Source organism: Salvelinus namaycush, chromosome 13 (genome assembly GCF_016432855.1).
Source record: "Salvelinus namaycush isolate Seneca chromosome 13, SaNama_1.0, whole genome shotgun sequence".
NCBI classification, from domain to species: Eukaryota; Metazoa; Chordata; class Actinopteri; order Salmoniformes; family Salmonidae; genus Salvelinus; species Salvelinus namaycush.
In genome coordinates this window covers 34,647,202-34,719,290 of record NC_052319.1, presented here as the reverse complement: position 1 = coordinate 34,719,290, position 72,089 = coordinate 34,647,202, and the positions used below count along the sequence as shown (strand labels likewise).

The following is a 72,089-nucleotide window of genomic DNA, read 5'->3' as shown; positions in this document are numbered from 1 at the left end:
TATCCTTGTGGGGACTTTGGGGGATTTTAGGTGTTCTGAATAACGCATCTGAGAATGGGTGGAATGTCAACGTTGATCACAAAACCTGCTTGGTCAGTCTCTCTGTCTCACCCTCCCGTCCGCCCTCCCTCCCTCTTATTCCGATGAATATACTTCACAAGTTTTGCTCTGCTCTCCTCCTTAGCCTCCCCTCCCGATCTCTGCTAGCCTTCCCGTTCTTTTCTAATTATATCTCTCTCGATGACTCTCTCTTTCTCTCTCTCTAACGATTTGTCTTTTACATTCTGCCCCCTTCCCACTCTGCTTTCTTTCATCCATCTCTCTCTGTTTTTCTCTCTATCTCCCTTCTCTCTCCCCTCCTTTCTCTCTCAAGGTGAAAAAGCCTTTAAGGGACATCCATGTGTTAGGGTAGCCTAGAGATGCAGTATGTACACATGTACATGTGTAGAAGTAGAACACACACACATACACACACGCACAAACACACACACACACACACATACACACACGCACAAACGCGCACACACACACACTCTACGGGCGGTGTGTTGTGTCTTCACTCAGAATCAGGGGAATGGCAGCTATGTGGAGCCTGCTGGAATGTTGTCTCCAGGCTACCCATCAACACAACAACACTCCCAACAGGAGAGGGAGAGAGGGAGGGAGGGAGGGAGGGAGGGAGGGAGGGAGGGAGGGAGGGAGGGAGGGAGGGAGGGAGGGAGGGAGGGAGGGAGGGAGGGAGGGAGTGGTGAACTGAGTTTCACCCCCACAGGTGTCTAGAAATCTCTTCAGCTCTCTGTCAGCTCTATGACTGGCAAACACACACACACACACACACACACACACACACACACACACACACACACACACACACACACACACACACACACACACACACACACACACACACACACACACACACACACACACACACACACACTCTATCCGTTTTGTCTTGATGTGACCTACAAAACAATCTATTAATATCCTGAGAACATTCTCTTACAATGTTCTCTCACAGTCAAAACCAGGAACTAGATTGAAATGTCCCCTTCCTTTATGTTGTGAGAAAGCTTTGTATTAGCTGGCACACTTGTGAGTGGTGTCAATGTGTGAATTTATGGCATGCCTGTAGATTACAGGATACATGCCTTGGTTGCATATGAAGGGCTCAACTCCCACTGATTACAGCTGGTGTCATCATCCCACAGGCTGAGAGCGATGGTGAGAGAGCAGTAGCGGTGCGTTTTGTAAAATCACTGGAGAAGCCAAGCCAGAAAAAAAGCCATATTTCAACCTATGTGTTGTGATAATTGCGTTGTTCGTTCTATAACCTGTTAGTTCATATGCCTTGCGACTGTGATATATATAGGCCTAAGGCCGAGACAATAAGAAGATATAAATTAGAATAAATAAGCAGAATAAATTAAACCACACATTTGTTTCATCACAAAACTGGAGAGCAACCTCTGTCCGATGAAGTCCACAAAGCATATTGGTAAAGGGGGATACCTAGTCAGTTGCACAACTGAATGCCTTCAACTGAAATGTGTCTTCCGCATTTAACCCAACCCCTCTGAATCAGAGAGGTGTGGGGGGGCTGCCTTAATCGACATCCACGTCTTCGGCGCCTGGGGAACGGTGGGTTAAGTTCCTTGCTCATGGAACAAACAGTTACATGACCTACAGCAGGTCAATCAAGTTAATGTTTCCAACATTTTCAGACTTCTAGACAACTATTGATTTAGAACCACAGAGAGTTACCCGCAAGTCACAAAGAAAACAGGAGCTGCCTCCACTATTACAGCACCATTTCAACTTCAACATTTCTACATCATCAACTCACCTATGTTTAGTCTAAGACAGTGACAACTAAAAGTATCCAAAAACGATTTATTGCAATCAGCTAAATATGATGTGGCTGTCCATGGTTCTGATTTCTGTGTGTGTGTGTGTGTGTGTGTGTGTGTGTGTGTGTGTGTGTGTGTGTGTGTGTGTGTGTGTGTGTGTGTGTGTGTGTGTGTGTGTGTGTGTGTGTGTGTGTGTGTGTGTGTGTGTGTGTGTGTGTGTGTGTGTGTGTGTGTGTGTGTGTGTGTGTGTGTGTGCATTCGTGAAAGTGGGGTTCATCAAGGAACCTCCTTAGTTGGTGGGGGTTCTTGTAGGAACCTAACTACCCAACTGAAACATTTGTAGTTTATATGGAGCACAGGTGCAGGCACTTAACTCAACTTAAGGTAAGATGTGTTCCTTGTATGATCTAAATTTATATTGTTTTATGATGCCAGCTATCTTTTCATATTTGTGTCAATCTTTGTAAAACAGAAAATGGACACAATTCAATGGATATCAATCAACAAAGAGGTAAGAATATGTAGGCTATAAGAATATGTTTAAGGCTAGCTGTATTGGGTGCAGATGACTGCACTGCTCACTTCTATGTCTGTGTCTGCAGGTATACAGACAAGGAGGCATATAAAGGTATTTTAATTGGTATTGGTGTGTTATGCAGATCACATGTAATATCCTCCTCCCTTACCTCTTCAATGAATATCCCATAGGTCTCTACATTATCAACAAGGTATGTGTATGAAAACCATTATCAAAACTGTTGTTTTCATTCACATTCACCACAAGAACAAAGGTATGCATTCTGTTGTGTGCATGTTTTGTTAATCATCTGTATAATGACTATTTGGGGGATTCACAGACTTCACCCTCCCTACACCTCTAATGAATATAACAGGAAACCTGTTCGATCACCATGCACTGCAAAATCATTCTGGCTGTGGATACAAAGAACATCAACACATTAACATCAACACGCCAGAGGATATACCCATTGGACTTGGGGCTCTGCTGGGAGTTTACGTCATATTTGCATTTTTTTTATTCTAATTTGCCACTAAAATCGTAATAAACACTGACAAATAAAATATTGTGTTATTGTTGTTGTTATACGTATGATTATTAATAATAATAATAATAGGGGAGGGGGGTAGTTAAACAATTTTACTCAAAAGGTTCTTCAAAAGGTTCTTTGAGGATCCATTTAAAGGGGTTCTTTGGAGAACCTTTTAAAAGGGTTCTTCTAAGAACTTATAGGGGTTCCCCCACAGTTTCAATTTGAAGAACCCCTAAAGAATACTCCAGGAACCTTTTCTTTTTGACTCAGTCATACACTACACACTTACATTTTTGGTTGTCCTAGGCTACCTGGCTAAAATGCTTGCTCGCTAGCCTAACTTCCTTTCATGGGCAACGTTAGCTAGTTAACATTAGCCTTCTACACCTATCTACATATTGAACTTCCATCCTCTCAGGCCAGCGGCACAATTCATGAATTTATGGTTGGATCAGAATCGCCTTTACAATCAGTACAGAGAATTAAGTAAAACCTCAAGTCCAAATCCCTATCTCCATCCATTGCCAATTTAGGAAAGGGACAATTTTTGCTAGCTAGACACCGGAGGACAACAACACAACGAGATGAAACAATTCAAGCTGTTTGTCAATAACCTATTGCTCTCGATGTGATGTGATTGGAGCCAAATCCAAATTGGCTTCCCTTGACACTTTTTATTGATGCGCTAGGGTCATTTACAGTTGAGCTCACTCAGTTTAGCTCAATGCTGATTGGCTATTATTTTGTACATTTAAGGGAGGCAAAATACTCGATAGCTCCCTTGCATTCAGTGCTACGGGCACCAACAATGTCATACTCTTTTTGACCAGACAGCATAAGATAGATGGCCTACACATACAGAGACAGAGGGCGCTGTTTCGCTCGCTCTTTTTCCTTTTATGGTGAGATACTTTCAGCCTCTTACGAATTGAAGGGAAATTGTGAAACACAGATAGACGAAAGATAAATTATTATTCTTTATTTTTTCTTGGTCAATTTTTGCTGGAATCCTGGCTTACCTTGGCATCCAAGAATACACGTTACTGTAGATAGAGTAGGTTGTCCTCACTGTTTTCTGGTAGCAGCTAGCATAAACAGTAGCCCAATAAATCCATATTGTTTGGCTTTATGGACAATTTGTTAACTGAAATAAAGAAAATAAAAAATTCCTTAACACCAAATAATAACATGGCAAACCTGACATATAAGCATAACAACTTAGAAATAAATATGTTAACTTACATAACAGTAGCCAAGCTAGAAAATATAATCATAGAACAGCAGTAGCTTGCGTTAGCTCATAACTGTAAAAATAATGCCACAAACTTTAAACAATAAATGTATTTCATTGTATTATATGTAACGATGTTATGATAATTACAATGCTATTCTTGCAAATGGCATAAATTAAGATAGCTAGAGGAAAATAAACTAAATGTAACGATTTCTGTTTTGACAATGTAGCAAGCTCTATTTGATGGTTGACAGAGCTGTTTGTTTATGTCGGTCATCATAATAACCACATGCCCCGAGGCTGCCTGCTAGCAAGGAATCTCTTGTTCTACTTACTAAGAAAAACATTGGGTCTATGACATAGAGGGACAGCGGAGAGAGATACAGGAGAGAGAGGTAGAGAGAGAGAGAGAGAGCAAGAGAGAGATAGAGAGGGAGCGAGCATCAGAAGAAAGAAAATGGAAGAGAGTTCATTTACTGTTTATCCTCAGACAGAACCCCCAAAATGTTTTGTTTGGAGGAGGAAGTCAAATTGGGAAATCCCAATAAAATAAAATCAGAACCCTCCTCAAACTTACTGGCACAACTGCCTTGCTCTCTTCTCTCTGTGTGTGTGTGTGTGTGTGCGCAGTAACGGTGTCACGGCCGTCGAAAGAAGTGGACCAAAGTGCAGCATGGTGAGCGTACATTTTATTTTATTTTAGTAAATGTCACCAACAAAACAAGAAACGAAGAAACAACCGTGAAGCTTACAGGGCTATAGTGCCTCTAACAAAGATAACTACCCACAATCACAGGTGGGAAAAAGGGCTGCCTAATTATGATTCCCAATCAGAGACAACGATAGACTGCTGTCCCTGATTGAGAACCATACCCGGCCAAAACATAGAAACACAAATCATAGAAATAAAGAACATAGAATGCCCACCCAAATCACACCCTGACCAAACCAAATAGAGACATAAAAAGGCTCTCTACGGTCAGGGCGTGACAAACGGCGCATTCCCTCTTCACGAATGACAGAACACATAATACCCCCCACCCACTAAGCCACGCAGCGAGGGGTTGGCTCGGTGCCAAGAGCTGACGCCACGCATGTTCCATTAGGGACGCACTGCCATGCTGGTATGCCGGTGATTTGCGTAACGAGATAAGAACTTCTCGGTTAGCTGTCTCCCTGGGTAACGGCCTCCTCATCTCTCCCTGTTCCACACCACAGCTAGACAGTCAGTTCTGGAGAGACTCGCAGTGTTCTGCTGCTGTCATATGGTTGACCCAAAGCCAAGGGTCAAGGTTGACCAAAAGCCTATATAACCTATAAAACAATGGTTTATTGGAGTTTTCAATTAAATGAAGGTGTTTGATGTAGGAGGATAGAGGGAGATAATAGGTCCAGAACATGCTTACTGCCTACATTTGACTAAACAGTATGTTCTAAATAGTGTAGTGTGGCTTGAAGTAAATAGTAAATCATTTAGCAAGCAGTAGCCTAGACTAGAACAGTAGCCTAGACTAGAACAGTAGCCTAGACTAGAACAGTAGCCTAGACAATCGCTCTTCTGACAGCGCTATTTGGAAATCCACTATGTGCAATTGATTGAATCTTGGACTTAGGCTCTGATCTGACGAGGAGTTGCTGATGCCATGCATTACTATCTGAATATCTGACAGGTTGTTTATGTAGTCCTGTTGCGTGCTCCTGCCATACAGCCTACATACTGTGTCTGACATGGAGGGATTAAGAAATGAAAGTAAATTGGTCAGGGGAATCATTTCCAAATCGTTGTAGTTTGAGGGGGGGGGGGGGGGGTTATGAATGAAGTAGACTAAAACAGAGGAGGCCTGTTGTGCTTTGTGTTTTTCTAGCCTGTAGAGAAAGCAGGGGCCTGGGTCATTACAGTAAAGGCCCTCAGAGCACATAGAATAACTCTGGTGGTGTGACTTCCTAATGTGTAACCTTTATTTTTATTTGACCTTTATTTAACTAGGTAAGTCAGTTAAAAACAAATTCTTATTTACAATGACGGCCGACACCGGCCAAACCCGGACAACGCTGGGCCAATTGTGTACTGCCGTTTGGGACTCCCAATCACAGCCAGTTGTGATACAGCCTGGATTCGAACCAGGGTGTCTGTAGTGACCACTCTAGCACTGAGATGCAGTGCCTTAGACCGCAGTGCCACTCGGGTAGCTGGAGAGCTACACGGCTCAGTCATCCATGCACCTTCATGTTGTTACAGTTCGTACTGATACCTAAGCGCCATCTTGTTGTTAGTCAACAACTACGTACTGGCTAACACCAGTAAGTAGTGTCACCTCATATTTTTGACTTTAAAGGTTCAATGCAGCCGTTTTTAACTCAATATCAAATAACTTTTGGGTAACAATTAAGTACCTTACTGTGATTGTTTTCAATTAAAATTGTCAAAAATAAACAAAAATAGCTTCTTAGCAAAGAGCAGTTTCTCAAGGAAGAATTTTTCTAGGACTGTTTGGGAGTGGTCTGAGTGGGGAGGGGAAAATTGAAAAGTAGCTGTTATTGGCAGAGCTTTGGAACTCTATTTCTTATTGGTCTGTTAACTAATTTACCAACTGGCGTTGTCACCAGGCAGGCCAAAACTCCCTCCCACCAAAACAGGCTGAAATTTCAGGCAGCCTTTTTAAACAGCTCTTACACTAAAAGGGCATTATCATAATTTTTTACAATTTCACAGTATTATTCCAACCACATAGTGTGGAAATATATATATAACATAGGTAACCATGTTTTTGATTGCACTAGGCCTTTTTTACCTTGAAAAAACCTCTGTGGTCTATGAACTCAAAGATACTTCACTCCAAATAAAATATATTTGCTTCAAAATTACACTACTTTCCTCTAAATAAAGTATATTTGCTTCAATGTGGATACAAATGTAAAAATATGTTTCTCTTGTCTGACCCCTGCCTTCCTGTATTGAGCTTTTTCTCTCTCTCTCTCTCTCTCTCTCTCTCTCTCTCTCTCTCTCTCTCTCTCTCTCTCTCTCTCTCTCTCACACTCACCTACTCACAGTGTAAACACTCCACTGTAGTGCAGCAGGGGGCTTGGTAACTACAGTAGAGTATGTAATGACTGTCATTTTCTGCCGGATCCCCACTAGCAAACACACTCCTGCTGTGTTGGAGAAAGAATAGAGCCCACAGACAGATGCACAAACACACACACACACACACACACACACACACACACACACACACACACACACACACACACACACACACACACACAAACCGTCAGCAAGTGACATTGAATATTTTTTTAATGGTTGAGTTATCTGCTTTGGACAGTCTGAAATGTCAGGTAATATAGGCTAAAATATATACATTAAAAAAGCACATTTAAAATGAAATAAAAAGACTTTCCTTGGGGACACATCTGTTTATTGGATTGAAGTGAATTAAACATCCTTTTGAGAAATGCATCATTCTTGTTCACTTTATTTGTCAGTAAGCCCTCCTGTCTTCCTAGACACTTTGCGAACCTAAAATGTAAGACATGTAGAAAATGAAATAATGTCAGCTCTATTCGTTCAATTTCTACCTGGAACATTCAGGACTATTCTACATCACAGAGGAGCTCTGAAGAGGAGGTTTGAGCATCCTTTGTGTAGACTTAGCAGTCCTGAAAGGACTTGGGTTTGTTTGTGTAGCAATAGCGCCACCTAGTGTTCAGATCTGTGACAAAACCAGGGCAGAAGAAAGGAAGGGGTGAAATGCATCGGTGACGTCCTCTCCAGCTTAGTATTCATGTCTCCTGCTTTTGTTTCATGCTAATATGATTCATGGCAGAGGTCTTTAACACAGGGAAGTAGAGGGAGGGAGGGAGGGAGGGAGGGAGGGAGGGAGGGAGGGAGGGAGGGAGGGAGGGAGGGAGGGAGGGAGGGAGGGACATGGAAGAGTCGAGGGAGAATGTGGGAAGAGAGAGACAGCTACGGGGGATGGTGAAGATGAAAAGTGGAGGGGAAGGAGAGAATAAGGGCAGAAGGGGGAGGAGAGAGAAAGAGAGTGTAGAGAATACACTTCAAGACACAGCAATTCAGCTGTAAAGTTATGAGGATCGTTTATTAACACAAATATCACTGATTGTTACAATATCAACAACAGAACAGACTGTATTGGCATGCTACAGGAGCTGGTGCAGTTATTAAAAAGGTTGGCTTATGTACAAAACAACGTTTCATCTTTTCATTAATGCTGCAACTGTAGATTGCGATATTTATTGACTGGTCTTCTACAGGTTTGCATTTGTGTTAGTTTAGTTAGATTTAATGATCTACTTAATAACAGTAAACTGTCTTTCTACTCTGCTGGAGGTGAGAACCCCCTGTGTTTGCTGGATTTCAATACAAATTGGCATTTCAGTAGTTTCACATTTCTAAATCCATCCGTTTTAGGAAAGTCATTTCAATACACTGGGAGTTGTTAGTAGCACTTTATTTAAGGTTCAGTTACCTGATTATTTGCCTTGTATATGGAGTTGTGCTCCAATTTAGTCCCCAAAAATGTGTTCCATAGGTTATTGTCGTGTAATTACCATTTTACCATGCAGTTTCTAAGTAAATACCAGCCACCCTTCCTGTAATAGGGTTGTGCTCAATTCGAATTGAAGGCAGTTAATTCAGGAGTTAAACTGAAATTCCAGTTCAATGATTGAAAAAGGGCATCTATTTTTAATGACTTCTCAATAAACTGAAATGGAGAAGCTATTTAAGTTTTTCAATTTTAAATTCAAATCAATTCCTGAATTGACTGCCTTCAATTCGATTTGTACCCAACCCTGTTCCGTAAAAGGATTTAATGCAAAAAAGTTTTGTAAATCTGATTGATTAGAGAAAACAGCATACACGTGAAAGCCCCAAAAACAGGTTTGAGATCCTCTGTATAGCAGAGAGGTCACAGCTGCCTCCGTCATGACTTTGAGACATGAACACACATACACAACACCATATGAAACACCAGTCTGAGTGTTGCATCATATCATTGGCCTTACAAGAATATGAGCATTGACTGCATCTCAAATAACACCCACTCATCCTATTCCCACCCTATTCTCACCCTATTCCCATCCTATTCTCACCCTATTCCCATCCAATTCCCACCCTATTCTCATCCTATTCCCACCCTATTCCCACCCTATTCTCATCCTATTCTCACCCTATTCCCACCCTATTCTCATCCTATTCTCACCCTATTCTCACCCTATTCCCACCCTATTCTCATCCTATTCCCACCCTATTCTCATCCTATTCCCACCCTATTCTCATCATATTCCTACCCTATTCCCACCCTATTCTCATCCTATTCCCACCCTATTCTCATCCTATTCCCACCCAATTCCCACCCTATTCCCATCCTATTCTCATCCTATTCCCATCCTATTCTCATCCTATTCTCATCCAATTCCCACCCTATTCCCATCCTATTCCCATCCTATTCCCACCCTATTCCCACCCTATTCCCATCCTATTCCCACCCAATTCCCACCCTATTCCCACCCTATTCCCACCCTATTCCCATCCAATTCCCACCCTATTCCCATCCAATTCCCACCCTATTCTCATCCTATTCTCATCCTATTCCCACCCAATTCCCATCCTATTCCCACCCTATTCTCATCCTATTCTCATCCTATTCTCATCCTATTCTCATCCTATTCCCATCCTATTCCCACCCTATTCCCATCCTATTCCCACCCTATTCCCACCCTATTCCCACCCTATTCCCATCCTATTCCCACCCTATTCCCACCCTATTCCCATCCTATTCCCACCCTATTCTCACCCTATTCCCATCCTATTCCCACCCAATTCCCACCCTATTCCCACCCTATTCTCATCTTATTCTCATCCTATTCCCACCCTATTCCCACCCTATTCTCACCCTATTCCCACCCTATTCCCACCCAATTCCCACCCTATTCTCATCCTATTCCAACCCTATTCCCATCCTATTCCCACCCTATTCCCACCCTATTCTCACGGAATTCCCACCCTAATTCTCATCCTATTCCAATCCTATTCCCACCCAATTCCCACCCTATTCCCACCCAATTCCCACCCAATTCCCATCCTATTCCCACCCTATTCCAGTAGACGACTCTACCCACATGTAACCACCTCAACTCTTTCTCACTCACACTCGTAAGTGTGCAGACAGAAAGGCAGACATACTATAAATATAACATTAAATAAACATAAGCCTATACATCTCAACGTGTGCCACAAAAACACATAACATCCATCAAATCAATAAAGAATATATTTATCCCACAAAATTCGAGGCTCATAGATATTAAAATAACATACGCTCACATGTATTAAATCGGAACAGCTCAGTGTTCCGAACCAAACTTGACACACACACTTCATTAATTGTTATAATAATAAATGATTCATTATTAAGACATCTACACATCCAGAGACCAAATTGATTACACAGTTAGTTCATTGTAAGCTAACATCATAGATATGGACACAAAAGTCTGAGATATCATCCATGAAGCAGCGAAAAAGCAGGGATGCAAATGAAAGGCTAAAAGTTAGCTCTAAATGCTCTCTCAATGTTTTATCAACATATCTTCTCTATATGTGTGTAGCTTGGGTATTTACAGCGGTGATCAGAAACATTATGAAAATACAGTGTATGCTGGCTACTGTATATCTTTAAATGTGGGTTAATAATTTCATACAAATCTGTGCATTGCTTTTTAAATGCTAGGCCCTGTATGGAGCATGCAAAACCACAAGGGGGTGCTGTGAGAGGACAGGGAGATAGGGGGTTGAAGACTGCTAAGGAGCAGGATGATGTTGGCGCTTCGCACTGATGCAGGGTCAGATATCCATTCATCACCCTAATAGTTAAGTTTAGCATCAAGGCTTCGGGTGACCTGTTCCTAGATCTGTCCCTAAGGACAACTTCTACCCAAAGTGTTAGAGATGGCTAAACTTGTAATATGGAGCAGGATTAAGTTGCCCATAGATGCTTAACCAAGGTCAGTGTTGCATTGGGGAGGGTAAGCTGATTTTACATAAGTGCTTACTAGAAGCCTCCACCTGCAGCCTGAGTCCCTCAGTGGAGTTGAAGGTACTGTGAGAAAGCCTTCATGGCACAGTAGCAAGTTAAGGAATGGTACTTCTTTACAAGAGAGAGAGAGAGAGAGAGAGAGAGAGAGAGAGAGAGAGAGAGAGAGAGAGAGAGAGAGAGAAGAGTTTTAGTGATGCAGTGTGCTAGTGTTGTGGGGATCTTCTGTCCCAGTCTACCAAGGTGCTGTTCGCCCTCTCCTCTTCATCTCCCTACAAACAAACAACCACCACACAGGCTCTTAGACAACTATAGATGTGTTTGTATATATAATGTGTGTGTGCGTGTGTGGTCCTCTGTAGCTCAGTTGGTAGAGCATGGCCCAGGATAGTGTGTTTGATTCCCGGGACCAACTGTGCATATGCACGCATGACTATAAGTTGCTTTGGATAGAAGCATCTGCTGAATTTGTGTGTGTGTGTGTGTGTGTGTGTGTGTGTGTGTGTGTGTGTGTGTGTGTGTGTGTGTGTGTGTGTGTGTGTGTGTGTGTGTGTGTGTGTGTGTGAGACAGAGTAGCCACTTACCTGCTCTCCCTGCTACACCATCTCATACTGATTAGCAGTAATGATCCTGGACAGACAGCAGGCCAGCAACATGCCAATCAACTGAGAGAGAGAGAGAGAGAGAGAGAGAGAGAGAGAGAGAGAGAGAGAGAGAGAGAGAGAGAGAGAGAGAGAGAGAGAGAGAGAGAGAGGGGAGAAAGGGGGGTGATAGATGTGTAGAGACGTGAGATAATTTAACTTTAGATTATAATGAACCTTAGACACAGCACTCCTATCATCAGACAACACATTCTCTATCTCACCTGTGAGAAGGCAATTCCAAATGTTACTCCCGCGATGATGGCCATGTTGGTCTCAAGGAAGGAGGTTACCAGTTCATAACAGCCCTGAAACACAAAAAACACAGGGGATGGGTTAGTATGTAACATATGGGGATGGGATAGTGTGTAACACAGGCCACTGGTTAGTGTGTAACACAGTGGACGGGTTAGTGTGTAACACACACACAGACCTGCTGGTAGACCTTGGTGTGGTTTATGGTGGTGTTGCGGAGGTCCTGAGGGCTGCAGTCAGAGGAGTTGGAGCAGCAGCTCAGGGGAAAGCCGTTAGCAGGGTAGTACACACTGCCCAACCAGCTGGTGTAGTTGTTCACCCCACAGCAACGCAGCTGGAGAGAGACACACATAGACGTGATTTAATTTTTGTATTGTTGTGACAATAGTAGTTTTGTTGATGTTGCCGTTGTTGATGTTGTTGTTGGGACTCACGCTGCTTTGGACGTTGTCCACAGCCAGGCTCTTCTCATCCTCAGCATCATAATTCAACACGGCGTCAGTATACGTCCTCAGGAAGGTACCTTTTATCTGTGGACACACACAGCATATGTTTTACTATCCTTGTGGGGCCTTAAAATGTATTTCCATTAAAAGTCCTATTTTCCCTAACCGTAAACCTAATTGTAACTCTAACCAAATAGCCTTTGTCCTTGTGTGGACCTGGGAAATGTCCCCATAAGGGAAAATTTTCCTGGTTTTACTATCCTAACTCTTACCCTAACCTTAACCTTAACCCCAAAACCTAACCTTAACCCTAAACCTAACCCTAATTCTAACCCTAACACTAATTCTAACCTTAACCCTAAACCCCATAGAAATAGAATTTGACCTTGTGGGGACTAACAAAATGTCCCCAGTTGGTCAAATATTTGTTTGTTTATTTTTCTTGTGGGGACCAGAATAGTTAAACAAGTCTATACACACACGTGATGTATCTCTACTGGCAAGTACTCAGCTGAGATGGTCCAGATGAACTATGGGTAATGTAGTTCAAATAGAGAAACTGACCTCATGACGAAAAACAAAGCCAGAGATCCCAGCCACCAACTCAGCGAGGAACACCAGGGACAAGAACATTACATACTGCAGAGAGAAAGAGAGAAAGAGAGAGAAGGGGGGAGAAAGAAGTGGAAATAAAAGAGAAATAAGCTACATACAGTATACAGAGAGGTTGTGTGTGATGGGACAGGCTAGTGATGGGGACAGGCTAGTGATGGGACAGGTTAGTGATGGGGACAGGCTAGTGATGGGGACATGCTAGTGATGGGGACAGGTTAGTGATGGGGACAGGTTAGTGATGGGGACAGGCTAGTGATGGGGACAGGCTAGTGATGGGGACAGGCTAGTGATGGTGACAGGCTAGTGATGGTGACAGGCTAGTGATGGGGACAGGCTAGTGATGGTGACAGGCTAGTGATGGGACAGGCTAGTGATGGGGACAGGCTAGTGATGGGGACAGGCTAGTGATGGGGACAGGCTAGTGATGGGGACAGGTTAGTGATGGTGACAGGCTAGTGATGGTGACAGGCTAGTGATGAGGACAGGCTAGTGATGGTGACAGGCTAGTGATGGGACAGGCTAGTGATGGGGACAGGCTAGTGATGATGACAGGTTAGTGATGGGACAGGCTAGTGATGGAGACAGGCTAGTGATGGGGGCAGGCTAGTGATGGAGACAGGCTAGTGATGGGGGCAGGCTAGTGATGGGGACAGACTAGTGATGGGGACAGGCTAGTGATGGTGACAGGCTAGTGATGGGACAGGCTCGTGATGGTAACAGGCTAGTGATGGTGACAGGCTAGTGATGGTGACAGGCTAGTGATGGTGACAGGCTAGTGATGGGGACAGGCTAGTGATGGGACAGGCTAGTGATGGGGACAGGCTAGTGATGATGACAGGTTAGTGATGGGACAGGCTAGTGATGGAGACAGGCTAGTGATGGGGGCAGGCTAGTGATGGAGACAGGCTAGTGATGGGGGCAGGCTAGTGATGGGGACAGACTAGTGATGGGGACAGGCTAGTGATGGTGACAGGCTAGTGATGGGACAGGCTCGTGATGGTAACAGGCTAGTGATGGTGACAGGCTAGTGATGGTGACAGGCTAGTGATGGTGACAGGCTAGTGATGGGGACAGGCTAGTGATGGTGACAGGCTAGTGATGGTGACAGGCTAGTGATGGGACAGGCTAGTGATGGTGACAGGCTAGTGATGGGACAGGCTAGTGATGGAGACAGGCTAGTGATGGGGGTAGGCTAGTGATGGAGACAGGCTAGTGATGGGGGCAGTCTAGTGATGGGGACAGGCTAGTGATGGGGACAGGCTAGTGATGGGGACAGGTTAGTGTTCGGACAGGCTAGTGATGGGACAGGCTAGTGATGGGGACAGGCTAGTGAACGGACAGGCTAGTGATGGGGACGGGACAGGCTAGTGATGGTGACAGGCTAGTGATGGGACAGGCTCGTGATGGGACAGGCTAGTGATGGGACAGGCTAGTGATGGGACAGGCTAGTTATTGGACAGGCTAGTGATGGAGACAGGCTAGTGATGGTGACAGGCTAGTGATGGGGACAGGCTAGTGATGTGGACAGGCTAGTGATGGGGACAGGCTAGTGATGGGGACAGACTAGTGATGGGGACAGACTAGTGATGGGACAGGCTAGTGATGGGGTCAGGCTAGTGATGGGACAGGCTAGTGATGGTGACAAGCTAGTGATGGGGACAGGCTAGTGATGGGACAGGCTAGTGATGGTGACAAGCTAGTGATGGGGACAGGCTAGTGATGGGGACAGGCTAGTGATGGGGACAGGCTAGTGATGGGGACAGGCTAGTGATGGGGACAGGCTAGTGATCGGACAGGCTAGTGATGGGACAGCCTAGTGATGGGGACAGGCTAGTGATGGGTACAGGCTAGTGAACGGACAGGCTAGTGATGGGGACGGGACAGGCTAGTGATGGGGACAGGCTAGTGACGGTGACAGGCTAGTGATGGGGACAGGCTAGTGACGGTGACAGGCTAGTGATGGGACAGGCTAGTGATGGGGACAGGCTAATGATGGGGACAGGCTAATGATGGGGACAGGCTAATGATGGGGACAGGCTAATGATGGGGACAGACTAGTGACGGTGACAGGCTAGTGATGGGGACAGGCTAGTGATGGGGACGGGACAGGCTAGTGATGGGGACAGGCTAGTGACGGTGAGAGGCTAGTGATGGGGACAGGCTAGTGACGGTGACAGGCTAGTGATGGGACAGGCTAGTGATGGGGACAGGCTAATGATGGGGACAGGCTAATGATGGGGACAGGCTAATGATGGGGACAGGCTAGTGACGGTGACAGGCTAGTGATGGGGACAGGCTAGTGATGGGGACAGGCTAATGATGGGGGCAGGCTAATGATGGGGGCAGGCTAGTGATCGGACAGGCTAGTGATGGGACAGGCTAGTGACGGTGACAGGCTAGTGATGGGACAGGCTAGTGATGGGGACAGGCTAGTGATGGGGACAGGCTAATGATGGGGACAGGCTAATGATGGGGACAGACTAGTGATGGGGACAGACTAGTGATGGGGACAGACTAGTGATGGGGGCAGGCTAGTGATGGGACAGGCTAGTGATGGGACAGGCTAGTGATGGGGACAGGCTAGTGACGGTGACAGGCTAGTGATGGGACAGGCTAGTGATGGGGACAGACTAGTGATGGGGACAGGCTAGTGATGGGACAGACTAGTGATGGGACAGACTAGTGATGGGGGCAGGCTAGTGATGGGGGCAGGCTAGTGATGGGGGCAGGCTAGTGATGGGGACAGGCTAGTGATGGGACAGACTAGTTATAGGGGCAGGCTAGTGATCGGGGCAGGCTAGAGATGGGGACAGGCTAGTAAGAAGTATGTGTCATGTCGATAATTAGCACTGTGTTTCTCTAACTACACTCTATTAATCAGCATCAAATTAATTATTCACAACCCCAGGTGCAGATTCACAGCTCCTGTGTGTGTGTGTGTGTGTGTGTGTGTGTGTGTGTGTGTGTGTGTGTGTGTGTGTGTGTGTGTGTGTGTGTGTGTGTGTGTGTGTGTGTGTGTCTGTGTGTGTGTGTGTGTGTGTGTGTGTGTGTGTGTTTGCCTGTACACTCCTGTTTCTCTACCCTCACCAGTTTGAGCATCCATGGGCTCCCCCTGCAGGTGGCGAAGCATCCGAACAGGCCAAAGACGATGATTACAGTCCCAGTGCCGATGAGGACGTACGGAGCGTTAGTGGTGTTTTCAGCTATTAGAGAGATATACGGGCCGATCATAAACTTCCCCCATACTCCCACTGCCAAGAGGATCGCTCCTGTGATCTGGAGAAGAGAAGGAAGGAGAGAGAGAGAGAGAGGGAAAGTAGAGAGAGAGGAGAGGACAAATAGGGGACATAGATGAGCAAAGGGAGATGATGGTGGGGGGAGAAGAGATATGAGAGAATATGAGAGAGAGAGAGAGAGAGAGAGAGAGAGAGAGAGAGAGAGAGAGAGAGAGATGTTGATATCCAGAGGTACACTATTCAGCCAGCAGAATGCAGTGTTGCTTAGGTCTACCGATGGTGCTGAGTGAACATTAGAGAACACCACCATGTTGCTCAACAATGCAGAGCCCTCTTGCCTCTCTGTAGTGTGGGAGAATAAAGTTGCCGTTAGACTCAGATATAAGATCAGTTGGGTGTAATTGATAGCAGGTTAAAATGTAGATATGCGATCACAAGATCAACCTTTCAGATTGTCCTTTCTGGCCAAGAAGTAAACAGTGGTTGTTTCTAAGTGTGAGAACAGAAAGGGGAGTGCAGAGAGAGAGAGAGAGAGAGAGAGAGAGAAGGGATGGGGAAGAGTTCGAAGGCAAATGGATATGTTGATACTTTCCTGTGGAACACGACGACCCCCCCCCCCCCCCCCCCCCCCCCCCCCCCCCCCCCCCCCCCCCTCACACACACAGAGGGAGCGAATCAAAAGGACCCATTGATCCAGAGCGGGCCGCTTCCTTCTGTTACGCTGCTCTTAGCATTTGTAATGAAGGCCTGTCATGAAGGAGTGTGTTGTGTGAGCCCCTGTTCACCAGCTGGGGGGGGCTGCTTTTTTGTGACGGGTACAGTTGAGGTGCCGATCTGTCAAAGACACTCTACTAGCAAAGCCTGGTGCCAAACCATCTTCATCTCCCCAGTGCCCCTCAAAGAGGTCCTTCTCTGCTGCCTGGTGCGGCCATACTGCAGGACTGCACACACCGGCATGTAATCATGTACACACACGCACAGCACACAAATACACAAAAACAATGTGACATAGTTTATTGGTAGGTGTATGGGCCCAATTGTGATCTAAATTAATTACCATTACCTGAATGAGGTGCAGTGCTGGGCCCGGTTTCCCGATAGCGATTGTACTTAAGGTTCCGAGTGTTTTAACGATGCATCTTTCCTACAACTGCCAAAGATGTAACATACGTTTCCCAAAACACCACACAGAGAGAATGTTTGCTAAAAGGTGCTACATGGTCAATCCGAAGTCTTCATTGGCCGTGCAGCATTTACGGTGATACGGCCTCTGCAGAAGTCAGGGCATTCACACTTCACGGAGCAGCACAGAGCTGTTGTGAAGGAAGTTGTCAAGGAAGTGAGTTTGTGTTTATACAGGACCTCCCACCCCCACCTACCGTCAACCAATCATGTCAATGCAGAGACATAAGGAGCCCTCTGCATTGTTACAGAATTTGGGAGGCGCACGGCAATGCGTTAGTGCTGGGCTGGGCCAAACATGTTTGACGTTTTATTAGTGGTATGTACAGGATACACATGGTATACACAGTCCAACGAAATGCTTACTTGCACCAGTGGAGGCTGCTGATGGGAGGATGGCTCATAATAATGTCTGGAATGGAGCAAATGGAATCGCATCAAACACATGGAACTATGTGTTTGATATATTTGATACCATTCCACTAATTCCGCTCCAGCCATTACCACGAGCCCGTGCTCCCCAATTAAGATGCCGCCAACCTCCTGTGACTTGCAGGTTCCTTCTCAACAATGCAACAACAATAAAAAATAATAAAATATAAGAATACTACGAACATAAAGAAAATGTCTCAGTATTTTGGGATGGAAGAACACTGGGAGAGGAGTCAGAGACAGAGACTGCTTGGCTGACAGGGCCAGAGTTAGACTGTCTCCATGGTAACAGACATTTATCTCTGAGGTGCTGCAGTATCCAAGCAGAGCTCAGCCTGAACATACAGAAACCCTCCCTCTCCTCCTCTTCTCTTTCTCACTCCAACCTTGTATGAACAGCAGGTGGCAAAGCCCATCCCCCCCATAAGTCTAGATGCACTCACTGCCGTCCAAACCTGGACTGTTCTTTACTAATTAAAAGACTGTAGTCTTTAGAGACTGAGGTCCCTGAACTAAATCAATAACATTTCCCTCTTATCTTGGAATATGTTTATTTCTAAAGCATTCATAAGTAATGACTCCAGTACAGTCCAGAGTGCTCAATCTAGTAATGACTCCAGTACAGTCCAGAGAGCTCAGTCTAGTAATGACTCCAGTACAGTCCAGAGAGCTCAGTCTAGTAATGACTCCAGTACAGTCCAGAGAGCTCAGTCTAGTAATGACTCCAGTACAGTCCAGAGAGCTCAGTCTAGTAATGACTCCAGTACAGTCCAGAGAGCTCAGTCTAGTATTGACTCCAGTACAGTCCAGAGAGCTCAGTCTAGTAATGACTCCAGTACAGTCCAGAGAGCTCAGTCTAGTAATGACTCCAGTACAGTCCAGAGTGCTCAGTCTAGTAATGACTCCAGTACAGTCCAGAGAGCTCAGTCTAGTAATGACTCCAGTACAGTCCAGAGAGCTCAGTCTAGTAATGACACCAGTACAGTCCAGAGAGCTCAGTCTAGTAATGACCCCAGTACAGTCCAGAGAGCTCAGTCTAGTAATGACTCCAGTACAGTCCAGAGAGCTCAGTCTAGTAATGACCCCAGTACAGTCCAGAGAGCTCAGTCTAGTAATGACTCCAGTACAGTCCAGAGTGCTCAGTCTAGTAATGACTCCAGTACAGTCCAGAGAGCTCAGTCTAGTAATGACCCCAGTAAAGTCCAGAGAGCTCAGTCTAGTAATGACTCCAGTACAGTCCAGAGAGCTCAGTCTAGTAATGACCCCAGTACAGTCCAGAGTGCTCAGTCTAGTAATGACTCCAGTACAGTCCAAAGAGCTCAGTCTAGTAATGACTCCAGTACAGTCCAGAGAGCTCAGTCTAGTAATGACCCCAGTACAGTCCAGAGAGCTCAGTCTAGTAATGACCCCAGTACAGTCCAGAGAGCTCAGTCTAGTAATGACCCCAGTACAGTCCAGAGAGCTCAGTCTAGTAATGACTCCAGTACAGTCCAGAGTGCTCAGTCTAGTAATGAATCCAGTACAGTCCAGAGAGCTCAGTCTAGTAATGACTCCAGCACAGTCTAGAGAGCCTAGTCTAGTAATGACTCCAGTACAGTCCAGAGAGCTCAGTCTAGTAATGACTCCAGTACAGTCTAGAGAGCCTAGTCTAGTAATGACTCCAGTACAGTCCAGAGAGCTCAGTCTAGTAATGACTCCAGTACAGTCCAGAGAGCTCAGTCTAGTAATGACCCCAGTACAGTCCAGAGTGCTCAGTCTAGTAATGACTCCAGTACAGTCCAAAGAGCTCAGTCTAGTAATGACTCCAGTACAGTCCAGAGAGCTCAGTCTAGTAATGACCCCAGTACAGTCCAGAGAGCTCAGTCTAGTAATGACCCCAGTACAGTCCAGAGAGCTCAGTCTAGTAATGACTCCAGTACAGTCCAGAGTGCTCAGTCTAGTAATGACTCCAGTACAGTCCAGAGAGCTCAGTCTAGTAATGACTCCAGTACAGTCTAGAGAGCCTAGTCTAGTAATGACTCCAGTACAGTCCAGAGAGCTCAGTCTAGTAATGACTCCAGTACAGTCTAGAGAGCCTAGTCTAGTAATGACTCCAGTACAGTCCAGAGAGCTCAGTCTAGTAATGACTCCAGTACAGTCTAGAGAGCTCAGTCTAGTAATGACTCCAGTACAGTCCAGAGAGCTCAGTCTAGTAATGACACCAGTACAGTCCAGAGAGCTCAGTCTAGTAATGACTCCAGTACAGTCCGGAGGGTTCTGTATGGTAATGAGTGGAAACTAACACGAACACTGCATTAATGATTCAATCTCAGATCTCCCTCTGTACTGTAGCTGGTATTACATACTGTACAGTATTTTGCCAATCCATCACTGTTAGAGGCATTGCTGTTCTCTGTGTGTAGGGAACTTAACAGATAATCAATTAGGCTCCATCTCCTGGCCTGTGTGTGGGCTGGTACTAATGGCCATGCAGAAGAGCCTGAACTGTCTGGCATCATTATAAGAACACTGCCTAGATAATGGTTTATTCCTCAAACCAATTATTGCTGATATTCACCTAATATCTTATTTACTATAAACAGAAAAAAATGTAGTTAGCAGATTATCATACATTACTATATTAACAAGGGATTTTGAAGCAAACTTTTTTTCTGGAAAAGCTTTTAGAAATTTCTGATGAATTATAATATCTTCATCATGAGTTATACAGCTAGCACGCACGCACGCACGCACGCACGCACACGCACACGCACACGCACACGCACACGCACACGCACACACACACACACACACACACACACACACATACTACAGTTATGCCTACACAAAGAGATTTCCTTACCCACACACATAGTCACGTGTTCATGGCAGCGTTTCTGTGGTGAGGTGACAACAGGACGTTATATGTGTGCCCTTCTCCAAGGGCCCTGAGAGGTGAGTTCTGCAGTGTGGTGTTTGCAGACATACTTTTAAATTGTGTATTTTATTGCAATGTCTATCAATCTATATTTCCATCTATCTATCTACAGTGCCTTCAGAAAGTATTCATATCCCTTGATTTATTCCACATTCAAAATTAATTAAATATACTTTTTTCTCACCCATCTACACACAATACTCCAGTGTTTCCCAACTCCAGTCCTCCAGTACCCCCAACAGCACACATTTTTGTTGTAGCCCCAGACAAGCACACATGATTCAACTTGTCAACATATCATCAAGCCCTCAATGAGTTGAATAAGGTTTTTTAGTCCAGGGCTACAACAATAATGTGTGCTGTTGGGGGTACTGGAGGACCAGAGTTGGGAAACACTGCAATATCCCATAATGACAAAGTGAAAACATGTTTTTAGAAGTGTTTGAAAAAATGTGGAAAATGAAATACAGAAATATCTTGTTCACATAAGTATTCACACCCCTGAGTCAATACATGCAGTGGTGGAAAAAACACCCAATAGTCATACTTGAGTAAAGGTAAAGATACAGTAATAGAAAATGACTCAAGTAAAAGTGAATGTCACCCAGTAAAATTCTACTTGAGTAAACGTCTAAAGGTTTTTGGTTTTAAATATACTTAAGTATCAAAAATAATAGTAATTGCTCAAATATACTTAAGTATCAAAAGTAAAAGTATAAATCATTTCAAATTCCTTATATTAAGCAAACCACACAGCATAATTGTATTTTTATTTTGTTATTTAAGGATAGCCAGGGGCATGCTCCAACAGTTATAGACATCATTTAGAAACTAAGCATGCGTTTAGTGAGTCCGCCAGATCAGAGGCAGTAGGGATGACCAGGATGTTCTCTTGATAAGACAATTTTCCTGTCCTGCTAAGCATTCAGAATGTAACGAGTACTTTTGGGTGTAAGGGAAAATGTATGGAGTAATAAGTACAGCATTACAGCATTAAGTACAGCATTCAAATTAAAACTGGTAGAAAATATAAATAGTAAAGTACAGATAACCCAAATGACTTAAGTAGTACTTTCAAGTATTTATGCTTAAGTACTTTACACCACTGAATACATATTAGAATCACCTTTGGCAGAAATTACAGCTGTGAGGCTTTCTGGGTCATTAAGAGTTTTCCAAACCTGCATTGTATAATATTTGCCAATTATATTTTTCAAAATTCTTCAAGCTCTGTCAAATTGGTTGTTGATCATTGCTTGACCACCATTTTCAAGTCTTTTGCCATAGATTTTCAAGCATATTGAAGTCAAAACTGTAACTCGGCCACTCAGGAACATTCACTGTCTGCTTGGTAAGCAACTACAGTGTAGATTTGGCCTTGTGTTTTCGGTTATTGTCCTGCTGAAAGGTGAATTTATAATTGAAGTCGGAAGTTAACATACACCTTAGCCAAATACATTTAAACTCAGTTTTACACAACACCTGACATTTAATCCAAGTAAAAAATCCCTGTTTTAGGTCAGTTAGGATCACCATTTTATTTTAAGAACGTGAAATGTCAGAATAATAGTAGAGAGAATGATTTATTTCAGATTTTCTTTCTTTCATCACATTCCCAATGGGTCAGAAGTTTACATACACTCAATTAGTATTTGGTAGCATTGCCTTTCAATTGTTTAACTTGGGTAAACGTTTTGGGTAGCCTTCCACAAGCTTCCCACAATAAGTTGGTTGAATTTTGGCCCATTCCTCCTGACAGAGCTGGTGTAACTGAGTCAGGTTTGTTGGCCTCCTTGCTGGCACACACTTTTTCAGTTCTGCCCACAAATGCTCTATGGGATTGAAGTCAGGGTTTTGTGATGACCACTCCAGTGCATTGACTTTGTTGTCCTTAAGCCATTTTGACACAACTTTGGAAGTATGCTTGGGTTCACTATCCATTTGGAAGACCCATTTGCGACCAAGCTATAACTTCCTGACTGATGTCTTGAGATTTTACTTCAATATATCCACGTAATTTTCCTCCCTCATGATGCCATTCCATTTTGTGAAGTGCACCAGTCCCTCCTGCAGCAAAGCACCCCCACAACGTGATGCTGCCACCCCCGTGCTTCACGGTTGGGATGGTGTTCTTCGGCTTGCAAGCCTCCCCCTTTTTCCTCCAAACATAACGATGGTCATTATGGCCAAACAGTTCTATTTTTGTTTCATCAGAACAGAAGGACATTTCTCCAAAAAGTACGATCTTTGTCCCCATGTGCAGTTGCAAACCGTAGTCTGGCTTTTTTATGGCAGTTTTGGAGCAGTGGCTTCTTCCTTGCTGAGCGGCCTTTCAGGTTATGTCGATATATGACTCGTTTTACTGTGGATATAGATACTTTTGTGACTGTTTCCTCCAGCATCTTCACAGGGTCCTTTGCTGTTGTTCTGGGATTGATTTGCACTTTTCGCACCAAAATACGTTAATCTCTAAGAAACAGAATGCGTCTCCTTCCTGAGCGGTATGACGGCTGTGTGGTTCCATGGTGGTTATACTTGCGTGCTATTGTTTGTACAGATGAATGTGGTACCTTCAGGCGCTTGGAAATTGCTGCCAAGGATGAACCAGACTTGTGGAGGTCTACCATTTTTCTTTCTAAGGTCTTGGCTGATTGCTTTTGATTTTCCCATGATGTCAAGCAAAGAGGAACTGAGTTTGAAGTTAGGCCTTGAAATACATCCACAGATACACCTCCAATTGACTCAAATGATGTCAATTAGCCTATCAGAAGCTTCTAAAGCCATGACATAATTTTCTGGAATTTTCCAAGCTGTAAAGTCACAGTCAACTTAGTGTATGTAAACTTCTGACCCACTGGAATTGTGATTCAGTGAATTATAATTGAAATAATCTGTCTGTAAACAGTTGTTGGAAAAATAACTTGTGTCATGCACAAAGTAGATGTCACAACCGACTTGCCAAAACTATAGTTTGTTAACAAGAAATGTGTGGAGTGGTTGAAAAACAAGTTTTAATGACTCCAACCTAAGTGTATGTAAACTTCCGACTTCAACTGTATCTCCCAGCATCTTGTGGAAAGCAGGCCGAACCAGGTTTTCTTCTAGGATTTTGCCTGTGCTTAGTTCCATTCCGTTTCTTTTTTATGCTGAAAAACTCCCCAGTCCATAACGATTACAAGCATTACCATAACATGATGCAGCCACTACTATGCTTGAAAACCTGGAGAATGGTACTCAGTAATCTGTTGTATTGGATTTTCCCCAAACATAACACTTTGTATTTGTCACGCCCTGGCCATAGAGAGGGTTTTAGTCTCTATTTTGGTTAGGCCAGGGTGTGATTAGAGTGGGCATTCTATGTGTTATATTTCTTTGTTTTTGGCCGAGTGTGGTTCCCAATCAGAGGCAGCTATCTATCGTTGTCTCTGATTGGGAATCATACTTAGGCAGCCTTTTCCCACTTGTGTTTTGTGGGTAGTTGTTTTCTGTTTTGTGTCTGCACCTGACAGAACTGTTTCGTTTTGTTCTACTTTGTTATTTTGTTTCAGTGTTCCGTTTGATTAAATATCATGAACGCTTACCACGCTGCACCATGGTTTCCTTCTACTTCAAACAACAAACGTTACAGTTACAGTGAATTGCTTTGCCACATTTTTAGCAGTATTACTTTAGTGCCTTGTTGCAAACAGGTACATGTTTTAGAATATTTTTATTCTGCACAGTCTTCCTTCTTTTCAATCTATCAATTAGGTTAGTATTGTGGAGTAACTAAAATGTTGTTGATCCAACCTCAGTTTTGTCCTATCACAGCCATTAAGCTCTAACTGTTTTAAAGACACACCTGGACTGAGCGGTTTCCTTCCTCTCCGGCAACTGAGTTAGGAAGGACGCCTGTATCTTTGTAGTGACTGGGGGTATTGATACGCCATCTAAAGTGTAATTAATATCTTAACCATGCTCAAATGGATATTCAATGCCTGCTTTTTAATTTTAACCCATCTACCAATAGGTGCCCTTCTTTGCAAGGCATTGGAAAATCTCCCTGGTCTTTGTGGTTGCATCTGTGTTTGAAATCCACTGATCGACTGAGGGACGTTACAGATAATGAATTGTATGTGTGGTGTACAGAGATGAGGTAATCATTAAAAAATCACGTTAAACACTATTATTGCACACAGAGTGCAACTTGTTAAGCAAATTTTGACTCCTGAACTTATTTAGGCTTGCCATAACAAAGGGGTTGAATACTTCATCAAAAAGAAAAGAGGACCAAGGCACTCTTCATATAATTAATTGAAATGCCTTTATTAGTATGGCATGTTCAATAGAAACAAAGTTTTAAAAATCCGACGCGTTTCGGCTGCATGGCCTTCGTCAGGGAGTACAAAAAAATAATACAATGTCCTCTTTTGAACAGCTTTTCCAATTAGCCCCAATTCATTTCTATTGAACATGCCATACTAATAAAGACATTTTAATTAATTATATGAAGAGTGCCTTGGTCATCTTTTCTTTTTGATGACCAATTTACCCCTTTTACCAAAGAGCACCTTCTGTCTACCATAATTTACTATTGTGTACCTTAGTAGCGCTTCCCTTCCTCCTCTTTCTACTGGTTGAATACTTATTGACTCAAGATATTTTCAGCTTTTCATTTTTTCTTAATTTGTAAAAATTTCTAAAAACATAATTCCACTTTGACATTATGGGGAATTATGTGTAGGCCAGAGACAAAATAATCCCAATTTAAACCATTTAAAATTCAGACTGTAACACAACAAAATGTGGAAAAAGTCAAAGGGTGTGAATACTTTCTGAAAGCACAGTCTAGCCTTGTCTTTATATTATAAACATCCTTCCATCTATTGTATCGATATTCAGGCCTGAAGCTAGATTAGATTGTGGGTTTGTCTGCTTGCAATATAACTGATGTCATCTGTTTAAATCAAAACCCAGGCTCAGGTAGGAAGAAGTGATGATGTTGCTATTGTGACGCATCGACCGATGTAGAAGGTTGCCCTTAGTCCCAGATCTAAGATCAGATTACACTAACAATCGGAACCATTACCTAGGACGATGAAGAAAACATTGGATTCTGTATCAGTGGCAACAAGGCAATATCTAACTAATAAAATCCAATGCAATCTGAGAGATTACACAGAAACCAGCAGCCATGACAACACTGACAAAACCAGTCCCCAATACAATAGGATCCAAAACGGATGACCCCTTTCCCACCAGTCCCTAAAAGAGAAATCATGAGTTCTATTTTTAACAGGAACATTAAAACATGTCAGTGTCTCACATACCCCACCGGCATTGGCACCACTTCAAACGACACCGTGTGAACTGGAGTCTGAACCACTCGCCGGAAGACATTGGCTGTCATGACAAGCTGACGACAGTGAAACTCAGGAACTAAACTATCTGAAGAATTTCAAACCACCACCAACAACCACCCCTCTGACAGCCCATCCCTAGTTCCCCGGAAATGAGACGAGCTGTTGCCCTGCCCCGGTGCTGAGACCACCGATCCAGTCGGCTGCTCCTTCCTGCTGGGGAGATGTGATCATATGCAGACTAGGGTGTGGAAGCGTTAAGGCTGCTCTGACTGACCGGACTAAATATAAATGTTAGTATCTATGACAGGCACTAAATGCTTGCTGAGAGAGACATGTACAGCCTCTGATTTTCTTGTCTCACATGTAAATGCTGATCCGAGGCCAGATTTGAGTTATACTGTATGTCCTTGGGGGTTCAGGTTCAGACTGGGGACAGGGTCAACTGATCCCAGACCTGAAGGTCTAGGAGGAGCACTGGGAGAAAAGGGTCCATATCAGGGGATATCTTTACATGAAACATTTTGATATTCTAGAGAATACAAACCATTTCCAATGCATATTTAGAGTTTTGTGGGTATGCACCATCTCTTTTAGACATATATGATATTGGGATTACTCCAAATATCACACATGGACATTTCCTATGGCCGCATATGGACTCGAATTCAATATCCTGAGATATGTGACATCCTATTTTTGCTCTTCATGTTGACAAATACTGACTGTATACATCGCATATCTGTGCTTTCAAGATATGAAGCTCTATTGATTCCAGATATGCTTCTCTTGGCTGAGGTCCATATCCGGATCTTGATATGCTTTTTTATCTGCTGAAAATAAGGACAATTTCTGATGCATTTCTGAGTTTTCAGCACATGCTCAATAATTTGACAAATATAAAATCCATATTTTTCTTTCATGCATTCCCTCCGGATATCATACATGGTATAGCCTTGACTCATTAGATATCCTGGGATAGGCCTATCTGGACATCTTATTTGTTCGATATGATGACAAATACTGACAGAAGGCCTACATAGTCTATTTTCTCAGCACATAATGCATACGCTCTTGACTGAGGTCCATACCTGGATCTTGATATGCTTTTTGATATGCTAAATGACAATCTCTGATGCTTATTTGAGTTTTGAGGACAGGCTCAATAATTTGACAAATATTAAATCGATATCATCAGAGTGAGTAGCTAATTTGAGATATTTTATTTATCTTAGTAACTAGAATCAAGAATGTTAGCTAATTTGGCCAGCAGCCATTAGGGCTAGCTAGCTAGCTAGCTAGGCTTGATAGGGGGGTAAAAGCTAACTGGCAGCCTAGCTAGCTAACAAATAACGAAATTGCCTTCCCTTCGGGGGAAAATATGTGTACCCCATATCAAACCTCAAGGTGACAGCTAACGTTTTAAAACAACATTTAGGCATATTTTGTATGACTTATTATAGACTATCAAGCAAACACATTTAATTAGATAGCAAACGTTAGCTAGTTTCAGTTCGTTTTGTTACGAATGAAGCAGGTATAGTAGCTATCTTGTGGTATGGTTATGTGAAATTACAATATTTTCTTGCAATATTGACACAATTTTGAATTTATGCATTGACAGTTTGGAGTGGATCACAGCCCAACACCACAGTGCCGGTTTGCACTGCGCGGGACCGCTGTTGACGATTCCAATCAGCACCCATTTCGCATCCATGTCCATAACAAACAAGGCAGGGTATTGAGGGTGTACACGTTTTATTTTCTGTAAAATAAATACAATTAATTTTTAGCAAAGGTTGGTCTACGTTTGCTTCTTTACAGAAAACTTTTTGTGATTGGAGCTCTGGTTTTGATTGCTGCATTTAAAAAAAACATAAATAGCAGAGATGTGCTTTGGAAATAGCAACTTGGATTAAATATGACGATGTCTGCCTTTCCGTGCCCTGTAGCCTACTACTGAATATTGTGTAAATGTATGCTCAGATATGTCACCTTCATGTGAAGAAGCACAATGATTTTCGGCGCCTGAACAGGTAAAATAATTTGGGCGCTGGACATTGATCATGAGTCGGATTTAGCTCATTTTTGATCAGACACACGAGGATGAATTACATATAATGTACGGATATCTATTGAGAACGTTAGGTAATGTGGATTCGTTCATGCCTACGTATAAAGGCTTAGATATGTCAGCATGTTGACACCCTTTCCAGAGTTAAAATGTTCTACACATATGTGAACGGGTGCATGCGCATCAGGTGCATGTCTTGAATTTATCTCATGGCACTCCCCATATCTCCCTGGACTCGAATGGTTGAAGGGAGATGTCTGAGGTCAGGATTGGATGCATGTAGAAACTCCCATTATGGAGAATACCCTAGCTCCGTATATGAAATTAAGGAGATGCGTATCTGGAGCATGTCTACTCCTAATATCGAATGAAATGTCAGATGTCCAGAAACAGATAAAGATATCCCCTGATATTGACCCCTTTCGCCCAGTGGAGCATCCATCCATCCTTGTCTAACAAAGATATCTCAGGATAAGAGCTGCAAATACACCAGATGAGTTTGTTTACCTTAGGATAGCCTATAGAGGGATTGCTTGTTTTCCTTAGTTCCCCATCTGACTTGATGCCCATGCATCTGTAGGCTACTGTTTGTCATATAGCCTAATAACATACAGAGGAGTTGGCTAAAGAAACACATGCTATGGTATGACAATGATAGAGAAGTCTCAGGAGACATATCACAAAAGTACAGAGCTTGTATAAGAGTGAGTCAGTCAAGACAAACAACTTATCAGGATGCAGACAAATCATTTGAAATGCGCTGTTTACAAAACATCAGGTGCACATCCATGTCGGGTTGAAGGGAGATGGATGGTTATAGTGCGACCTATGGTCGAACGCTAAATCAATGACAAAACAATTGACTGCAACCTATGCATGCTGTAGACTCGACAATGACGAGAGCACTGTCATGCTGCTTCGCACCAAACGATGGACCGACAGAAACCGTTACACGAGTGGCTGCTGATTTGCCTGTGTCAACAGCCTCGACTGATAACCTCTACCTGTCTCTGTGACTACAGAGCTGCTGCGCTCTATATAGCCTACGCATGAGCATGGCATGTATTGCGGTCAACGACAACTTCGAAATACAGAGCAACATATCGAGACTTCTTCACGCTGGAGTAGGTGACAATGTACGAAATAAGACAAACGTTACAACAGAGGATGTCGCATTTCTCCAAGCGTGTGGGGTTGTTGTAAACATGACCCTGATAAGAAGTCATTATCACAAAGGCACAGATTAATACAAAGGCACAGATTAATCTGTACCACAAAGGCAGAAATTGTCTACAATAAGACATATAAAAAAACATAAGTACACCCTCGAAATAACTGAATTCCTCGAATTAACTGAATTCATCAAACATATGGAAAAATAACGGTACTTACGGGTAGCCTACAGCTCTGTATCTACAACGACGGAAACGATCTCCCCAAGGCTTACATTGGGGCATGGATAAAACAAGGGTAACGTTAACTTACCCAAAACACGAAGGAGTAAACGATGAGGAGGGTTTTGAGAAAGGTTATCACTGGTTTGGTCTCCATTCTGCCCAATGCCCATACAACAGTAAACTGAAAGGACTGTTTCTGCAAGCGTTGCGCTACCACGACTCTCCGCTGGAGGACTTTCGGCTGCTGCACGGCAGACATTCACAGCGCAGCCGCCAATATATTTTTGCTCCATAAGTAGAATTTGATTGCCCCCCTAACCACTGATACAGGCTCAGAAATTCTATCTCCGGAATATTAGGTAAGATTTGTTTTGATAATCTGTTCCTAGACCTGATCTGTGGTTAGGAACAAATACCCGAGAAAATAACACAGCTCGATTACCCCCTCTGGCGGACCTTTCAAGCAGGTGGGTTTCCAAGGGCAGTAGTATAGAGTTTGAATGAAATGTTTTGTTTAACTAATCCAAGATAGACCACAGCCTGTTGTTTCCAATGAGCAAATGAATCATAGTGGGCAGAACAAAAAGGAGGTGGGCCGAACCAAGCACGAGATAGCAAGATCCTATTGGCGCGTTCTACTATATATTTGCATATTTCCGTTAAGTAACGCCTGCTCGGCGAATTGCACTGACCTGCTGAGGGTGTCAGCTTCTCATATTAGGTAAATATTGACATCTACTGGTCATTTTTAAAGGTAAAATGTGTCTACTGCACCGTGAATGACATTTAATTGCGCTGACAGCCATTTTGCACTGTTTCGCTATGGCTTTAGTCATGTAGTAGTGTCCCCCCTCCCCCATTTACATCGATGGAGCTGTAGTGGAGTGGGTCGAGAGCTTCAAGTTCCTTGGTGTCCACATCACCAACAAACTATCATGGTCCAAATACACCAAGACAGTTGTGAAGAGGGCTTGACAATGCCTATTCCCCCTCAGGAGACGGAAAAGATTTGGCATAGGTCCCCAGATCCTCACAAAGTTCTACAGCTGCACCGTCAACAGCATCCTGGCCGGTTGCATCACCTCCTGGTATGGCAACTGCTTGGCATTCGACCGTAATGCGCTACAGAGGGTACATCACTAGGGCCAAGCTTATTTGCTATCCAGGACCTCTATAGGACCTCTACTAGGCGGTGTCTTTGACAAAAAGACTCCAGTCACCCAAGTCATACTGTTCTCTCTGCTACCGCATGGCAAGCGTTACCGGAGCGCCAAGTCTAGGTCTAAAAAGCTCCTTAACAGCTTCTACCCCCAAGCCATAAGACTGCAGAACAATTAATCAAATGGCCACATGGACTATTTGCTTTGACCCCCCCTTTGTTTTCATACTGCTGCTACTCACTGGTTATCTATGCATAGTCTCTTTAACCCTACCTACATGTACAAATTACCTCAATTACCTCGACTAACCTTTACCCCAGCACATTGACTCGGTACCGGTACCCCCTGTATATAGCCTTGTTATTGTTATTTTATTGTGTTCCTTTTTTTTTTTACTTTAGTTTATTTAGTAAATATTTTCTTAACTCAATTTTCTTAAAACGTCATTGTTGGTTAAGGGCTTGTAAGTAAGCATTTCACGGTAAGGTCTACAGCCATTGTATTCGGCGTATGTGAGATATATATATATATATATATATATATAATTTTTTGTTGTTGAATGCTCTGACCTTTGGCTTTCACCTGGAATTGTTTATTTATGTCTGAGAAAACACTTTTCAACCCATATGATCTAGTACACAATAAAAGTATAATAAAACGTATATGAATATGATGATATGATATCATACTTTATAAAATGTCCATATATAGTTATAATCCGTTTTAATAAAATCTACCCAAAATATTTCACCTTCTTTATAACTTTACCAAACATATACTGACATTAGTGATACTCAAAATCTGTTACATTTGTGAATGTCTAAATCAACATTTGGGCCATTAAAAATGGCGTGTGTCCCTCTTATAGACAATGTGAGAAGGGCTATGTAAAGGGATCAATTTTGTCGTTCTGAGCATATGCAATGCGTCTGCCTCCGATGTAAAACAAATGTTGGACTTCCACACAAAATTGCTTCTTTACTTCTTTTCTTTATCGTAGAGCTATGAAAGTTGTGCATTTAGATCCGACTGCTCAAGACAAATTCAGCGATTTGCTTTGGCATGTCTGTGCAGTGAAAGCAGTCGAGCTGGATAAATGTTTTTCTAAGGACCGCCCCTTTGGCATAACGTTGCAGCAAAGTGATATAAATGGATGTAATGATGCAGCCGACAACCAGAGGGAGGCAAATACATGTTTATTCGAGAGAGGACATTTACCTAGGAAGGTAGGGTTTGGCTGTCTTCTGACTTCTAAAACGGTGGGAAATCAATAAAATAAGTCATGTAAACATATACAAACACATTTTAAAGTAATTCTAGTGCCCAATTTTGGGGACCATAAGCTTAAGATTTAAACAACAGGGAATCAATCAAATGGGAATCATTTGTAATGATTCAATTAAAGTAATGCCTTTCATGGGTATTGGTTTAATGTGTCAACAACATTTATTGATCTTGAATCGCATCACAATGTCTGCATATGAAATACACCAGCTGAGAAACGCATTTTTTTCATTTGATCCTCGTTAGCTTTTGTAGGTATAGGTGTCATGGCAACTAAATCAACAAACGCTAGCCTCAATGACCTAAATGGAGAGATTTTAAAGGTGACTAGTGAAGAGCTGGCAGGAGCAGATTGTCGCAAATTTAATAATTTAAGAGCTTAAACTGTACATTTGGTCACATGTAGAAGTGAGCTAACTATATAGCGAACTGTTGACAGAAGGCTGATTCATGTAGGCCTATTTGTCAGAAGTCATTGGATTTGCCTGTTATTTTCACAAATTCAGTACTTTCAGGAAAGGTGCACCCCATACTCCGGTAAATAACCCTGTTGAAAGTAAAAACAAACATATTAAAGGTTGTGTTTTTTTTGTTGTTGCTATTTATTGGCTAGCGTATGTAGATTCAGAAATTCTTGTGTAAATATAATCTGTCTGTATTATGTTTATCGTCAATATTCTGTTTACTATGGCAGCACCATTTCACCAAATCAAATTCCGGTATATGTGATCGTACTTGCCAAATAAAGGTGATTCTGATGGATCTACTCACAATTGGATGCATAGCTCTTCGCAATGACATTGGACAAAAATATCTGCCTACGTAACTTTTTACATACCAAGATAATCAGTATGTACAGTGGGGCAAAAAAGTATTTAGTCAGCCACCAATTGTGCAAGTTCTCCCACTTAAAAAGATGAGAGAGGCCTGTAATTTTCATAGGTACACTTCAACTATGACAGACAAAATGAGAAGAAAAAAAATCCAGAAAAGCACATTGTAGGGATTTTTTATGAATTTATTTGCAAATTATGGTGGAAAATAAGTATTTGGTCAATAACAAAAGTTTCTCAATACTTTGTTATATACCCTTTGTTGGCAATGACAGAGGTCAAACGTTTTCTGTAAGTCTTCACAAGGTTTTCACACTGTTGCTGGTATTTTGGCCCATTCCTCCATGCAGATCTCCTCTAGAGCAGTGATGTTTTGGGGCTGTTGCTGGGCAACACGGACTTTCAACTCCGTCCAAAGATTTTCTATGGGGTTGAGATCTGGAGACTGGCTAGGCCACTCCAGGACCTTGAAATGCTTCTTACGAAGCCACTCCTTCGTTGCCCGGGCGGTGTGTTTGGGATCATTGTCATGCTGAAAGACCCAGCCACGTTTCATCTTCAATGCCCTTGCTGATGGAAGGAGGTTTTCACTCAAAATCTCACGATACATGGCCCCATTCATTCTTTCCTTTACACGGATCAGTCGTCCTGGTCCCTTTGCAGAAAAACAGCCCCAAAGCATGATGTTTCCACCCCCATGCTTCACAGTAGGTATGGTGTTCTTTGGATGCAACTCAGCATTCTTTGTCCTCCAAACACGACGAGTTGAGTTTTTACCAAAAAGTTATATTTTGGTTTCATCTGATCATATGACATTCTCCCAATCTTCTTCTGGATCATCCAAATGCTCTCTAGCAAACTTCAGACGGGCCTGGACATGTACTGGCTTAAGCAGGGGGACACGTCTGGCACTGCAGGATTTGAGTCCCTGGCGGCGTAGTGTGTTACTGATGGTAGGCTTTGTTACTTTGGTCCCAGCTCTCTGCAGGTCATTCACTAGGTCCCCCCGTGTGGTTCTGGGATTTTTGCTCACCGTTCTTGTGATCATTTTGACCCCACGGGGTGAGATCTTGCGTAGAGCCCCAGATCGAGGGAGATTATCAGTGGTCTTGTATGTCTTCCATTTCCTAATAATTGCTCCCACAGTTGATTTCTTCAAACCAAGCTGCTTACCTATTGCAGATTCAGTCTTCCCAGCCTGGTGCAGGTCTACAATTTTGTTTCTGGTGTCCTTTGACAGCTCTTTGGTCTTGGCCATAGTGGAGTTTGGAGTGTGACTGTTTGAGGTTGTGGACAGGTGTCTTTTATACTGATAACAAGTTCAAACAGGTGCCATTAATACAGGTAACGAGTGGAGGACAGAGGAGCCTCTTAAAGAAGAAGTTACAGGTCTGTGAGAGCCAGAAATCTTGCTTGTTTGTAGGTGACCAAATACTTATTTTCCACCATAATTTGCAAATAAATTAATTAAAAATCCTACAATGTGATTTTCTGGATTTTTTTTTCTAATTTTGTCTGTCATGGTTGAAGTGTACCTATGATGAAAATTACAGGCCTCTCTCATCTTTTTAAGTGGGAGAACTTGCACAATTGGTGGCTGACTAAATACTTTTTTGCCCCACTGTATGAAAGACAATGGGTTGCAGCCTATATTGAGCTAAGGTAGTTCCTAACAACCACATATCACAGACAGGCTATTTTGACTGTGATTTCAGTATGTGCATGGCTTATGTATAAATATGTGTACCGCTTACTGCTAAGAAAAACGTTTTTCCACTATTACTGTAGCTTAGCCTACTACTCTGTCTTGTGGATGACGTAGCAAGTATACTTAGCTGTGTTCAAATACTCATACTAACCGCACTAACCATACTATTTGTGACGTAAATTGAGTATATAGTATGCTTATTGGTCATAGTATAGATATAGTTAGTATGCCAAAAGTTCCCGGATGTCTTACTAAATTCATCATAATACGAAGTATACACGCAGTGGAGACTAGTTCCGTGCTTTTAAGGCCCATATTGCAGAAAATGGGCGTGGCTTCACAACATTTTCAGATTTGAAGAAAATGGTGGAAAATATGCAGCCGAAGTCCAACGAGAGTGGATACAAATTTGTAGCTTTAACTAACTATGACAAATGTTAAGAAAAAGTTAAGCAATGTAATAAAGTAATGACTTTTCAAGTAAGTTACGTTACACGTTATGTTGGCTGACAATTTGTTAGCTACGCTATCCTTACGAACCGCATAGCATATCATTACAGCAGTATGTAACGTTATGTTAGTTACCTACTGTAATGTTAGTTGGCTACTAATACGTCGAACTTGCCAGTATATTTACTTTATGCTATTTAATTAACTAACCAATGTTTATTGACTTGATTATTCCCATAATTCACAGCTTAGCTAAGTGGTAACGTAAACTCACCCCATTCCGTACAAATGTGCGCAACCGCAACATTCAAACGAGGCTACAAAGAAAACTAATGGGACTGTGTTGACTTCAAAATCGGGGGTGTGAACTAGGGTTCTATTCAAGCGTTGATCGACATGGTAATGGCTCTATAGTATTGGAGAAAAGTTGAAAAAACTGACCCTCCGTTACATCGTGACGTGTCATGTCGTAACGTACAGCACGCATAAAGCAACTATTTCTGTCTTACAATCTCTCTCCACCAGGTGTAGCACTTCTCTCATCCTTTAAAAACAAGAAATGGACAGTGACGGGGTAGTCATTTTTTGCGTCATTGCATGCGATCATCATTCTCAAAGCGGCTGTTTACTTCTAAGATCACTTTAGCACCGCCCTAAAAACCTGATTCAAATTCGACACAAACCTTCAAATAGGTATGTAATGACACATTATATAAACTCTTTATAGTGTTTTATTTACATTTTAGAGGCGATAAGGTGATAAGTTGGACAGATTGAGTGAAAAAAAGCAATTTTCCCACACAACATCTCTCCTTCTCACTATCACGCATTAGTTTCGCTTCCCCACCCGCCATTTTTAAAAAGACCCGACGGGGTTCATTGTCTTCTTGAATTATGCAGAAACGGGCAGCGTGGGGGTCATGTAATTGATTATGTTGGAAAGGGGAGAAATTGTGCTTTACAATGGTACTGACATTACAGTTGATCTGTGTTACGGGATTTTTGTGTTTAATAACTAAAATATGTATACATTTGACTTAGAATTATAACTAAACAGAATACTACTATGTTACTGTATGGATGAATGAATCTTATTATAATCATAATGCTGAATATAATGTGTTCCTTATTAGAAAGAATGGAGTTATCTTCAGACAGGCTGGAAATCTGTGTTCCTTACAGGACATTCTGTCTCTACCCAGGGAGGGGAGAGACCTTGAGCCGGTTGTAGATTGTTTAACAGGTGGCAGACAACGTAATGAGGCTGTGAACTGTATTGCCATTTTATCCGAGAGGAGGATGGACATTAAAACCTATGACATCATCTTTATTATATAACCTGATATAAATTGTAATATGATCAGTACTCTCGAGAATAAATGCTATTGATTGATTTTAAGACTGGTTTCTGTCCATTTAATGCTGATAAGTATCTTACAAATTCTTATGTATGGGCAGAGTGTTTTAATTGAATTGGTTGATAAACATATAGGAATTAAATTCCTTTAACAATCTGGAAGTATTACGTTTTTGGGGCGCTAGAATAAGGTCAATTGTACGGACCAAGGCGATGTACAAAAGTGAGTGAGTTTACGTTACAGTTGTTCGGGTCCGTTCATAAATTTTGCTCTGGCTATCTACTCCGATTTCAGAGCACTCTCGTCTGACTGCCAGAGGCAGAGCGCAGGATAACTGATGAATTTACCAACGCTCAACACCCGTTGAATGTGGCCAGTGTCAGTAAACGTCGGGAAAAAAGCATAATTAAGTTGTTGCCAGCAGCACAGTTACAGTCACCAACACTCCAAATAACATCAAAACTGCCTAATCAGCTCTGCTAGGGTGAATAATATGGCCAGAGTGAGGTGTTCTCTCATTTGTGTCTGGAAGTAGCTAGCAAGCTAGCCAGTTAGCTTAGATGCTTGACTGCCGTTGTGATGTCAAGAGCGTATAGTGTGCGCTCTGAACGCTCCAAAAGCGAAAGCTCTGAATTTACAAACGGACAATCTGACAACGCCCTGAATTTACAAGCACACTCTGGCACTCCAGATTGAATTTACGAACACACTCGAAGTCTACGTAATGATTTGTAATGCTAACAAGCTAGCAAGAGGTTGCATAGCAACAACATCAACTTCCGGTAGACAGGTTAAGAGCTAGTACACTCAACTGAAAGGATACCGTTCTTTAACAGTATACTAAAATTAACTAATAGTATATAGTATATACTCATTAACCCTTGTGTGGTAAATGTTTATCTTGAACAAATATAAATGAAACAAGGTTTTCATCACTATTGATGTTTATTGCTTTGAACTGAACAAATTGGAAGGAAAACATTTACATACAGTATTTAATGGAAATTATAAATGAGCCCCATCTCAGGGTAGTAAGTTGGTGGTTTGAAGATATCCCTCTAGTGGTGTGGGGGCTGTGCTTTGGCAAAGTGGGTGAGGTTATATCCTGCCTGGTTGGCCCTGTCAGGGAGTATAGTCGGACGGGACCACAGTGTCTCCCGGCCCCTCCTGTCTCAGCCTCCAGTATTTATGCTGCAATTGTTTATGTGTAGGCTAGGGTCAGTCAGTCTGTTATATCTGGAGTATTTCTCCGGTCTTATCCGGTGTCCTGTGTGAATTTTTAAGTATGCTCCCTCTAATTCTCTCTCTCTTTCTCTCTTCTCTGAGGACCTGAGCCCTAGGACCATGCCTCAGGAGTACCTGGCCTGGTGACTGCTTGCTGTCCCCAGTTTCAACTGTTCTGCCGAACCCTGACCTGTTCACCGGACATGCTACCTTGTCCCGGACCTGCTGTTTTCTCTCTCTACCGCACCTGCTGCCTCCTAACTCTGGATGATCGGCTATGAAAAGCCAAATGACATTTACTCCTGAGGTACTGACCTGTTGCAACCACTGTGATTAATATTATTTGACCCTGCTGGTCATCTATGAACGTTTGAACATCTTGGCCATGTACTGTTATAATCTCCATCCGGCACAGCCAGAAGACGACTGGCCACCCCTCAGAGCCTGGTTCCTCTCTAGGTTTCTTCCTAGGTTCCTGCTTTTCTATGGAGTTTTTCCTAGCCACCGTGCTTCTACATTTGCATTGCTTGCTGTTTGGGGTTTCAGGCTGGGTTTCTGTACAGCACTTTGTGACATCGGCTGATGTAAAAAGGGCTTTATAAATACATTTCATTGAAATTTGATTGATTGAACACAAATGAAGGCCGGTCTACACACCACATGGGGGACAGAGTTTTACTGTGTGTGTTGCAAATGTATTTCTTGCACTTGATGCATGTGTACTGTGTCTTCCTGTCCTTTGGTCCACACACATCACAGCGCTTCTTCTTGTTGCTACCAGCTGCAATCTAGAATGATGAAAACACTTAGTTCAGGAATTTTACTAACATCTCACTCACATATATAGTTACAGTAGGCCAAGGTAGGGGAGTCAGACACACGCATGCAACAACATCACTCACACTTACTTACAGTTTTGGAGTTGTTGGTTCTGTGGGTCGGGCGGATGGGGCACCAGCATCCTCCTCACGATGGCTACAGAAGCTGGGGTCCTTGGGATATGTTGCCTCCTCTGGATTTGCCTCTGGCTACAGCTGCAAAAGAAGAACCCTGTCTCCAGCTTGTCTAAATTGTCCACCTCTCCTTTTGTGGCATTGTAATCCATTATGATTTCTGGTTTTTGATGTTCCTGGCCACAGATTCTCCCATCCCTATGCAGCGTACTCATGAGTACCACATTTTTTGCCTTCGTTGGCACGTAGGACACTAGGGACGAGTCGGCCATGAACACAAACTTAGAGGAATTGATAGGCCTGTTCCGTGTATTCAACAGCTGAGGTGGGAGCTCTGACTTGTTTTTCCGTACTTTTCCTACCATCGTCAGCTTCCTCTTGAGGAGCTCCTGTTGTTCAAAGTAAAAAAAGTTATTGCATGTGATGTTGTGGCCAGGACAACCCGCTTCCGTCCAGGACAACCCGCTTCCCCATATACACTTGCAAGTTCCACGCATATGATGAAGCAGCATCACAGGCAGCCCAGATCTTGATACCATATTTTGCAGGTTTAGACTGTATGTACTGCCTGAAGAGGCAGCGGCCCCTAAATGGCATAAGCTGATCATCAACAGTAACATTCAGCCCAGGGTTGTAAAACAGGGGAAGGCGGTCCACCCTCATGTCCCACACTGACCTGATTGCAGCTAGCTTGTCTCTCTGCCGCCGAGCTGGTCTGGTGTCTCGATTATCGAAGCGGATAATCCTGGAAATAATGTGGAAGTTTTCCAGGGACATTATTGCACGGAAAAGTGCTCTGCCAGTTTCTGCATCCCACAGAGATTCTGTGGATTCCCCATTGGATCTGAAAACACCAGCAAGGATACGAACCCCAAAGTATGCATGTAAATGAGTTACATTATGTAAATGAGTTACAGCCTTCCCTCCAAATTAGTGCAGTCCAGAATTATTCAGTTCAAAAGAAGACTTTACGTCTTGCGCATGAGTAACCACCGTCCGCGTCGGCCCTGGTTGTGTCCTTATCACATTGGCAGCCATGCGGGGTGGCTCATTCCTTGGGCAGGAAGACCATTCAATGTCACATTTTTTTTAACATCCATATTTTTCCTCCTGCAGGCTGCTGATGAGCTGGTTGCTGACTGGCTGGTCCTGGGGCAGGCTGCTGACAGGCTGGTGCTGTGGCTGGCTGAGGGTCAATCTCATCCTCTTTTTCCAACTCACTATCAGACGCCGAATGGACAGAGACATGATCCTCATATTCTAAAAATTCTTCATCTTCCAAAGTGGAAGACACTAGCTTCTCTCTCTGCAAAAATTATTTCTAAGGCCCTCTGAGCAGAGATCATTTTTGCCATACTGATTGATTGTGGTAAGGAGCCACACATGCAAAGCTATTTATTTGTTGTGTTCCTCCCCCAATTTGCACCTGGCTGGGGTAGAGTGTGGGAAAATACAGCATTTTCCCACACTCTATAGAAATAATGTATTGTAATAACATTGTGCAGGTTCCTACAAGACATTGGGTAGTTTCACACACTACAATGGGTAAAGAGTGTGAGAAAAGCAGGAGACAGGCAGACAGGCAGGGAGGAGGAAGACAGAGTGAAGGCACACAGCAAACCTTTTTGATTCATTTTTACTTGTTTTCACCTACACACTTTTATTACCCTCGGGTTCAGTGGAACCGAACACCACATATGTCATATAAATGTCTATGGGGGTGCACAGTGTGCACTCAATGAAAATGTGTTATTTTACATGTTCTTCACAGAAAATGAGCCAAGGCCAATGAGTCTCAGGTTGAAAAAATTATTAATTATATCATTTTTCTTTTAGTAAACATTGAAAATGGGAACACCACACAAGGGTTAAGTATGTAGTATGTTAGTATGGGTATTCGAACAGATTTAGTCTCTCCCGCATATCTGGGGGTCGTTTACCACCCTGTGGTCGATGGTGTAATTGCAACATATTTTACTGAGTGCAGACACAAGCACGAGGAAACGGCTATACCCACAATGCCTGGAATGCTACGAAACACCAGAAATAGTTGTCATTTCTTTGGCTGTGTGCACAAACGTGATTTCAGCATTTAGAAACATCGCCTATTGTGTTATATCAGTCAGACGTTTAAAAAGTCAACGTATAAATCATTTATATCGTGTTGCATGATGGGAAAATAGTCTGACAGCGATATAATCTAATAAAACCAAAGTAATCGCTTTTCCCTCGCTCTGTCCACAACTGCGATCATAAACGCCATTAAACCCTGGTAAATATGATGCGTTATTATCAGTAGCCAGAGTAATAACTGTCAGCCGAACAGTTTCGACTGGAATGAGTGCCCATCCACCGACTTGTAAAAGTTAACTCATACTTACCTGGCAAAGGAGATAATGTGATCAGCAAGGCGGTTCTCCCAGGGCAAGGCTCAGCTAATGTATTCAAAATGTGAAAACAGTGACTGCATAAATTGTGGTAGTGGGGGACTGCATTCGTTCTCTCTGATCTTGTTGTTCAAATGGTGTTGGTTTGAAATAAAACAGCCACCATGTATTGGGCCCAGTTTTGATTCTGATATGTTGAGTTTAGTGTTGAGAATGAGTTTTGTAAGCATTTATTTTCGCTTTACTTTAGTTATAGTCATCGGATGAATGGTTTAGCATCTATTTCAAAGTGAACGAGGCCTAGCTAACGTTACTACTGTAGATTGATTTTCTCTTTTGAATACCCCCAATGCGTGTAATCTGTTATTGTAGCACTGATTCTTATTCCTATCATGTTGTTATAATGTATAGGCCTACTTGTGAATGGATTGTCTTGTGTCCTCAGACAGAATGGATTGAGGTGTTTTATTTGCTAAATAATAAAGTATAAACAGTTATAGATTACTGTTCATTGTAACATAAATAAATGACACAATTGTATGATGCTATGGTTAGTTCATTTTGTTAAAATGAAGAGGAAATTGATTGAATGACTTTTGGAGGATCACATTAACTTAAAGTTTGCGTAAAGTTGAAATGTCCAGCATCTGACAGATGTACACTACCGTTCAAAAGTTTGGGGTCACTTAGAAATGTCCTTGTTTTTTAAAGAAAAGCACATTTTTTGTTCATTGATGTTCATTGATCAGAAATACAGTGTAGACATTGTTAGTGTTGTAAATGACTATTGTAGCTGGAAACAGCTGATTTTTAATGGAATATTTACAAAGGCGTACAGAGGCCCATTATCAGCAACCATCACTCCTGTGTTCCAATGGCACGTTGTGTAAACTAATCCAAGTTTATAATTTTAAAAAGCTAATTGATCATTAGAAAACTATTTTGCAATTATGTTAGCACAGCTGAAAACTGTTATACTGATTAAAGAAGCAATACAACTGGCCTTCTTTAGACTAGTTGACTATCTGGAGCATCAGCATTTGTAGGTTTGATTACAGGCTCAAAATGGCCAGAAACAAAGCACTTTCTTCTGAAACTCGTCATTCTATTCTTGTTCTGAGAAATTAAGGCTATTCCATGCAAGAAATTGCCAAGAAACTGAAGATCTCGTACAACGCTGTGTACTACTCCCTTCAGAGAACAGCACAAACTGGCTCTAACCAGAATAGAAAGAGGAGTGGGGGGCCCCGGTGCACAACTGAGCAAGAGGACAAGTACATTAGAGTGTCTAGTTTGACCAGCATCCCGGAGTCGCCTCTTCACTGTTGACGTTGAGACAGGTGTTTTGCGGGTACTATTTAACGAAGCCGCCTATGTAGATATTCCATTAAAAAAACATCAGTTTCCAGCTACAATAGTCATTTACAACATTAACAATGTCTACACTGATCAATTTTATGTTATTTTATTAGACAAAAAATGAGCACATTTCTAAGTGACCCCAAACTTTTGAACGGTAGTGTATAAGCATAACTTGGCCTGCTTTGCTTTCTGTTGTTGGGAATTGATTAGGTCTATGTTGCCGAGGCTCATCAACTTTTTATAGTCTACCCAAATCACCTTTCGCCGCTTAGCTTGAATACGCCCGATCTCGCTAGCTAAGCAGGGTCGGGCCTGGTAGTACTTGAATGGGAGACCGCTTGGGAATACCAGGTGCTGTCAGCCAGCACAGTATGGTGTACTATTGTATTATTTCATCAGAGGCAACTGTCTTATATTGATTAACAATATAATTGTGTATGTTAATGTTACATTTTGCTTTTTGGGACTGTATGGCTGTAAATGTCTATTTAAAGTTCAGAATATAGAATGTTAGGAACACTGCTACTAGTTACTTCAACTGAGTGTGTTACAGAATTTCGCTACACCCGCAATAACATCTGCTAAATATGAGAATGTGACCAATACAATTTGATTTCATTTGATTTGAATAATGGTTCTTTCACCGTAAACTTTTTCCAGAGATATGAACTTCAAATAGTCGATCCAACCAATATTACTTTTCTTATGGGCAAACGTTCCCCAGTTTCTGTGTTGTGGTTTTGTCTGTATGTGTGTGTTTCAGGATGGCTTCCTGGATTCCCCCAAGCAGCTGATTGGTCGGCCTCATTGATGATTGGAGAGTTGACCTCGCCCCCTCGTCAGGATACAGCTGTATCCCATTAGACTCCTTTTCCAGCTATATAAGCCAGTGTTCTGTTGCTCAGAAGAGAGATGATGAGTGTGTCCTGTGTTGGTTGTTGTTAAGAGAGCTGATTGATTTATCCTGTGTTGGTTGTTTCTCAGAGAGGGCTGATGGTTATGTTCTGTGTTTGTTGCTCAGACAGAGAGCTTATTAATGTCCTGTTTTTGCTGAGACAGGTTTTTGTTAAGTACTTTATAGCTGCTGCTTCTAAGGTATGTGTGTCCCCATAGGACGCAGTGTTTTTGATTATTGAAATTGTTTACTTACATTTGTATTTTTATGTTTCATTTGTTCCTAGGGGGGAAGGGGAAGGCACCTAGGGAGTGCTTAGGCAAGAGGCCCGCGGGCATACATAACCCATAGTATTCACTGTCTATGCACACTAGGTAAGACCTGGGTGGGCCATCCCCTGTATTTTGGTGGTGATAAGTAGTGGGTAGGCAGGTGAGGGAGGCTTTGACATTTACGTTCTTTGCTTTGGTTCCATTCAGCCCCTTTTCCCCAAATTTACCGTGTGAAGGAAGCAATACATTCCCGGTAAATTCTCTGCCTTTGTCATCCTTACTCGCACCTACACTCCCATACCTCTTTCGCTCCACAGGGAGTTGAGTTGTAGCAGGGTGTTGCGTTCCTTCTTCCTAGAGGTGTACGTAACAGCGCCCTATCTCCGAAACTAAGTAGTCGGCCAGGTTAGTACTTGGATGGGAATACTGTGCTGTAAACTTTTCTCAATTTGACCAGTAGAGGTAGCTATAAAGAGTAGTTTTCACATTTTATCAGACCAACTGCATATTATTTATTACGTTAACAGATATGTGCATTCAATACATGCCTTTTCTGGTTCCCTTGATCTGTTCAAAGCTAATGATTTTGTCATGTTGCCGCTGTTTCGCCAATGGTGGTGCCGATAATTTAAACTGTCTCTCTTAAATTAACAGATTTAGTTTTAGGTATGTACTATCCTTGCAGTCCGAACAACATATCAGAACTGTTGACTATGAAATCGATTGAATAATGGAGTAGGAATAAGTGGTGCCTATGAGTCACATCAAATGTGTGCTGAACTGCTGTGCTCATTGTTTACGCAGCCATACCACCCAGGGTTGCTGTATGCTTTTTGGTTTATAGATGGCGCCCTTGTACTGTATTACATTATCCCAAGTGAAGATTAAGATCATGTAAAGACCTACCGGTAATTGGATGTGTGTATGTCCAGTTGCTCCACTGAATGAATGTACCGTTTTTCTTTACTCATCCATTTATGTTGCGAAAGCTATATTGTCCCAATTCCCAATAGGTTAGCCTAATGCAATATATTCTAAAAGCTTTGTACAAATTGCAATTTTACATCCGCAATAATTAGATCTAGATCAGTAATGGGCTCTCTGTCAGAATAAAGGACGCAATGTTCAGTGTTCTGGTGTCAGGACGTCTACGGAGTGTAAGCCTACTAAACCTCTGAGGTGCCTCCTGGGTCCAGGCAGGGCATGGGAATAGGGTGAGGAATGCAGGGAATGTTAATGAGCCCAGTGGAAGTGCGTCAGCCCGGGTTTATTATGATCATGTAATGACCTCACTGCAGAGAGAGTGAGACCACCTAACTGACTCTCCAATAGGCCGTCTTTCATTCCAATCAGTTATCCCCTCATCACTTCTGCCCTCGCTCACTCCCCTTCATGAGTTATTGAATTGGACTGAATAGGTGAAAGCAGCTGGATCCGCCTGTTGAGTATTGCTGCTGTAGTGGTACTCATGACCTAGACAGTACATGCGTTCTGTAGGACTGTAGTTGATAACATCAGATAGCATCTCACTAAGCACTAGGCCTCCAGTCTTGCTCACTTCATGTTTATCTGTTGCCATTGGTTTCCCACTTGTGGGTCAGTGTATATGCATGTCTAGGTGAAAAGAGGGATGGGTGGAGGGAGGGAGGGAGGCAGTAGGAGAACAAGCTAAACAACAAATGTTGCTGATGGAGGACTTGTGCTGACCATCCCAACATCATTGATGACTGCACAGTGTCCATCACTGTCCGTCTCTGACCTAGCCTGCCCTGTAGACAGTAATAGTCATAGCCCTATTGTATTACTCCCTTCCTTCCTTCCTTCCTGTATGTCATCACTACACTCTTAGAAGAAGAAAAAGCTATCAAGAACCTAAAAGTGTTCCTCGGTGTCCCCATAGTATAAGCCTTTGAAGAACCGTTTTTGGTTCCAGGTAGAACCTTTTAGGGTTCTACCTGGAACCAAAAAGGGTTCTCTAAGAGTGTATGCCCAGGAGTTTTGTGGCACTTTGAGGCACTGCGGTTTTACCAGTATTCCAGCATGATCCACTAGGTTTGCTGCAGGTAGAACATCCTCGGAAAGGTTCTTTAACCCCCTAGCGTCAATTTCCTCACCCCCGTGGAAATCTAATTAGCATAATAAAGAAATCCCCATTAACAATCTGTCAGCTTAAGCTAGAGATATCGTGTTTTTTTGCATTGGATGCGTCTCAATCCACCGCGTCAGCTTATGTCGCACTGCCGCATCTGCGGTGAAAGAGCTGGAGCGTTTGTCAGACCATGAGACATCCTGAGAATCGGTCTTCTCATCAAATTGTCTGTAGCGTTCAAACGATTTGGCCTAGAAACTTTGGGCTACACACTATGACCCCTCTATGCAAAGGTGAGACTCTCACAAACATGTACATGTTATTTTTATTCAATGCGTTTATATGGGCTAATAACAGTAAGGCCAAAAGTAATTATTCATAAAAATATATATATAATTTTATTTGTACTTCAATGGGTTAAAAAAAAATCTTAATCAAATAGCTAAATGATCCTTGGTATGACATTCTTAAAACAATTCCATATATCTTAGTAGAACCCCCCCCTACATGAAAAGAGGGATGGGTGGAGGGAGGCAGTAGGAGAACAAGCTAAACAACAAATGTTGCTGATGGAGGACTTGTGCTGTGGTGACCATCATCCCAACATCATTCATGACTCTGCACAGTGTCCATCACTGTCTGACTCTGACCTGTAGACGGTAATAATCATAGCCCTATTGCATTAATCTCCCACTTCCTTTCCTTCCTTCCTTCCTGTATGTCATCACTACACTCTTAGAAAAAAATACCTTTTTAAAACAATTCCATATAGCTTAGTAGAACCCCCCCTGCCGCCGCCTCCACCCACTTAGACAGGGCTTAGACTGATGGGTTAATTAACACAAGCTCTCTCCAATCAATCAATGAATGTCTAGTTGCACGTGTGTTTGATGTGGGGGATCGCCTAAGCCATGAGAAGCGTAGCTCTGCAAATCTTAATCGCACAAAGCCTATTATTTGGCAGGGAATACTATTTGTAGATCAGTGATTCTACACATCACTTTACTCAAGCTGATCCTCTCCAACGGACTCAGAAGTGGAACCCAGATCCAGAGTCTGTCAAACGCCAAAAGGTTTGGACCTAACTAAAATCCTTCTTAACTCCCGAGCATTTCCCAAATGACCTCACGAATGCTGGAACCAAATATGAGTATTTTGCTGTTTCAAAAAATATTTTTGTCACACTAACCACATTTCCATCTACAGATTTTATGGGAGTAAACTCATACAGTACTGTAAAAAAAAAAATCATGACAGCTGTGATGGCAACAGGACGTTTCAGTACAATTTTATAAATGCAGACAGATAATTTGTTAGTTCAACATGGTGGGATCTTTTTTGTGAAAATGTATAATGCGTGAAATGGAGGTGGGAATGTCTTTATGCGCAGATATTAATATAATAACCATCATATCCAAGTGAACTTGGAGTCACGTGATGCCATGTTGTGTGGTCCTTATTCTGGTGACATGATGATCAATGCTTGACTGCCAGTTGACAAATACAAATATTCTTGCTTTTATCCGTAATACTCGCATCATGTAGACTAGCTTACCCGCACAGCCTACCCGCACTGTAGGCCTATCTGCACTGTATCTGCAAGCTATTGGCTAGAGCACACGTGCCAAGACCAGAGTGGGCACATTTGCTATTTAACGCAGCAGTTTTTGTGACAAAACTATTGGTAGAGTTTAAAATGTAATGGAAACACATTGACCTTCAGATTTTTATTTGGTACATGAAAACTTATGTACACAAAAGTACATTCTGTGTCCACTATGTCATCACACACTGATTTTATTCAACAACACCTCTACACACACTCTCATCTCATAGGAGATCTCTCATATCTTCAGCCACCTTGTTGGTATGTGTGCTGTGTCCCAGTCCTCTCTTCTCATGTAGAGTCATGAGCCTCCTCTCTCCCTCTGACACATCTAATCACTTCACTAAATCATATCAATGAGAACTCCTATCCAGACTGACTCACCTGAGAGAAGAATACCTCTCATCTGACACCTCACTGCCCCTATAGACGGGTTGGTTGTTTAACAAAAACCTCTGCAACTATGAGGCAAAACAGACAGGGTTGGCTTAGATTGTTGACATTTGCACAATGAGCACTTGTCTCTCAATTACATCATTACAGTTGTTGATTAGCTAGCTAGCAAATTTTTTGCCATATTAGCATAGACGTGACATCAGTCAAGATACCTCAAAACAAGACATGATATCAAGAACAAGATACAACTAGCTGAAATGAGCCACCTACGATTCCCCACATGGAAGCTATTTGTCATTTGTTGCTAGCTATGTGGCCATCCAGAATCACTACACACGGACTTCTGCCCCATTGATGCGTGTGCATCATTTTCATGACGTTAGCAAAACCATCTGTCAATTAGTTTTCCACCTTTTTCTTTCCTTTTTTTATGACAATGTCCTTTCTTTCCCCACGTCACTTCTTGTCTTTCTCTCTTTAATTGTGTCCTTTTTAATATTTTACAACTTTCAATCCTTTTCTCTCTTTCTTGAGTGATGTCATGTCTGTCATCTCCGGCTCTATTACTCTACAACCATCCCTGACAAACAGCCGGAAGATGACAGAGACACAAACTCTACAGAATTATCATTGAAGGTGTGTGTGTTTGTGTGTGTGTGTCCAGGGTCACATTGCCTCTATAATCTATAGTAATCTCCCAAACATGATGGTCGGCAGCAGGAGATTTAATGCTCTTAAAGTTGATCAGACCTTATCTACGTCAATCTCTCTCTTGTCCGATACGATTACTAATTCTTAGTCACCTTTGGTCTTACCTTGGAGCAGAAATGTTCTTCCAACCATAAGCTATGGACTATCTCCCATAAAAAGCTTGTGTTTGTGTGCGTGTGTGTGCATGTGACCTACAGTGAGGTCCAAAAGTATTTTGACAGTGACACATTTTTTTATTTTTTTGGCTCTGTACTCCAGCACTATTGAAATTGTAGAATGACTATGAGGTTAAAGTGCAGACTGTCATCTTTAATGTGAGGATATTTTCATCCATATCGGGTGAACCATTTAGAAATTACAGCACGTTTTGTACATTGTCCACCATTTTAGGGAACCAAAAGTATTTGGACATATACTCTTATGAGTATTAAAGTAGTCAAAAGTTTAGTATTTGGTCCCATATTCATAGCACACAATGACTACATTAAGCTTGTGACTATATACGTTTGATGGACCCATTTACTCTTTGTTTTGGTTGTGTTTCAGAATATTTTGTAGAAATGAATGGTGAATCATGTATTGTGTCATTTTGGAGTCACTTTTATTGTAAATAACAATATATTTCTAAACACTTCTATATTAATGTGGATGCTACCAAAAGGGTTCCATGTAGAACTGTATCACAGTAGAACTTCCATGTAGAACTGTATCAGGCTGTATCACAGCCTGGTTCGGCAACTGCACCGCCCTCAACCGCAAGGCTCTCGAAAGGGTGGTGCGGTCTGCACAACGCATCACCGGCAAACTACCCGCCCTCCATGACACCTACAACACCCGTTGTCACAGGAAGGCCAAAAAGATCATCAAGGACAACAACCACCCGAGCCACTGCCTGTTCAGGTCAGTACAGGTGCATCAAAGCTGGGACTGAGAGATCGAAAAACAGCGTCTATCTCAAGGCCATCAGACTGTTAAATAGCCATCACTAACTCAGAGAGGCTGCTGACTACACTGAGACCCAATCACTGGACACTTTAATAAATGGATCACTAGTCACTTTAAGCAATGCCACTTTAAATAATGCCACTTTAATAATGTTTACATATCTTACATTACTCATCTCACATGTATATACTGTACTTTATATAATCTACTGCACCTTGCATATGCCGCTCAGCCATCGCTCATCCATATATTTATAGGTACATATTTTCATTCACCCATTTAGATTTGTGTGTATTAGGTAGTTGTTGGGAATTGTTAGTTATTACGTGTTAGATATTACTGCACTGTTGGAACTAGAAGCACAAGCATTTCGCTACACTCGCATTAACATCTGCTAACCATGTGTATTTGACCAATAAAATTTGATTTGATTTGATGAGGCAAAAGCTACACTTGTCTACTCCCATGGTTGTGTTAATTAGGCGCAAATCAGGATAAAACATTTCATGCTGTATGATGGATTTTTCTACACCAAAAACGCATTACGCAGTTGAGTATTTCTCATAATTCCAACCTTTCCTCCATAAGTTTTGGTGGGCGTGTCACATTGTCTGAGAATGGATGACATCATGTACATGATGTCATGTACATACTACCTCAATCAGCCTGACTAACCGGTGTCTGTATGTAGCCTCACTACTTTTATAGCCTCGTTATTGTATATAGCCTGTCTTCTTACTGTTGTTTTATATCTTTACCTAACTATTGTTCACCTTATACCTTTTTTGCACTATTGCTTTATTGTAAGTAAGCATTTCACTGGAAGGTCTACACCTGTTGTATTCGGCGCACGTGACAAGTACCCTTTGATTTGATCACTGACACTGCCTGTGGGTCATTGTGTCATTTACTGTCCTTTGTCCCTCTGTCTGGGTCCCTGTCCCTAGAGAGAGAAGGGGGGGGTAGAGAGAGAAATGAGGTGAGACAGAAAAACAAGAGTAAATAGAGTTTGAAAGATGAGAGAAAAACAGAAGAAGACAATGAGAGAATGAAGGTAAGAGGCTGAAAGAGAGGGAGGGGGATTCATCAGGCTTATGTCAGTCAGTCCAACCTCGTATGGACCACAATCGATAGTTGAGCAGTTCAAAGAAAAGAACTGTCCGATTTTTTTTTTTTTTTTTTAAAGAGTTACCCTGTGAACCATTGAATGAACATTAATGGCACCTGTCTTTGGGCTGTCTGTATTGTTAGATGTAGCCTATATGTTTTGTGTTGTGCGTCATCACTGCAGTATGGATGCTTGTGGGGTTGTTTGTATTGTACGTGTGTCAGTGTGTGTTTAGAAAGTAATGTATTCATACGAGTGTCTTTTGTTATCGTGTCCCTCTGAGTGTCTTTAGTGTGTGTGTGTGTGTGTGTGTGTGTGTGTGTGTGTGTTTGTTTGCATGGAAGTCTATCTGTCTGCGGGTGTGTATTCATGGCCCAGCTCAGCACCAGTCAATTTTTTCCCTTTTAATGTGACACAGTGCTCAGGAGGACAAAGAAATGTCTGGCTCATCTGCAAACACACCTCTCCTCTTTTCTCTGAGTCAACCTACCGCTGGCGAAAGCGGGATGACGTAGAGCTGTCCAGTACTTACGCAAATGACCGGGGGAGAGAGAGGTGGAGGGGAGGTGTGTGTGTGTTGTGGGATGGATTATGAGTGAGATCTTCCCTATCGTCACCTGCTTGTTGGCTCATCTTGGCTCATCCTGTGTTAATGTCACTGTGTGTGTGTACATAACTGCATGTTTGTGTGTGTGTGTGTGTGTGTGTGTGTGTTTGTGTACACCCATATGCATTTGTGTGTGGTGTAAAGACAGTATATGTGCAGTGGGTGTGTTCAGTCTAGCAGATATGAGCTCCCCTAGGGGTGTTTAGTGTTTAAATGCCTATGGTAGCATAACTCAGAGATTATGAGTGGGTCGAGGGTTGAAATATTTATACCAGGCTTACTGGTACAGTCAGACTCACTGGGGCTCCATAGGGAACAGACTTCTAGGGAGCATGCAGGCTTGATATAAGACTGCTGTGTGTGTGGTGTGTGTGTGTGTGTGTGTGTGTGTGTGTGTGTGTGTGTGTGTGTGTGTGTGTGTGTGTGTGTGTGTGTGTGTGTGTGTGTGTGTGTGTGTGTGTGTGTGTGTGTGTGTGTGTGTGTGTGTGTGCAAGCGTGCGTGTGTTCATGTGTGACAGAGAAAGAGTGTTTCTCAAAATCTCACATTGATATTCCATTCAGTGGGGTGCAGTAGGTACAGACGTGGTCATGTCGTTATTATTAAAGCTGATAATAAAGACTGAAGAGTTGGAGCCCTCGGAGCGATGCAGAGAACATGGGTGATACAGTCTTGTGGGGCACAACATTTACCATTTAGGGGGGAGTGTTCTGCAGTTACAAGGGTACACTCTCAGCAATAAAGGTTTAGATTTGTTCCTAAAGGGGTACAACCATTTGTCACTGGGGTGGGACCCTGTAAGGTCCTCCTTTCTACTTTTAGTTATAGGTGCGTAATTGTGTGCCTTGCCTTTTTGAGTGAATTGTAGAGTTACCACCCATGACTGTATTTGTTAGTGACAATAACACCATGGTTGAATTCATTAATTTCAGTCCTGTGGCCTTCACTTAGTGAGTTCCTAGGCGTACAGTATATTATCATACAAATTATGCTCTTTATGACAATACATTACTCATAAGGCCTTATTCTGAAACCTAGTTTTACCCTAATACAGTTGCCTGAAACTCGTGGTTTACAGGCCACATCAGGCCTGCATGTAGGCTTGAAAAATTCTGGTAACTTTCCCAAAACCTTACCTGCAAGTCACATTATGCTGGCTTACAAAGTGATTTGTAATTCCTATTGGAATTCGTTCGTTCCTTTTAGGTGGCAGAAATTCATAATTGTACCTTATGGTGCGTATTGAGGGTACACAAAATACGTTTGTACCCTGGGAAACAGAACTGTACCTTCACATTTCACCCCTTTTTTGAGCAAGAGTGTGATGGTTGTACCTTTTTATATTCAATATTTGGGGTACAAAATGTACCATGATACTCTTTATCTGGTTTGTGCTGTGGTGGAGATCTTTGTGGGCTATACTCGGCCTTGTCTCAGGATTGTAAGTTGGTGGTTGAAGGTATCCCTCTAGTGGTGCGGGGGCTGTGCTTTGGCAAAGTGGGTGGGGTTATATCCTTCCTGTTTGGCCCTGTCCGGGGGTATCATCGGATGGGGCCACAGTGTCTCCTGACCCCTCCTGTCTCAGCCTCCAGTATTTATGCTGCAGTAGTTTGTGTCGGGGGGCTAGGGTCAGTTGGTTATATCTGGAGTACTTCTCCTGTCTTATCCAGTGTCCTGATTCCTGATTATTATTTGACCATGCTTGTCACTTATGAACATTTTGAACATCTTGGCCATGTTCTGTTATAATCTCCACCCGGCACAGCCAGAAGAGGACTGGCCACCCCTCATAGCCTGGTTCCTCTCTAGGTTTCTTCCTAGGTTTTGGCCTTTCTAGGGAGTTTTTCCGAGCCACCGTGCTTCTACACCTGCATTGCTTGCTGTTTGGGGTTTTAGGCTGGGTTTCTGTACAGCACTTCGAGATATTAGCTGATGTACGAAGGGCTATATAAAATAAACTTGATTTGATTTGATCTGCACATGTACCCTACAAGGTACCGACCAGTACCATGTGACATCAGTATGTGTACCTCTGAAGTGCATTATGTGTATTCTGATATTTTTGTTCTCCTGGGAACAATACTGTACCCTCATTTTTAAGAGTGTAGAAAGAGTGTTTGGTGTCATGTAACACATTGTTCAATGTGTGACGTGACGTCAATGTGACAACATTGCCAAAGAATCTGACTTTAGTGTGTGTGTGTTTGACTCGTGATGTGTGTGTTTATTAAAACAGCACAGTATCATCTCTTAGCACAAGATAAATACTCTATACATACACAGAACAGTCTGGAGACCCCATTAGTCGAACACATGCTACAGCGGCCCCATGCCTTGAGTGTACACACACACACACACACACACACTCACACACACACACACACACACGCCTCGAGGACATACTGCTACGCTATCAGATGACCTCAGTCACTTCCTGTTGTTGTTTATCTGTGTCAAAGGGCAGCACACAAAGAGTAGGCACACCACACTGACGGCTGGATCATGTTCTCTGCTTTAATGACATGAACATGCAGTACATACTCAAATAAAGTCATGTTTTTCTGTGGTGAACCGGTAAAAGGGCCCAGAGTTGTTCCTGGTCAGGTTTTAAGGAAAAACTCCCGGCACTAATCGTAGATCCATACAGCCTACTAATAGTCTGTTGAGCGAAGTGAGAAGGACACAATAACCCTGAGCCGCTGCTCTTTCCACAGTCCTGTGTCTCTGTGGTGGGAAGTAATTTCCTCGCGTGCGTAAGTAGGTGAGGAGGATATCATTCTGTCTGTATTTGTGTTTGGTGCGTTTTCTCACTTTGTTTGATATGCTTATCGCAGCACTGCACCTGTGAGAGGCACAACTGTCTCACTTCACTGGTGCATAAGAATTATTTTCCTTTCTCTCTCTTGCTCTCTCTCTCCCGTACAAGCACAAACACCCAATCTTCCTGCTGCTTAGAATATAAACTGACACACACAGTGAGAGAAAGAGAGAGAGACACGCACACTCACATACGCACATCCCTAATCCTGAGGGGGCAAAAATACGTCAGCATCATTCATGGTTAATAAAAGCTAAGCTTAGGGGGAGGGAGTGAGGTAATAGAGAGGGGTAAAAGAGGGATGGAAGGGAAAGAAGTGGAGAGATGAAGATGAACAGTAGCTGATGTTTATGATAACATGCAGCACCTCTGTCCCAGTGGAGTCGATAGATGTGATGTGTACTGTACATGTTATTGTCTTAGTGTGTATGTGTGTGTGTTCACTGTGTTGAGGACTGAAGCCATTGCCATTCTCTGTCAGACTGTTGGGTCCTTTGTGTTCCTGCTCCTCCATCATCACAGAGAGAGAGAAAGTGTGTGTCCACCACGAACTGTCTTGATGTGTGGCAATGTACAGTTGCGTCTACTCTGCAACATGCCTGTGGCTAGCCCTTTCCTGCAATCAGTCAACAAAAGCGCCCTCTTTGGCCTCATGGTTGGAATGTTATTCATATTTTTCATAATTTCATAATTACTCAAATTACATTTTTAAAAAGCAGTGTTTCATTGGAAATTAATGTAATTCTAGTGTAACAAAATGCAATGATGCTGTCGCTGTGATCAAAGCGTTGGCCTCCTTACATGAATGCATGCATTTCTCTACAGAAGTATGCTAATTGCCAACAATGTCAACTAAAGGTGTGTAAACCTGGACTGCTAATCACATTTTAATAGGTCAGGCTGTGTGTCACATGGGTGTCACAGCCTTTCTAGTAGAAAACAGTGATATTTACCTTTCCTGGAGGAAGACACAACTGTGTGACTATCAGCTGACTGAAGTCACATGGTCTGTGGTGCTGGCTGGAGGGATCAGCATGCCCAGCCATGAGTTTTATTAGTCATACGTACAGGATACATATGGTATACACCATCCAATGAAGTGCTTGCTTGCAGGTTCCTTCTCGCCAATGCAAATACAATAACATATAATAAAAGAATATGAACATAAACTAAATGGCTCAGTAGAATAGAATAAACATTTTAGCATAAGTATAATACAGGAATTCTTTAAGTGTTTAAATTGTGCAGTATTTAGCAATACTGTGCTGTGCGGGCAGTATATAGGAATACTGTGCTGTGCGGGCAGTATATAGGAATACTGTGCTGTGCGGGCAGTATATAGGAATACTGTGCTGTGCGGGCAGTATATATGAATACTGTGCTGTGCGGGCAGTATATATGAATACTGTGCTGTGCGGGCAGTATATATGAATACTGTGCTGTGCGGGTAGTATATAGGAATACTGTGCTGTGTGGGTAGTATATAGGAATACTGTGCTGTGTGGGTAGTATATAGGAATACTGGGCTGTGCGGCCAGTATATAGGAATACTGGGCTGTGCGGCCAGTATATAGGAATACTGGGCTGTGCGGCCAGTATATAGGAATACTGGGCTGTGTGGGCAGTATATATGAATACTGGGCTGTGTGGGTAGTATATAGGAATACTGGGCTGTGTGGGCAGTATATAGGAATACTGGGCTGTGTGGGCAGTATATAGGAATACTGGGCTGTGTGGGTAGTATATAGGAATACTGGGCTGTGCGGGCAGTATATAGGAATACTGGGCTGTGCGGGCAGTATATAGGAATACTGGGCTGTGCGGGCAGTATATAGGAATACTGGGCTGTGCGGGCAGTATATAGGAATACTGGGCTGTGCGGGCAGTATATAGGAATACTGGGCTGTGCGGGCAGTATATAGGAATACTGGGCTGTGCGGGCAGTATATAGGAATACTGGGCTGTGAGGCAGAGGGAGCTGGGTGCAGCGCTGGAGCTCTGGAGGTGACATCAGTTAGCTCTGACGCAAACAACACCAGCAGTAGCACTCACATGGATCTTTTGCTCTCTCTCCCCCGCTCTCTCTCTTTCTCTCCCCATCTCTTTGTGTCTCTCTATTTTCCTTTTCTTTCTTCTCTTTCTCTCTCCAGTAACACACACACAAAAACACACAGATGCAGACTGACTGATGTCATTCTCAGAAGATGTGTCAGCAGGCTTATAATACAGTACAGTAAAAGTTGATCTAAAATCCAGAAATTCACAAATGAGTTACAGTTCATATTATGAAATCAGTCAATTGTAATAAATTATTCAGGCCCTAATCATTGGATTTCACATGACTCGGAATACGGATATGCAGATATGCATCTGTTGGTCACAGACACCTTTAACTTCTTATGGCTGCAGCCCGACGTCGGTACACTTATGACAACAGCCAGCTCAAAGTGCAGGGCGCGAAATTCAAAAGATATTTTTTTTTAATATTTAACTTTCACACATTAACAAGTCCAATACAGCATATGAAAGGTACACATCTTGTGAATCAAGCCAACATGTCCGATTTTTAAAATGTTTTACAGGGAAGACACAATATGTAAATCTATTAGCTAACCACGTTAGCAAAAGACACCACTTTTTTTACTCCATCAGTTTTTTACTCCATCAGTAGCTATCACAAATTCGACCAAATAAAGATATAAATAGCCACTAACCAAGAAACAACTTCATCAGATGACAGTCTGATAACATATTTATTGTATAGCATATGTTTTGTTAGAAAAATGTGCATATTTCAGGTATAAATCATAGTTTACATTGCAGCTACAGTCAGAAATTGCACCGAAAGCAGACAGAAAAATTACAGACACCAACGCCAAATAACTAAATACTCATCATAAAACATTTCTGAAAAATACATAGTGTACAGCAATTGAAAGACAGGCATCTTGTGATTCCAGACAATATTTCCGATTTATCAAGTGTTTTACAGCGAAAACACAATATAGCGTTATATTAGCTTAGCACAACAGCAAACATAACAACAGCATTGATGGCAAAAATAGTGATAACGTATAAACCACCAAAATATATTAATTGTTTCACTAACCTTCTCAGAATTCTTCAGATGACAGTCCTGTAACATCATATTACACAATGCATATAGAGTTTGTTCGAAAATGTGCATATTTAGCGGCACAAATCGTGCTTATACAATGAGAATAGTGTCCAAAATCTCAAGCAATCTGTCCGGCGCCATCTTGGAAAGGCACCTATTCTTATCGAAAACTATTCATAAACTTGACTAAAAAAATACAGGTTGGACAGCAATTGAAAGACAAATTAGTTCTTAATGCAATCGCTGAATTACATTTTTTAAATTAACGTTACTGCGCAATACAGGGTGCGATAAAGCAAGGCTACACTGCAAGTAATGGCGTCTTATGCATTTTACTTTTTCCAACAGAACAATGAATTATCAGCATAAATAGTTCTTACTTTTTGATGAACTCCCATCAGAATCTTGGGAAAGGTGTCCTTTGTCCAAAAGAATCGTTGCTAGGTTGGAGAACGTCGTCTTCAACGTTGCAATTAGCAGTAAACAATAGCCATGTGGGCCAGAGATACCCAACTTCCTACAACGTCACGAAAATAAATACCCGAAAATCGCAATATACTGACATAAACTGATATAATTCGGTTTAAAATAACAACATTACGATGTCTTCAACACCTATATCGAATAAAAACAGAGCCGGATATATCTAGGAGCTAAAACGGGAGCTTCTAAAATGACATGCCAAGACCCTCCCTGCGTCAGAGCGAAGAGTGGAAAGATGGGACGCTTCGGTTCCAAGCAATTTATAACCTTTGGGAACTACGTAGAAACTCCATTTCAAGTCTCCCTATTCGCTGACACCCAGGGGAAGGCGTATGCAGTGCATCTCAACCAATAGAGGACAGGCAAATTAATACACAGGTCTCAGAACAGCCAGCAAAATTCTGCATTCTGACATACACATAGGAAAATTGCTCTAAGTCCAGTTCTGTTTCACCCACAGATATAATTCAAACGGTTTTAGAAACTAGAGAGTGTTTTCTATCCAATAGTAATAATAATATGCATATTGTACGAGCAATAATTGAGTACGAGGCCTTTTTGAAATGGGCACCTTTTATCTGGCTACTCAATACTGCCCCTTGAGCCCAAACAGGTTAAAAACGAGGGTGTGGATCAGAAAACCAGTCAGTATCTGGTGTGACCACCATTTGCCTCATACAGCACGACACATCTCTTTCGCATAGAGGTGTTTAGGCTGTTTAATGTTGTCCCACTCCTCTTCAATGGCTGTGCGAAGTTGCTGGACAGTGGCGGGAACTGGAGCACGCTGTCGTACACGTCGATCCAGTAAAATCACTGGAGAAGCCAAGCCAGAAAAAAAGCCATATTACAACCTATGTGATGTGATAATTGTGTTGTTCGTTCTATAACCTGTTAGTTCATATGCCTTGCGACCGTAATATATAGGCCTAAGGCCGAGACAATAAGAAGATAGTGGCAGAATAAATTCAACCACACCTTTGTTTCATCACAAACCGGAGAGCAACATCTGTCCGGTGAAGTCCACAAAGCATATTGCATGTAACAAACAGTTACATGACCTACAGCATGGTCAAGCAAGTTAATGTTTCCCACATTTTCGAACTACTAAATAACTATTGATTTAAAACCATGGAGAGCACAGGAGGTTGGTGGCACCTTAATTGGGGAGGATGGGCTTGTGTTAATGGCTGGAGCGAAATAAGTGGAATGGTATGAAAAACATCAAACGTATTTATGCCATTCCATCGGCTTCGTTCCAACCATTATTATGAGCCGTCCTCGCCTCAGTATCCTCCACTGATGAACAGGGTGCTGCCAATTACGGAAAACAAGCGCTGTCCATGGTTCTGATTTCTGTGTGTGTGTGTGCGTGTGTACATTCATGCAAGTAGAAAAAAAATGTAGACTCACACTACTTGTAAAGAAACCCCAATGCCATCCTCCTACCTGTCATGTTGACAAAATGGTCTATGACTCTGTCATACAGTACATGCTTTTAGTTTTTCTTGTCCAAGGCTACCTGGCTAAAATAAGTGCTTGCTAGCCTAACTTTCTTTTTATGGGCAAAGTTAGCTAGTCAACATTAGCATACTACATCTAGCTACATGGTGGACTTCCCTCCTCTCAGGACAGGGGCACAATGTAGGTGTAACGTCTGCTTCCAACTCACACTCTCAAACACGTAGATCCCCTGAACGCAGCTCACTTTCCAGTTCACACTCTCAAACACGTAGATCCCCTGAACGCAGCTCACTTTCCAGTTCACACTCTCAAACACGTAGATCCCCTGAACGCAGCTCACTTTCCAGTTCACACTCTCAAACACGTAGATCCCCTGAACGCAGCTCACTTTCCAACTCACACTCTCAAACACATAGATCCCCTGAACGCAGCTCACTCTGACGCAGCTCACTCTCCGGAGTGAGCTGCGTTCAGGGGATCTACGTGTTTGAGAGTGTGAGTTGGAAAGTGAGCTGCGTTCAGGGGATCTACGTGTTTGAGAGTGTGAACTGGAAAGTGAGCTGCGTTCAGGGAATCCCAATCACCTGAATTCTGATCACCTGTTCACACACCTGTATGTCATTTACACACACTATTTATTTCAGTTCTTTGCACCCCATCATTGTGAGGTATTGTTTGTTTTGATACACATTCTATTCGGAGCACAGGTTTTCCCGTATCATAGTTTTGGCCATCCTCACTGTTATGTACACCTCTTGGTGGAGGGAACGCAACACCCTGCTACAACTTAACTCCCCGTGGAGTGAAAGAGGCATGTGATTGTAGGTGCGGGGAAGGACAGAGGCTGAGAAAAGTTACTGTTTGCAGGGAATTTATTTCCTTCACACAGTAAAGTGGGGGGAAAGGGGCTGGATGGAACCAAAGAAATTAAAAGTTAAAGACCCCCCTCTCCTACCTTACCTACCTACCCACTACGTACCTAATCTTAGCGCCACCTGGCGCGCTAACCAAAATACAGGGGGTGGTCCGCCCAGGTCTTACCTAGTGTGAATAGACAGAGTAAAGACTACGGGTATATGTACAGTTGAAGTTGGAAGTTTACATACACCTTAGCCAAATACATTTAAACTCAGTTTTTCACAATTCCTGACATTTAATCCGAGTAAAAATTCCCTGTTTTAGAACAGTTAGGATCACCACTTTATTTTAAAAATGTGAAATGTCAGAATAATAGAGAGAAAGATTTATTTCAGCTTTAATTTCTTTCATCACATTCCCAGTGGGTCAGAAGTTTACATACACTCAATTAGTATTTCGTAGCATTGCCTTTAAATTGTTTAACTTGGGTCAAACGTTTCGTGTAGCCTTCCACAAGCTTCCCACAATAAGTTGGGTGAATTTTGGCCCATTCCTGTAACTGAGTCAGGCTTGTAGGCCTCCTTGCTCGCACACACTTTTTCAGTTCTTCCCACAAATTTTCTATGGGATTGAGGTCAGGGCTTTGTGATGGTCACTCCAATACCTTGACTTTGTTGTCCTCACGCCATTTTGCTACAACTTTGGAAGTATGCTTGGGGTCATTGTTCATTTGGAAGACCCATTTGCGACCAAGCTTTAACTTCCTGACTGATGTCTTGAGATGTTGCTTCAATATATCCACATAATTTTCCTCTCTCTATTTTGTGAAGTGCACCAGTCCCTCCTGCAACAAAGCACCCCCACAACATGATGCTGCCACCCCCGTGCTTCACAGTTGGGAAGGTGTTCTTCGGATTGCAATCCTCACCCTTTTTCCTCCAATCATAATGATGGTCATTATGGCCAAACAGTTCTATTTCTATTTCATCAGACCAGAGGATATTTCTCAAAAAAGTACGATCTTTGTCCCTATGTGCAGTTGCAAACCGTAGTCTGGCTTTTTTATGATGATTTTGCAGCAGTGGCTTCTTCCTTGCTGTACGGCCTTTCAGGTTATGTCGATATAAGACTCGTTTTACTGTGGATATAGATACTTTTGTACCTGTTTCCTCCAACATCTTCACAAGGTACTTTGCTGTTGTTCTGGGATTGATTTGCACTTTTCGCACCAAAATATGTTAATCTCTAAGAAACAGAATGCGTCTCCTTCCTGAGCGGTATGACGGCTGTGTGGTCCCATGGTGTTTATACTTGCGTACTATTGTTTGTACAGATGAACGTGGTACCTTCAAGCATTTGGAAATTGCTCCCAAGGATGAACCAGACTTGTGGAGGTCTACCATTTTTTTTCTGAGGTCTTGGCTGATTTCTTTTGATTTTCCCATGATGTCGAGCAAAGAGGAACTGAGTTTGAAGTTAGGCCTTGAAATATATCCACAGGTACACCTTCAATTGACTCAAATGATGTCAATTAGCCTATCAGAATCTTCTAAAGCCATGACATAATTTTCTGGAATTTTCCAAGCTGTTTAAAGGCACAGTCAACTTAGTGTATGTAAACTTCTGACCCACTGGAATTGTGATACAATGAATTATAAGTGAAATAATCTGTCTGTAAACAATTGTTGGAAAAATTACTTGTGTCATGCACGAAGTAGATGTCCTAACCAACTTGCCAAAACTATAGTTTGTTAACAAGAAATGTGTGGAGTGGTTGAAAAACAAGTTTTAATGACTCCAACCTAAGTGTATGTAAACTTCCGACTTCAACTGTATGCCCGCAGGCCTCTTGCCTAAACACTATCAAGGTGCCTTCCCCTTCCCCCCCGGGAACAAATTCAACAGAATAATTCACCAAACTTAGGGGTTTTTAGTTATTTAAATTGTTCACTAAGTCCTATGGTATACACATACCTCTACAGGAGCAGCTACAAAATACTTTCAACAAATTTACCAGACTAACAACCAACACAGCACATACAAAGAAGCTCTCTCCTAACAAAGGAACACTGGCTTTTCAAGCTGCAGAAGGAGTCGGTAATTGCAGACAGCTGTATCCCCTGACGAGAGGGCGGGGTCAGAGCGCCAATTAGTGATGGGCCGACCAATCAGCTGCTTAGAATCCAGGATTCCATTTCCTGAAATACACACATACAAATACACAAACCCACAACAATTAAACTGGGGAACGTAACACACCCACCCCAAAACCTGCAAACTCCCAGTTTGCAACAACAAAAACCAACAAGCGTCCCCAGTTACTAAACCCGTGATAGAGCATCGGCGATCACCTTCGAGTCAATTGGAGGTGTACCTGTGGATGTATTTCAAGGCCTACCTTCAAACTCAGTTCCTCTTTGCTTGACATCATGGGAAAACCAAAAGAAATCAGCCAAGACCTCAGAAAAAAAATTGTAGACCTCCACAAGTCTGGTTCATCCTTGGGAGCAATTTCCAAATGCCTGAAGGTACCACGTTCATCTGTACAAACAATAGTACGCAAGTATAAACATCATGGGACCACGCAGCCGTCATACCGCTCAGGAAGGAGACGCGTTCTGTCTCCTAGAGATGAACGTACTTTGGTGCGAAAAGTGCAATTCAATCCCAGAACAACAGCAAAGTACCTTGTGAAGATGCTGGAGGAAACAGGTACAAAAGTATCTATATCCACAGTAAAACGAGTCCTATATCGACATAACCTGAAAGGCCGCTCAGCAAGGAAGAAGCCACTGCTCCAAAACTGCCATAAAAAAGCCAGACTACGGTTTGCAACTGCACATGGGGACAAAGATCGTACTTTTTGGAGAAATGTCCTCTGGTCTGATGAAAGAAAAATAGAACTGTTTGGCCAACATAAATTGTTCTAAACTATTATTACTTGAACTATTGCACCTGTTACTGAAATGGTTGTTCAAGTTTAGATGTTTAAGGCAGTCTCATACCACCCTGCATCCCACTGCTGGCTTGCTTGCTGCTGAAGCTAAGCAGGGTTGGTCCTGGTCAGTACCTGGATGGGAGATCAGATGCTGCTGGAAGTGGTGTTGGAGGGACAGTAGGAGGCACTCTTTTCTCTGGTATAAAAAAAATATCCCAATGCCCCAGGGAGTGACTGCCCTGTGTAGGGTGCTGTCTTTTGGATGGGATGTTAAATGGGTGTCCTGACTCTCTGAGGTCATTAACAATCCCATAGCACTTATCGTAATATTAGGGGTGTTAACCCTGGTGTCCTGGCTAAATTCCCAAACTGTCCTTCATACCATCATGGTCACCTAATCATCCCCAGCTTACAATTGGCTCATTCATCCCCCTCCTCTCCCCTGTAACTATTCCCCAGGTCGTTGCTGTAAATTAGGATGTGTTCTCAGTCAATTTACCTGGTAAAATAACGGTAACAAAAAAATCTTTGTCTTCCCAATCCTGGCAGTCATTCTGAATGCAGGTTGCTGGTGAATAAAACATGTAAATGTTGGATATCCCCATTCTGCCTGGATTCCAATAGAAATTACATATCACTTTTCAAGCCAGAATAATGTGACTTGCAGGCTTGAAGTGGCCTGTAAACCAAGAGTTTCAACCCACTGTATTACGATAAAACTACTGTAAGCCCTTAAAATTAGGCCCAATCTGCAGACCTGAATCCCATTGAAAACTTCTGGAATGTGATCAAGTGGAAGATGGATGGTCACAAGCATCAAACAAAGCCAAGCTGCTTGAATTTTTGTGCCAGGAGTGGCATAAAGTCACCCAACATCAATGTGAAAGACTGGTGGAGAGCATGCCAAGACGCATGAAAGCTGTGATTGAAAATCAGGGTTATTCCACCAAATATTGATTTCTGAACTCTTCCTAAGTTAAAACATTAGTATTGTGTTGTTTAAAAATGAATATGAACTTATTGTCTTTGCATTATTCGAGGTCTGACAACACTGCATCTTTCTTGTTATTTTGCCCAGTTTTCTGCAAATATATGCTCTAAATGACAATATTTTTATTTGGAATTTAGAAGAAATGTTGTCAATAGTTTATAGAATAAAACAAAAATGTTATTTTTACCCAAACACATACCTATAAATAGTAAAACCAGAGAAAGTGAACATTTTGCAGCTGTCTCTTAATTTTTCCAGAGCTGTGTACACTACCGTTCAAAAGTTCGGGGTCACTTAGAAATGTCCTTGTTTTTGAAAGAAAAACAATTTTTTTGTAAATTAAAATAACATCAAATTGATCAGAAATACAGTGTAGTCATTGTTAACGTTGTAAATGACTATTGTAGTTGGAAATGGCAGATTTTTAATGGAATATCTACATAGGTGTACAGAGGCCCATTATCAGCAACCATCACTCCTGTGTTCCAATGGCACATTGTGTTAGCTAATCCAAGTTAATCATTTAAAAGGCTAATTGATCATTAGAAAAACCTTTTGCAAGTATGTTAGTGGGTCGGGGCGAGGCGGATCACTGGTTGCTGCGGAAAAGGAGGAGGTCGAAAGGGGGGTGAATGTAACCGATGTGAAATGGCTGGCTAGGTGGTGGTGCGCGCTAGCAGCCTTTCAGTCGGTGACGTCACTTGCTCTGAGACTTGAAGTAGTGGTTCCCCTTGCTCTGCAAGGGCCGCGGCCTTTGTGGAGCGATGGGTAACGATACTTCATGGGTGACCGTGGTTGATGTGTGCAGAGGGTCCCTGGTTCGCGCCCGTGGCGAGGGGACGGTCTAGAGTTATACTGTTACATTGATGCTGTTGACCCAGATCACTGGTTGCTGCGGAAAAGGAGGAGGTCGAAAGGGGGGTGAATGTAACCGATGTGAAATGGCTAGCTAGGTAGCGGTGGTGCGCGCTAGCAGCCTTTCAGTCGGTGACGTCACTTGCTCTGAGACTTGAAGTAGTGGTTTCCCTTGCTCTGCAAGGGCCGCGGCCTTTGTGGAGCGATGGGTAATGACGCTTCGTGGGTGACTTGTTGATGTGTGCAGAGGGTCCCTGGTTTGCGCCCGTGTCGGGGCGAGGGGACGGTCTAAAGTTTAACTGTTACATTAGCACAGCTGAAAACTGTGGTCCTGATTAATTAAAGAAGCAATAAAACTGGCCTTCTTTAGACTAGTTGATTATCTGGAGCATTTGTGGGTTTGATTACAGGCTCAAAATGGCCAGAAACAAAGAACTTTCTTCTGAAACTCGTCAGTCTATTCTTGTTCTGAGAAATGAAGGCTATTCCATGCGAGAAATTGCCAAGAAACTGAAGCTCTTGTACAACGCTGTGTACTACTCCTTTCACAGAACAGGGCAAACTGTCTCTAACCAGAATAGAAAGAGGAGTGGGAGGCCTCGGTGCACAAGTACATTAGAGTGTCTGGCTTGAGAAACAGATGCCTCACAAGTCCTCAACTGGCAGCTTCATTGAATAGTACCTGCAAAATACCAGTCTCAAAGTCAACAGTGAAGAGGCGACAGTTCCTCTGTTCAGTGTCTGTGTTCTTTTACCCGTTCTTAAACTTTTCTTTGGCCAGTCTGAGATATGGCTTTTTCTTTGCAACTCTTCCTAGAAGGCCAGCATCCCGGAGTCACGTCTTCACTGTTGACGTTGAGACAGGTGTTTTGCGGGTATATATATGTAACAGTATAGCTTCCATCCCAACCTGGGCTCGAACCAGGGACCCTCTGCACACATCAACAACAGTCACCCACGAAGCATCGTTACCCATCGCGCCACAAAAGCCGCAGCACTTGCAGAGCAAGGGGAACAACTACTTCAGGTCTCAGAGCAAGTGACGTTACCGATTGAAACGCTATTAGCGCGCACCACTGCTAACTAGCTAGCCATTTCACATCGGTTACATATATATAATAAGAATAAGAATATTGCGCCCCTGCTATATACTGACAATCCATTGTTGGTCTGTTGACCATGACTAGCACCAAAAAATTTGTCAGTTTTAATGGAAGGTCTGCACCGGTTCCAATCCAAGTGCCAATGCCGTTTATCAAACTCCAGGCGGTGTAATGGTCAGATGACATGAAAATAGAGCTCTCTGGCCACGCCCACCAGTTGTGGGTTTGGCATTGAAAAACAGAAGCAGAAAAGTGCCTCATACCTACGGTAAAATATGGTGGTGGATCTCTGATCTATTTTGCTTCCACTTGACCTGGGGCCTTTGTTAAGATTAATGGCATCATGAACTTGACCAAATAATGGGATATTTTCAGACAAAAACCTTCTTCCAGCAAGACAATAAACCCAAGCCCTAATCAAAATCCATAAAGAAATGGTTGACCACTAAATCGAAATGTTTCAAAGGCCATCTCAGTCTCCGGACTTGAACGCCATTGAAAACCTGTGGTTTGATTTAAAGAGGGCAGTCCATAAGAGCAGACGATGGATATCAAGGATCTGGAAATATTCTATATGGAGGAATTTCCAATTTCATTATCCTCACAATGTGCTGGAGTATTGAAAACAGGGGTGCCAATAAATTTGACCCCTATCGTTTTTAAATGTTTTTTTATTACTTGACAAACAAAATATCTTTATCTGAGCAATTGTATAAGTATAAAAAATATAATTTATATACAGTTTTTGAGAATACAACATAGCTCAGTATTTGTATTATTTCTTTTATACAGTCTTTTTTGCTCATCTTTTTCAAGGGTGCCAATAATTATGTACCTGACTGTATGTACTGTCCATTAATGCCACACATGCACTCATTGTCTGGCAGAAGGGTAAATCAGTCATATCGTCACATTGTCTCGCACACTCATTGTCTCACACACACACACTGTCTGTGGCTGTGCATTGCCTGGCTGCGTGCTGCAGATGCCTCAGTAAGCTCAGGCATGTGATAGTAATTGGCACCCTCCACTGCTCTGCCACTGACGTCAGACACTATATATTTACCCCTTTCTCTCTCTCTGTCTTTCATTTAATCTCTTCTGCAGAGGAGAAAGATCCTCTAGATAGAATAACCTGTAAGATCTCTCACGGAGCAAGTGACAGAGAGATATAGGGAGAAAGAAAGAGAGGGAGAGGGCAAGAGTGGTTGAGGGAGGGAGAGAGAGAGGGAGAGGGAGAGGGAGGGAGGGAGGGAGGGAGGGAGGGAGGGAGGGAGGGAGGGAGAGGGAGGGAGGGAGGGAGGGAGGGAGGGAGAGGGAGAGAGGGAGAGAGGGAGAGAGAGAGAGAGAGAGAGAGAGAGAGAGAGAGAGAGAGAGAGAGAGAGAGAGAGAGAGAGAGAGAGAGAGAGAGAGAGAGAGAGAGAGAGAGAGAGAGAGAGAGAGAGAGAGAGAGAGAGAGAGAGAGAGAGAGAGAGAGAGAGAGAGAATCATCTCATCCTGTGTAAACCCTCTTGGTTTTTCCTCTCCCACCCATAGTCTCGTAAACGTCCCCTATTCAAAGTGCTGCAATAAAATAACAGTTTACAAGATCACGGGCCCAGTGCTTTTACACCCCAACACACAATTCTGTTTGCTGCTGTTGACACACTGCAACATGCTCACTATAACCCATGCAGGCCCAAGCCTTCATAATCCTATCATAAACATGACATTAAGATTTACACCTGTCATATTCGCTCAGCACAGAGCCAATAGGCACTGAATGCCACCAGGGATAATAACACGTCGTGGCATGCTTATGCTGGGATTATGTAGGCTTTATGAATATGTGTGTGTGTTGTGTGCGTGTGTGTGTAGTTTACTTTAGAGTGGGAAAACAGGTCTTTCAGCATCCTGTCACTTTCTTGATACTGGCTTGTCCCGACTCCGGTTTCATCTCATGCTCCAACCCCTTGCAGCCCTCCTTACTCCTCTTCCTCTTTTCTCAACAGAACTGGCCAGTCTGGTGTACCTCTAGGAATGTTTGGCCGGCATTTAGGTTATTAGAGCCATACAGAGCCATTTGTCAATCAGCATTCTGACTGTATTGAATATATTTGAGTCTGACAATGTCACACCCTGATCTGTTTTACCTGTCTTTGTGATTGTCTCCACCCACGTCCAGGTGTCACCTGTTTTCCCCATTAGTCCCCGGTGTATTTATCCCTGTGTTTCCTGTCTCTCTGTGCCAGTTCGTCTTGTTTTGCCAAGTCAACCAGTGTTTCTCCTAGCTCCTATTTTTCCCAGTCTCTGTTTTTTCCTGACTCTTGCCTGTCCTGACGCCGAACCCGCCTGCTTGACCACTCTGCCTGTCCTGACCTCGAGCCTGTCTATTGCCTGGTAATGTTTGGACTCTGACCTGGTTTATGAACACTCGCCTGTCGCCGACCTGCCTTTGCCTTTTGATATAATAAATATCGGCGCTCAACCATCTGCCTCCTGTGTCTGCATTTGGCTCTCACATTGTGCTCTTATAGACAAAAACATTTAAAAGCACATCTAATGGCTGAGTTAGAATTGTATTAATTAAGAATGAAATACGGCTTACTTCTCTCATCGAACCCAATACAACACAACAGTGATAGTCTTCAGACAGCAATGTGTTCATTTGAAACATCATAAAAGTAAAATGGAGAAAATTTATTTTCTCCAGATCAGAGCTGATCTTTTGTTGAAGAGTCAATGGGGGATAGATAACTATGTCAACATTATTACTTGTTTCCTCCTATGTTTTCCACATGTTTAGTGTGTGTGTGTGTGTGCGTGTGTGAATACAAGCGTGTGCATGAACGCTCTCTCTAAATATGAGCGCACTCTTTCTCTCTCTCTGTCTCTCTGTCTCTCTCACACACACACACACAGCTCCCTGGAGTATTTTCCCTGGCCCTGATGCCTGGCTGCCTATCACTGTGCTGCAGGGAGAGAGAGGAGGAGGAGGGGGAAGGGGGGGAGTGAACCACAGCTGCTGTCTGACGTAAATGCAACACAACCGCTCTGTTTGTGTGGTCACAGCCACAACGGCAGCACTAACCAGCTAATGGGCTAACACTCACTTTCCTCCCTACCTCACCCCCTCAGCTCACTTCCCCGTCTCACAAAACCATACACAGGCTTACACTGTTGATGGATTTCATAGGCAGGCATGAACAGATGCATGAGCACACTGAGGCGAGACACTCAACAGGGTGGAAAATATAGCTACCGCTCTGTTCTGCGGTTTCTGTTGCCATCTATGAAAGTGTTTGCTGATGTTTGGAGAACCCACTGCACATGAAGTCATGTGTTTCTACCGTAGAGTTGAATTTGACGTGTGTAGCATCTTAACTTTACCTTGATGACAGCTTTGCACACTCTTGGTATTCTCTCAACCACCTTCACCTGGAATGCTTTTCCGACAGTCTTGAAGGAGTTCCCACATATGCTGAGCACTTGTTGGCTGCTTTTCCTTCCCTCTGAGGTCCAACTCATCCCAAACCATCTCAATTGGGTTGATTGTGGAGGCCAGGGCATCTGATGCGACACTCCATCACTCTCATTCTTGGTCAAATAGCCCTTACACAGCCTGGAGGTGTGTTGGGTCATTGTCCTGTTGAAAAACAAATGATAGTCCCACTAAGCACAAACCAGATGGGATGGCGTATCGCTGCAGAATGCTGTGGTTGCCATGCTGGTTAAGTGTGCCTTGAATTCTAAATAAATCACAGACCGTGTCACCAGCAAAGCACCCCCACACATCACACCTCCTCCTCCATGCTTCACGGTGGGAACCACACATGCAGAGATCATCCGTTCACCTTCTCTGCATCTCACAAAGACATGGCGGTTGGAACCAAAAATCTCAAATGTCCATTGCTCGTGTTTCTTGGCCCAAGCAAGTCTCTTCTTCTTATTGGTGTCCTTTAGTAGTGGTTTCTTTGCAGCAATTTGACTATGAAAGCCTGATTCACACAGTCTCCTCTGAACAGTTGATGTTGAGATGTGTCTGTTCTTTTATTTGGGTTGCAATCTCAAGGATGATCAATGGAAACAGGACGCACCTGAGCTCAATTTTGAGTCTCATAGCAAAGCGGCTCAATACATCTGTAAATATTATATTTCAATTTTTTATTTATAATACATTTGCAAATAAAAACTGTTTTTTCTTTGTCCTTATATGGTATTGTGTGTAGATTGATGAGGGGGGGGAAACGATTTAATCCAGTTTAGAATAAGGCTGTAACTGTCACGCCCTGGCCTTAGTTATCTTTGTTTTCTTTATTATTTTAGTTAGGTCAAGGTGTGACATGGGGGATGTATGTGTTTTGTATTGTCTAGGGGTTTTGTATGTTTATGGGGTAGTGTCTAGTCTAGGTGTATGTATGTCTATGGTTGCCTAGATTGGTTCTCAATTAGAGACAGCTGTCTATCGTTGTCTCTGATTGGGAACCATATTTAGGTAGCCATATTCATTAGGTAGTTCGTGGGTGATTGTCTATGTGTAGTGTTTAGTGTCAGCACTATTTGTTATATAGCTTCACGTTCGTTTGTTGTTTTGTATAGTTTGTCAAGTGTTCTTCGTCTTCGTTAATTAAATATGTATTCATTTCACGCTGCGCCTTGGTCCTCCTCTCTTCAACCATACGACGAACGTGACAGTAACGTAACAAAATGTGGAAAAAGTCAAGGGGTCTGAATACTTTCCGAATTCACTTTACATACACTGAATGTACAAAACATTAGGAACATTAGTTGCGCCCACTTTTGCCCTCAGAACAGCCTCAATTCGTCGGTGCTTGGACTTTACAATGTGTCGAAAGCGTTCCACAGGGATGCCTGTTGATTCCAATGCTTCCTAAATGTGTGTCAAGTTGGCTGAATGGTGGACCATTCTTGATACACACGGGAAACTGTTGAGCGTGATGACGCTTCGTGGGTGGGGGGGGGGGGGGTGTAAAATATAATTTTGTACCTGAGTTGATTTCATTACAGGTATTTAAGATGCCATTTAAGATGAGGTAGGAAAATTATACTTTTTTATGAGCATGGTCTTATTTCTATTACAGCATATTGGATTACTGTCATTCTTATTCTTACTCAGTTCAATGTAACATCAATAGATTTAAGCTACTACATGATACTCTAATTTTCCCTATACCCATCATGAGGTTGCTACAACCTAGCCTATGAATGAAAGTTTACAACATAGATGAACACAGGTTGAGAGAAAGATTTGAAGTGACAGACAGTGACACATGGACAGACAGTAACACATTCAATACCGCCTTGCACATTCTTGCCTGCATCTAGCTGATCTTGGGTGTAATCATTAGTTGCAAAGGAGAGTTTTTATTGGACAAATTCATGTATGTTTGTCTTTGTTTTGTTTGCTTCCGTTTAAGAAATGTTTTTCAACAGAATCGGCGGAATGAATACACCCCTGATCACACGCAAACAGTTCACTTTCATAGCCATATAAAAACAGCTCATTTTATTCCTTCTTGCATCTACGCTCTCTCCTCTCACCTTTTCCCTTCGCATGTGGACTTCAATGCACAACACATCAGCTGTCTGTGACCATGCTTAAAAAGCTTTCCAAGCCAAACCTTCATATCATAACTGCTACACACACCCTACATCGTTAGTCAACATAGCTAATAGAACTATCACGTTAGTAAACCCGCTACAATTATACAGTACTGTCAATAAGCAATTTAGCAGTTACACCAGTGGGCCCCGGTGACAATAAATTAGTCAAACGAAAAGAAAAGCTTACCTTGACTTGGAAGTGTTCCAGTGTTGGATAGTCATAGCCAGCTAGCTAACATAACATCCCTCTGTTTGAGCCAGGTGTTTGAGTAGACTAAACTAGCTAGCTGCATTTGCTACCTAAGTATATTAAAGTGAAAGTAAAAAAAAAAAAAAAATACAGCTAGCTCTGTCTCTCGCTCTCTCTCTCTCTCTCTCTCTCTCTTGCTTGCTCCTCCTTCATTTTTGAAGAAATATGGTTTTTTTTCCAAAAACTGTTCAACTGTCTTTCTCTCTCTTTGACTCAACTACTCAACACATTTTATGCACTGCAGTTCTATCTATCAGTTCTATCTGTAGCTTATGCTTTCAGAACTAGATTCATTCTCTGATCCTTTGATTGGGTGGACAACATGTCAGTTCATGCTGCAAGAGCTCTGATAGGTTGGAGGATATCCTCTGGAAGATATCATAATTACTGTGTAAGTCTATGGCAGGAGGTGAGAACCAAGAGCCTCCTAGGTTTTGTATTAAAGTCAATGTATCCAGAGGAGGACGGAAGCTAGCTGTCCTCCTTCTACACCATGGTGCTACCCTACAGAGTGCTGTTGAGGCTACTGTAGA

General features: G+C 42.6%; 1 protein-coding gene and 1 pseudogene across 1 annotated transcript; one reads left to right on the top strand and one right to left on the bottom strand.

Moving 5' to 3' along the window:
* Window positions 1-11,781: 11,781 nt before the first annotated feature.
* On the bottom strand, window positions 11,782-29,882 carry LOC120057978 (tetraspanin-7-like). Its single transcript, XM_039006464.1, has 7 exons — window positions 29,817-29,882; window positions 16,239-16,427; window positions 13,101-13,175; window positions 12,525-12,620; window positions 12,269-12,424; window positions 12,060-12,143; window positions 11,782-11,859 (listed from the first exon to the last, which is right to left on the bottom strand). Exons 1-7 carry the CDS (start codon window positions 29,880-29,882, stop codon window positions 11,791-11,793), a joined length of 735 nt encoding a protein of 244 aa, XP_038862392.1. The 3' UTR covers window positions 11,782-11,790.
* An 11,189-nt stretch (window positions 29,883-41,071) lies between these two features.
* Window positions 41,072-41,206, top strand: LOC120058584 (annotated as a pseudogene).
* The last annotated feature ends 30,883 nt before the right edge of the window (window positions 41,207-72,089 follow it).

Excerpts from the sequence above, each read along its gene's own strand:
- LOC120057978 (XM_039006464.1), bottom strand. The coding sequence starts at position 29,882 with ATGGAGACCAAACCAGTGATAACCTTTCTCAAAACCCTCCTCATCGTT. Across the intron at positions 12,144-12,268 it reads ACACCAAGGTCTACCAGCAG|GGCTGTTATGAACTGGTAAC; the intron begins GTCTGTGTGTGT and ends TTTGTGTTTCAG. Across the intron at positions 11,860-12,059 it reads TTGGAATTGCCTTCTCACAG|TTGATTGGCATGTTGCTGGC; the intron begins GTGAGATAGAGA and ends TCTCTCTCTCAG.